The 72089-nt window shown below is 40.5% G+C and overlaps 1 protein-coding gene across 1 annotated transcript; it reads right to left on the bottom strand.

Moving 5' to 3' along the window:
• Positions 1 to 26467: 26467 nt before the first annotated feature.
• On the bottom strand, positions 26468 to 45431 carry DIRAS2 (DIRAS family GTPase 2). Its single transcript, XM_045020307.1, has 2 exons — positions 44878 to 45431; positions 26468 to 30835 (listed from the first exon to the last, which is right to left on the bottom strand). Exon 2 carries the CDS (start codon positions 30792 to 30794, stop codon positions 30195 to 30197), a length of 600 nt encoding a protein of 199 aa, XP_044876242.1. The 5' UTR covers positions 30795 to 30835; positions 44878 to 45431; the 3' UTR covers positions 26468 to 30194.
• Between the last annotated feature and the right edge of the window lie 26658 nt (positions 45432 to 72089).

Below are 72089 nucleotides of genomic sequence, written 5' to 3'. Positions count from 1 at the left end.
TGTATTTTACAGTTTTAAAAGACACTGGCAATTATATTTTATCATGCACAATAATTAAAAGTAAGGGGCATACACAATAAATATACGCATGGGCAAGAATTTATGTATTGTACTAATTACGAGAGGTTAAAAAAAATCCAGCTACTGTACCTGCTTTGGTGATATTTGAGCATTGTCCACCTGAAGATATTTGCCCAACAGCTACAATTTCTGTGGAATAGGGTACATTTGGAAAGCGATTGCCCATGATCGGAAGAGTAAGACTATACCAGAATGCAACCCTTTCCTTTACACCAAACTGTGTTCCACTTCAACCTTGCTTTTTCAAGAGTTTTCCTTTTAAAGCTTGGTTTGCTGTAGAATTAATAAAACCAATATTTGACTCAAATCCTTAATTTTCCAATTAACAAAGAAAAATATTAAATCTTGATGCCCTCCAGCTTTCCTGGTGTGTTTCCCATAGATATATCTATGTTTTAAAAATGTTAAACTACTGGCAAGGAATGGTGGTGTAATTCATCAACTTTCAATATAAATTACCTTTAAAAAATATCTATTTATTGTTACAGTTGAAGCAGCAGACCTCTGGAATGAAAGCCATGAGCTTTTCCTTTTTATCAGGCAAGGCACAGTGCTTACTCTTCCCTCTGTATCCTACCTATAATAATTATATTGTCAGTATGACATTAATGTAATGTATAGAATGTTGAGGTTTTCCTTCGTTTGATCATGCACTGTGTTTCAGGAAAAACAGCTCTTCTATCCATTCCAGCGTGTAACAAATTTGTATTAAATAAGATGTCCAAAGCCAGTTTATTTGCCCCCTAAGTGGCAGTACAGGAGATAACAAAAAGGCCTGAAAGGTAATCCTAGGCCAGATGCAGTTCCTCTGTGAAGATGATGAAGTCAAGCATTAAAAATACAATGAATCACAGTTCCTCCTGCCCACACTGTTAACACCATAGCAACTACTGTTGCCAGGTGGGGATTTTTCTCATACATCATAGTCACTATGTCCAGTTTAAGTAGGTCAGAAAAATGTCCCTAATGAAAGTCTGAACAATTTTTTTTCTGAAATGACTTCTCGTATTAATTATATAATATGCTATCATTGTTTTATATAAGAGACCACATCCTATAGAGTATCAAATATATGAAATCTTTGCCTTTTTAAAACCATATTTTGGAAAGTAACTTTTATAATTAGTGCTATAGCAATGGTGCAGTGTTAAGGTCTAATGCTGTAGGATGCTATGGTACTTAAAATAATATTCAGGGTGTCATAAATAGAACTATGCAAATAACTTATTTTTTGGTGAAACAAAAGTTGAAAAAATTGTTTCAGGTTGAATTAAATGTTTTTTTTCACCCAAAACTAAATATTTTATTTAATTTTATTTTATTTTTAAAAAATCTTTAATAAAATCAGGGTAATTGTGAAACAAAAAGGCATTTCAGATTGAAATATTTCCACTATGTCCCAATGAAACATTTATATGTTTTGGAATGTTTTGTTGTCTTTTCAGCCAAAAGAATTCAGTGAATTTGAGTTGACTTTAACTTGCATTTTTTGGTGAAAAAAATTTCGTCTTGAAAAATTTCACCCAGCTTTAGTTATAAAGTGTTAATCTTGTTAGGGAAATTCAGGAAATTTGGTAGAATGGTATGATATAAAATAACTACTGACTGCGCAATCTCAGATACAAGATAAGTGAAGCTGACCATGTCTATGGTACTTGAAATTTGACTGGTATTCATTTCTTAGGATCAAATTTTCAAAGGTTGGCTTCCATTATGTCCTTATAATTGTCTGTACAGTTTTGGAGCACATTTATTGGATTAATCCCTCACTGTTTTGCAGTCTCCAGAAATCACTGTTTTAGCCATCTGTTGTCTGTAGCCTTACACTTAGATTGTAACCTCTTCAAAACAGGGCAGGGGCAGCTTGTTAGCCCAGGTGAAAGCACAGGCTAATTAACGGTCTACACTATGAGTTTAGGTCGAATTTAGCAGCGTTAGATCGATTTAACCCTGCACCCGTCCACACGACTAAGCCATTTTTGTCGACTTAAAGGGCTCTTAAAATCAATTTCTGTACTCCTCCCCGACGAGGGGATTAGCACTGAAATCGACCGTGCTGGGTCAAATTTGGGGTAGTGTGGCCACAATTTGACGGTATTGGCCTCTGGGAGCTATCCCAGAGTGCTCCACTGTGATTGCTTGGGACAGCACTCTCAACTCCTATGCACTGGTCAGGTAGACAGGAAAAGCCCCAGAAACTTTTGAATTTCATTTCCTGTTTGGCCAGCATAGCGAGCTGATCAGCACAGGTGACCATGCAGAGCTCATCCACACAGGTGACCATGGAGTTCCAGAATCGCAAAAGAGCTCCAGCATGGACTGAACAGGAGGTACTTTATCTGATCGCTGTATGGGGAGACGAATCCGTGCTAAGCAAACTCCGTTTCAAAAGATGAAATGCCAGAATATTTGAAAACAATCTCCAAGGGCATGAAGGACAGAGGTTATAACAGGGACCCGCAGCAGTACCACGTGAAGCCTACCGAAGAACCAGAGAGGCAAACGGCCACTCCAGGTCAGAGCCCCAGACATGCCGCTTCTATGATGAGCTGCATGCCATTATAGGGGGTGCCCCTACAACTACCCCACCCCTGTGCTTCCCTCCTCCCCCACCCCTCCCGGGCTACCTTGGCAGTTATTCCCCCCCCCCCCATTTGTATGACGAATTAATAAAGAATGCATGAATTTGAAACAACAATGACTTTATTGCCTCTGCAAGTGGAGATCAAAGTGGGGAGGGGAGGGCGGTTGGCTTACAAGGAAGTAGAGGGAACCAAGGGGGCAGGTTTTCATCAAGGAGAAACAAACAGAACTTTCACACCGTAGCCTGGCCAGTCATGAAACTGGTTTTCAAAGCTTCTCTGATGCACAGCGTGCCCTGCTGTGCTCTTCTAACCACCCTGGTGTCTGGCTGTGCATAATCAGTGACCAGGTGATTTGCCTCAACCTCCCACCCTGCCATAAACGTTTCCCCCTTACTCTCACAGATACTGTGGAGCACACAGCAAGCAGTAATAACAATGGGAATATTGGTTTTGCTGAGGTCTAACTGAGTCAGTAAACTGCACTAGCGAGCTTTTAAATGTCCAAAGGCACATTCTACCACCATTATGCACTTGCTCAGCCTATAGTTGAACTGCTCCTTACTACTGCCCAGGCTTCATGAGCCATGGGAGCAAGGGGTAGGCTGAGAGAGGTGTGACTGTGTGGTGCTGCTGACTGGGAGAGCAGCCTGAGGCAGAAGCCTCCAGCTGGCATGATATTTCAGGCAGGACTGAATCTCCATTAGACGAAACTTAAAGAAGAGAATGACCTGGAATCATTCCCATTTTTGTCCAGGCGCCCCTGACCTACCTTACCAAGGCTGGTCAGGAGCACCCATGTCTTCCCAGGTGCCCCCAACCAACCTAACCCAGGTTGGCCAGGAGCATCCATGGGATGACGACGATGGCTAGCAGTCGTATTGTACCGTCTGCCATCCGCAAGGCAAGGCAAGGGGATGCTGCTGTGAAGCACTGCAGTACCGTGTCTGCCAGCAGCACCCAGGAGACATACAGTGACAGTGAACTTAGCGGGCTCCAGGCTTGCTGTGGTATGTCATCTGCATGGGTAACTGAGGAAAAAAGGTGAGAAACGATTTTTTTGTTGTTGCTTTCACAGAGGGAGGGAGGAATGGGGGCCTGATGACATGTACCCAGAACCATCTGCGACAATGTTTTTGCCCCATCAGGCATTGGGAGCTCAACCCAGAATTCCAATGGGCGGGAGAGAATGCGGGAACTATGGGATAGCTACCACAGTGCAATGCTCCAAAAATCGACGCTAGCCTCGGTACTGTGGACTCACACCGCCGACTTAATGCGCTTAGTGGGGACATACACAATTGACTATATCAAATTGATTTCTAAAAAATCAACTTCTATTAAATCAACCTAATTTCGTAGTGTAGACGTACCCAAAGAATTCCCAAAAGCTACAAACTACATTTTGCATATTATTTTTTATTTCATTGATAAATATATACAGATTTAGGGCAAACTGGGATTTGATTTGAATGTTACAATTCACTCTCTCCACTAGTGAAACACAACACCAGACAGTTTGAAGAAGGTAGTGCTGAATGAGGCTCAAAAATCTTGGGATAGCTAATAGTGCCTCAAGAAGCTGCTTTGTTACCATGGCAATTTACCACACCCAGGAGCCACATTATAAAGGTGTTGCTGTGGTAACCCCTGCTTGGTGAGGCCAGGGCAGGATTTTAGCAAAGCCTGCACTACAGAGGGATTACAGGGGATACAGGGGTCCCGCCTTCCACCCCACTACTGGTGCCAGTCTGGGTAGCAGTGGCAGTCATGGCAGCTCCAACTCCCAGGTCTGTCTGCTGTTTCTTCACTGTAAATAAGATTCGCTTTTAATAGCCATTCAATTATTCATTGGGCTGAGGCAGGAATAACTAATTTGTGCTTTGCACCTAACCTGTCAAAAAAGTAATGAGCTGTCACTGGGACAGAGACTGTCTCTTTGTTCTATGTCTTTCTTCTGTCTAGCACAATAGAGCCCTGGCCATTAGGCACTACTGTTAAACATATCAATGATGATGAAGTGGGAGAAAATAGATTTTTTTCTCTAATCACATTGTTATAGCAATCAAGTGTTGTTTGTAGGGGGGAAGTATAGCTCAGTGGTTTGAGCATTGGCCTGCTAAACCCAGGGTTGTGAGTTTAATCCTTGAGGAGGCTACTGAGGGATCTGGGGCAAAAATTGGTCCTGCTAGTGAAGGCAGGGGGCTGGACCTTGATGATCTTTCAAGGTCCCTTCCAGTTCTAGGAGATTGGTATGTCTCCAATTATTGCCTTTAATAAATAGAAAAATTGAAGTTATGAGCATGATTTTTAATTTGTCCTGACTATTCTTCAAGTGTAAAACTTCTTTACATTTTGCTGTATGCTGAAGGGCAAACTTAAGACCTAAGCTCAATAACTAACTGAGCAAGAAACTAACAGGAAAAAAATTCATTGCAATGCATTTTGCAGTGCATTTAGCATGGGAAATGAAGCATAATTATCACCACTGATTTCACTCCAGTTCAAGTTAAGACAAGCAACAAAATACATCTCAAAGAACTTCATTGAAATAAAGGGTAATAAAATACAAATCAATAAATTGATTTTGCAGAATGTACTTATATCACTTTTACACGCACAAATTGATTTTTTTCAGTTACTTTTTATGATGTATCTTGGGATCACCCATTTCTCGGCCATATTCCTTATTGTTCATTGTTAGCATTTCTTCCTTTAAAATAGATTGACACACTGTGTTATATTGCTTTGACAAGCACCATCCCTTCAAATCAATGACTTTAAAAAAAAAAGTTCAATGCACAGTATGTTTTGTTCCATTGCAATAGATCAATTATCGTTAACATATTAGGGTGAAGGTTTATAGCACTGTGGTTAAGGAAATATTTCCCCCCGTCTCAGTTATGTCACCACAATCTGTTTTAAATTTGCAACTGCTTCCCTTTGTAATCTGTAAATTTGCAACTGCTTTGTCACATATCATTTGGCATTGATCATTGCCAAATATATTTACTATCGTCATCTGGTTCTACACTAGGTGGGCCATTCTGTAGCACTGTTTGTTCTGGATTCTTTTGGATTCATAATTATGGCCTCAAATGGATTTTATTGAATTATTATTAAACTAATGTTCTTGCATACATTTTTTTGATCAGTGAGAAAGAGGTCTGATTATGAAAGTCAGCACCTTGAAATAAAGTCACTTCTCAATGCCGTACAAACTTACATTTTCCCACGTATTCCAGATGAATTTACATACCTGATCTGTGGAAGTAAGGTTTCCAAAGTGTAAGTCAGAGAGAAAAGAAGAAAGGTTTTTAAAAACCTATCATAGGCTTTTCATTTAAACGCCTATGAGATACTGAAATAACTGTCTTGAGCTCTTGAAAGGGAGACACAGAAATGTGTGTTTGGCATCACAGATTATCAAGTAAAATTTTTAAATGTCAGCTATTGCAAGACTATTGCAATGTCAGAAATGCAAGAATCAATATGGATCTAGGAGTTTCAGCTCATCTAAGATGCACATAACAGCACAAGCACCAATATATTGGTAAAATCAGGCAAATGGTAGAAGCCATAAGACTTTATGAAAGTGACACAATTTCTGTATTTTTCCCAAAATGCTGATTATAGGAATGGGTGAATCGATGCAGATAAGTTAAGAACCACCTTCCAGGGAAGGAATATATAAAAACTTCTCTTTAATGGAGAGAAATCCCAAAGGCAAAAATAAACGACAACAACCCAGGTTAATCTACCAGACGAGCATTAAAAATACTGGTCTTGTGCTTGCTGCTAGACCTGGCTTTGTGCCTTTAGCAATGCCCAAATTCTACTAGACGAGGATGTCCTTGGAAGTTGAAATGAGCTTGCAGAATAGGATTATGTAAATAATAAACCAACTCCTCTGCTCAAGCATAATAATTAGTTTTCTTCTTTATTACAACAGTCAGTATAATTTACCTCATATATGCCACAAACAATTGAGATAACTCATCACCACTCTTTAATACAAAAAATGCATTAATAAAACATTACCTAATGTAACCCATGATCACTACAAACAACACCTGCCACTTATTGGTCCACCAGTCCCTCTACTCCACCTGCTGGTCCTCAGCCAGTTTCTCTGATGTTCTGGATCTGAATTCTATTGGAAACCATATTGCATTGCAACTATTGTACATATATAATAAGTTACTATAGTTTAATCATAGCGGTGACATGCATTTTTTTCCCCTGGAGATTACAGTGTCAGAGTAATATATGCCTTGTGGGAAAAGTTGTACACTAACAGTCCAGTACTTCCTGATTATGGCTGTGCCAGGCAGATCATGAAGTGCCATGAGTCATCTGTGATGACTGTGGAGTATACTGCAGTCCTGTTACTTTACAGTTTAAATAATAGCTGTCTTTTCCAAAAGCAACCACTTTTTTATGTGTATTGATGGTCTTTTAAAGATGTTACCGCTTCGATAAACAATTAACACTTGTTCACTTTCAAAACACCACCTGCTACAAAAATTCTGGCATGAGCACAAGCTTTAATTCTATTATAAATCAACACATCTTAAAGCTCATGGGATAAATATTATGGGAAGTAATTCAAAATCTATTGTTCAAAATCGCTACTAAAATGTTTCATTGCAAAGGGAGAGACTTTTTGCAAACAGTCCATGGCATAGAAGATGTGTAGGCCACAATCCATTGTATGGGAGACACAGGGAGGACCCTATAATTTTATGTTTGGGAGTGGGAGGAGTTGAAAGGGGGAAAATGGCTAGTTTTTGAGGTGATCACTGTAAATGTAGGCTTTAGGATCAACAAAATATAGATGAGGTTAAACAAAGGACCAACAAAGGAATTCAGTTCTTTCCCCACATCCTTTAATCTTTATCTGCTTAGATTGTAAATGTTATAGAAGGGACTTATCTTTATCATACAGCTTTGAGGTTCCCAACACACTTATGCACTAGATTAAAAATAAATAGTAATAATTTGGGTTTTCTAACCATGCTACTTTTGCAAGAAAATGTAATATTTACTATGTATCCCTTCTCCTAAACTTCAGACAAACTCAGTTTGATTTCCTTAAATTATCCATAGTAAAATGAGCTTGCATGTCAGATAAAACTATTAACCTCTGCTCTGTAGACAGTTGTATCTTTTGCTAAGTGGGATATATATAGCTTCCCCTGGTGTTCAAAACCTGAACTGGACAAGAATGTTGCTGACTATCAAAAAGCCAGAGGTTGTAATAGTTCAGGAGATGTGGACATCCATCCACTATGAAATTAACTGAGACCACTAACTCAGTTCATGTAAGCTACTGAATAGCCATCAGATGGTATATGTTTTTAGCCTCCAGGGCAAGGTGACTCAGAGATGAAAGGCACTGTGTTCCATATCTAATCCCTTTAGCCAGCCTGATCCGCTTTATTAGTTCACTTTCACTGAATTCACTGTCAGATTTCATATTCAGAAGACATTACAGTACACACTTTAATCCAAATTTCATGAAGCATTTTTGGGTCTGCCCTAAAAATTTCTCAAAGTAACAACAAGAAGCACAAACAGCTTTGCTCAATATGGAATGTTTTTCTATCTGTGGTACTCCCTGGGTCAGATTCTGGTTTCATTTAACCACTGTAAATCCAGAATAACCCCATCGACTTTACAGAGAATAGCAACTGCTCCTCACATTCCCCAAACTTTAGATGTTTATTAATCACTGTTTCAGTCTCTGCATGTTTCTGTATTCCTTTGTGTGTGTGTGTAAATCAATCCCTCTGACAGTGCACTTTGTCTCACTGGCATTTTTTACACTATGTAAATATGCTCTGTTACAAAGCCTTGCCTCATGGTGATATTCCATATGTGCGTCTCTATGTGCTTTCCACCTAATGGAAATGAACACGAGTACAAGCATTCGGAGCTGAAATTTTGCCACCTTTGGGGCAAGATGTCTAAGATGAACATGTAGTCATGAAAATCAAAAGTGCTCATTGTTTGATCAGGATTATCTGAACAATTGAGGTATATCCTTTCAAACTAACCCCATTCTAGTGTGGGTGAATGTCCATTAAAATAAATGTTGTAAAGTAGATTTTAAAATATCAAGCTATTTTCAAAGAAAAACAGTCGTTTTACATCTCGTTGGTTGTTTTGTTCTATAAAAGATATCGGAGATGTAACCAGACACTTGATGTGGCTTTATCTGTTTAGGCACTGAGCTAGCAGGTCACTCAAGTTCATGCTTAATTTGCAAGAGCCTTGTGTGTACACATACTAAGCCTACTACTCCTCTCGCACTGATTTTATATAATTGTAGCTCAATTGACTTCAGATGCACTGATTTATTAATGTAGGTGAGAGGAGAATCAGGTCCATAGTTCCATGTGAGGTGTCTAGAAGCTCAGCAATCACAATGTTTACATGAGTATATTTCATTATATTCAAGCAGTGTAAGGCAGGACATCTTTATAGCAAGTTGTGGAGTCATACTGTTGTACGTGGAGTCCTTTAAAATAATGAATTTAAACTTTCTTAAAACCAAATGAGCCATGTTCCTGTTTCAACTGAAAAGATGGAATGTAATGAACCCAAATATCTGGACAAAATGTTCCTGAAATAGCAGTGTCACAGAAAAGTCAAAGACTACAAAGACTGGCAGGACATTCTGGAAAAACATCATTAAAAATGTTTTAGAAGTTTAGATTTTCTTACTACCTACAGAATATTAATACTTGGTTTTTGATACTTGATATGCCATCTGAGTAAAAAGTAAGCACTTGAGCATGGGATGCAGCCATGTGATTCCTGTTATTGAGGGGGGGGAATCTTACAGCTCAGTCCACATGTACCATGTGGAAAATCTCCAAAAGCCTGCAGCTGGAAATCCTTAGCTGCTTTTTATATGAACACTTTCCACGTACAGACCCCCAATACCTACACTTTTGAAAAAGTAGTGTAAGTCCATACATAAAATATATGTTCACAAATGTACATCATGGTTGTGATTAGAGCAGGGGTCTCAAACACGGGGCTCACAGGCCGAATGCAGCCCATGAAGTTATTTCCTGCGGCCCACCATAGGCACTGACTCCCCCTCTCTGCCCCTCATCCCCCCTTTTTGCCTCCCCCCCAAGTGGGCCGTGTCCTAGCTCTTCTGCCTACCTTCCAGTGCTTAGGACTTTCGGGGGGGGGGGAAAAGCGGTGATGCAGCTTGCTCAGGGAAGAGGCGGGGCTGGGGCGGGGATTTGGGGAAGGGGGTGGAGTTGGGGCAGTGACTTTGAGGAAGGGGTTGGAAGAGGCGGGGCATGTACTGAAGTGTCACTAGATACTTCTTTTCATTACGTACCAGCAATGTGCTTGGTAAGACTTCAAACAGCTTACTGTCTAGCAGAGATACACGGGAGCCAGGATGCACAGGAAGACCGAGACGGGGGATTAACTTGGAGCAGCCTGAGAGAGGGGGTTGTTTGGGCATCTGTGGCATGATTTGAATCATACCTGTCATTCCCCTTGGCTTCAGGGCTTTGTTGCAATGCGTGTGCTATCAGAGACTGTTCTGAAAGATGCTAAGCACCCTGAGATCCCACCGGTCTGAGTGGGAGGAGAAGGCACATCAGCTCCGCACAAAGGAAGTTCTAACAGAGACATGACCCAAGAGGGGGGATACAAAACCTGTGTCCCAGCCCCTTGCTGTTCTGGGCTGTGACCTGAGGCTGAAAGGTGCTGCCAGCTGCCTTCAGTGAGGTTCAGCGCATGCTCACGGCCAATGGCTCTTAGCCCATCAGTCCCCATCAGACCCCATGACAGCTCCCTGTGCTTCTGCAAGGGTAATGGCAATGTTTGGAAGTACATATATATGTGAACAGTTTTTCTCTTCCATGAAGATTAACAAATCTGTGTTAAGGTCAAGGCTCACTGATGAACATTTGCAAGCAACACTGAGATTGGTTTAGTCTCATAAACTTTAAGGTCAGAAGGGACCATCATGATCATCTTGTCTGACCTCCTGCACAATACAGGCCACAGAATCTCACCCACCCACTCCTGTATCAAACCCATGACCTCTGTCTGAGCTATTGAAGACCTCAAATCATGGTTTAAAGACTTCAAGGTGCAGAGAATCCTCCAGCAAGTGACCCGTGCCCCATGCTGCAGAGGAAGGTGAAAAAACCTCACGGCCTCTGCCAATCGGCCTTGGAGGAAAATTCCTTCCCAACCCCAAATATGGCGATCAGTTAAACCCTGAGCATGTGGGCAAGACTCACTAGCCAGACACCCAGGAAAGAATTCTCTGTAGTAACCCAGATCCCACCCCATCTAACATGCCATCACAGGCCAATGGGAGCTGCTGGAAGCAGCGCAGGCCAAGGGACGTACTGGCCGCCGCTTCCAGCAGCTCCCATTGGCCTGGAGCAGCGAACCGCGGCCACTGGGAGCTGCAATTGGCCAGACCTGTGGACAGGGCAGGTAAACAAACCGGCCTGGCCCACAAGGGCTTTCCCTACACAAGCGGCGTCCCAAATTTGGGAAACACTGTTCAGGACCATAAGGCTTCTTAGGATATTTGGGTCAAAAGAGATTGCAAATTTCCTGCTTCTGATTCTCTTTTCTTTCAAAAAAGAAAATAGGAAAGTAAAGGGCAAAGAGAAAAGTAATGTATATTGTTGAGCTCTGCAGAATTTTTATTTGAAGTTCATTATCCACTTTTATTTTTTAATTAGAGCTTTTGAGCATTTTTGCTGCTTCTTAAGAACATGGGAACATAAGATCAGCCATACTAGCCCAGTGTCCTGTCTTCTGACTGTGGCCAATGCCAGGTGCTATGGAGGGAATGAACAGAACAGGTAATTATCAAGTGATCCATCCCCTGTCACCCATTCCCAGCTTCTGGCAAACAGGAAGTATTTGTCAAAGTTACTGGATCAACATGATGACCATAGTTTGTGCTCCACTTCTGTCACGGGAGGACCAGTTCCCACCATTGTGATTTGCTGAAATCCTTTTGTTTCCTTTCACCATATATGCACCTTTGACTCAGCAATTATAGGAAAGATATTGTCTTCAGTCAATCAGCAGAATGTTTGCCTACTCTACCATTGCCTTTTTATTTCTGTTCTACTTATGGCAGTTCCTGTGACATGTGTTTTGATTACTTCACAGTGAACATGTTAAAACGTAAATCCTTCCCCCCTCCCCCCCGCCCCCAGAGCTGTATGAATGCCACAAGATTCAGAGGCCTAGGTTTGTTTGGACAAAGATTCACATATCTGGATTCTTATTAGGAATGCAAACTATCTATGGCTATCTCTGGTTCCCCGGCCTGTGTTAGGCTTGATTCACCACTGCCTTGTACCTTACATATCCATATAGCAGTGCATTGTGCTGGTAAAATATTGTTAAATGAGAATGTTGAAGTTTTCAGCCCACTTTGTGCTCCTTAGGCAAAGATGTAAATGATCCACCAAGTGCATAACAATAGAGAATCAGTCCCTTTGTCTTCTTGCGCAGACAATCTGTTGTCTCTTTGCCAGCAGGCTTCTTTTCTACTTAGGGTATGGGAAGTGCATGATGATGGAGAAATCAGTGGGACTGTTGGTGGCTCATAGGGATCATAGGAAAGAACAGGGGCCAAGTTATGACATCCCACATCTCCCTTCCTAGATGGAGTGTTCTTATCCAAATGTTTTTGACCTTAATAAAAAGGTTTTGGTTTGGAGTTCAGTTGAATGGGTAGGCAAAGAGTTGGATCAGTTCTTGTTTTAACCAACTACTTGGCCTAACCCTAATTATTTAGTATTAGGTAGGTGTTAAGCCTTCCTCAAATACTTTCAAATTAATAACCTACAGACTCTGACATTACCTGGGATGCCTAATTATCAATTATGCAGCAGCACAATTTTGGGCATAAATTCATTTTAACACCTTTTCTGCAGTGATAGTAAATGAAATATACTATATATAGTAATAAAGGGATTCCTCTCTAGCCATATGAACACATGCACCTGGTAGCATTTGTGCAGAATAATGCAGACTTTTGAACGGAAGGGAATAGTATATTAAATGTTTTGCTAGTGATGGGTAAATGTCAAATAGATCATTGGTTCACGTAAGGTCCCTAAAATTTCTCTTTATGCTGGCTGGAAGTCTCAAAGAACGCTGACATCTTTCTCAGTAGATTTCTAGTTATTGTTATTTTCATCACAATTGGAAATATGGTACTGCAAAACAAACAAGCAAACACCCAAGAAACCAGTTGTTCCCACTGCATTTCTCTATTTCCACTATTGATCTTGGCCAAAACCAAGAAATACAAAGAGTGGAGAAACTTAAAAAAAATGTTTGTTAGCCTTTGTCAAAGCTCAGAGGAGCTCATATTCATTTGAGGTGAAAGTCCTAATTAATGTGAGCCTGATCAAAACCCCACTGAACTCAATGGGAGTCTTTTTGTTTATTTCAGTTGGCTTTGGCTTGTCCCTATTTCATCCAAACCAGACTGCTTATCTCTCTCTGGTATCACTCTGATTTACAACTCTAAAAATCACTCTGATTTACAACGTCACTCTAATTAATTATGGATTTTTTTTCTAAATTCTCTTATGGAATTAACATTTATACTCTTGAAGCAAAGGGACGAATAGGAACATTTTTATTCTTACCCGCTACTTGAAGATAAAGGCAAAATCAATAGAAACGCCACCATTCCCTGCAGCTACCCTTTACCCCTGACTTGGATCCTACCTTTCTCATGCTGAGATGCAATTGAGTACTTTTGTCAGCTTAGTGCTGTCCCCACTGAGCAGAGTTGAACAAGTCAATGAAAGCAAGGGGTGTATTTTTATGGTGTTGAATTACTGCTTCTCTAGGGACTGAGATGAAAACACCAAATTTACTTTGCAGTCATGCAAGAAAAGCTGGTCCTAAACACTCCAGCTTTCATATATCAAGGACCTCCTGTGTGAGAGTCATAATAAAAAACCAACAACTGCAGAGTTTTGTGAAATAGAAAGAATCCCCTGTAAAACTGAGTTCTTTTTACACTGCAAATAATAATCAACCATCTTTGTCACATCTTACACATGATAAAAAGAACCTACGGCTCCCCCACCAAAGAGATTTCTTGAAAGAGGTTCTATAACAATATTTAAATGCAGTGAGGAGACCCACACTCCTTGTCCTTGTGCTGTTGGTTTGTTTGTATACAGTAGCTCCTAGAGGTCTCAACCAAGATTGGGGGCTACATTTTGCTAGGTGCTATATGTTCACATAGCAAGAGACTGTCCCTTCCCCAAATATAGGGGCAGCTGGTTGTTGGAGTTACTGGGGCTAAGCCCTGCCAATAATGCCACTGCTGTTTAATGTGGCTGATGTACAGGTAAGGGCAGTACCACCTGTGAGCACCAGAAACTCTGGGCCAGGCTGAAATTGCTTTACCCCAGCAGGATGCAGTGTACCTGGCTGCCATCAGGTAGTCTTACTGAGGATGGAGCACATAAAGAATATTGTAGATGAGGGAGAGGGCAAGCAATACAGCAAGCAATACAAGCTTCCATGGAACTAATTGAGATCTGAAGCAGAGTTACATGGCTGTCTGCATATGCTTCCTGCCCAAGCCCTAGAAAAGTTAAAATATAAGCAGCTCAGGATGTTCCCATTCAAATGCACACTTTGAATTTTAATTACATTTCAAAGCATAAAATATATTCACAGGGGAAATGGATGAGTAATACTGCCTATAGAAATGACTGAGTTGCATATTTTCTGTTGAACTTCCAATTTTAATTGCCATTGAATATGCTTTAGAACTATTTTCAGCAAGAGAATTTAATGTTAAAGTTTTCTCTCTTAAACTAATTCAACTTGTAAGATCCAATAAAACAACATTGATTTCTAGCTTCTAAGGAATCATAACTGAGTCTAAAGAAATGACACTGATAAAAGACAGTTATAACCATATATATACACCTCTTAAATCTGTTTAATTCATACTTTCTTGATGGTAATGGAATGCACAGTTCTCTTTTTATTAAATAGTCTAACTTTGATGAAAAGCTTTGGGCAGCATTGTATAATTGGAACACCTTATTTGTCTAGGACTGCAATAGCTTATTCATTGAAGGGAATGGAAATGAAGGATTATAGCAAAAAAGCAGCGGGCCCAGGGTATAAAATGAAGCTTGCACTCATGTTGGTTACTTTTCACTCCAGCTTTCCAGTCTAGTAAAGTTTACCTGTTTTTCCCCACACCCATTTTATACCACTTTACTAATATATATCATTTACATCTTCATTTGCTATCAGATTTTGATCCATTCTGTGCATCTCCAGGCTAAATCCATCACTGGTTTAAGTAGACATAACTCCACTAATTTTGTTTGTAGTACAGCTAAATGTGACTTATGTATGAAGAAACCCAACATTTCATCTAAGAAGATATGTTCCCTCTGTCCCTGTTGATTGTTTACCTGATAGATTCTTGTTCTTCATGTAATTTGTTCTTACTAGTAGCTACTACATCACTGCCATCACTGACAATTTTATTTGAAGCTGTCAGAGTTTCCATTACAAACTATATTTTTCATGGTTTTTTATGCCTGAGCTGTGAAAATTCACTGCAGGCTTAAATTCTTATTGTTGTTCCTCTTATTAACATCATGACATACAGAATCTGCCTGAGAGGAAAGTTATGTACTGATTGCAAAGTAATCATCTTTTTGTTGTGTAAGAGCGGGTGAATTTTTGAAGATAATGCAAACCGAAACTATATTATGAATACCAAAAAATTAATTGGTTTTGTTCTTTCTACACTAGAAAAATGCAGCACAATTACTTTTTTTTTCTATTGCCTACATCATATTGTACACCCATCCTTGTAGGATGAAAATTCATCTCTGTGCACAGACCAAGCATCTGTACCAGTTAAGTCCCACTTATGCCTTCAAAACAGCATGAGAGCCAAAATCAGATTTGAATTTTAAAGAAAGAAATTTGGAAAGCAATCAATGCCAAAGACAGTTATAGAATCGGAAGGGGTGAGGCTCTAAAATTGTTTAGTCCACCTTCCTGTCTTTGCGGGATTGTTCCCTATTGCATATTTACTAGTGCTTGCTCCAATGTAGTTTGGAAGGTGCCAGTGATGGGCTTTCACCACTTCCCTCGGGTATCTTTCATAACCTAATATTTTTTTTGTCAAGACAACAAAAAATCATGACATTCTGTTCAATTGTTTTTCCTTCTTTTATTTCATCCCTTTACTACAAGCTATGCCCCCTTGCACTACACTAAATTAATCTCCCTTCTCCCTGGTGAACATCCTTCCAGTAGTTGCAGACTGCTATCTTGTCATCGTGTAATTCTTTGAATCTTTCCTATTAAATCAATTTCTTCTCCAGTTTGTCAACACTTTTTTGGTAAAGAGGTGCCCAGAACTGAATGCAGCTTCCCGTACAGTCTAATGCAAGTCATACAGAAAGGCATTACTATTTTGCCACTAAGGATATAGCTACACGGCAGTTTATGTAGCTATACCCAAGCTTTCTTTAATCTAGCTGTAATAAGAGGAGGGCCTGAGATATAAACCTTGGTATCAGAGGCCTGGTATGAGGCCTAAAGCCTGAACTAAAGTAATGGTCAAGACTTTGCTAACATAAAGCAAAGTTAAGCTGTGAGCCAGAGGCAGGCCCTGCTCACAGAAGCTGGCAAGGAAAGGGCTGATGCTGCAAAAAGAGACATACCTAAAAGGTACTGGACACTAGATATCAGAACATTTGGATACTTGCACATTCCACACAGATAACAAGGAACAGGCTGACCCATCCTAAAGACAGGGTCAAAAGGGTAATATGACGGATGGAGTTGTTTTGTTCGAACCAACATGTAGAAGGTGAGAGGCGGTACCTTGCTACATAGAGGGGTTGCACCTCAATACATCAGGAGTGATGTGTAACTTGTTTTTACCCGTGTATAAGAATGCATCCCTGGGGCGGCGTCTTTGTCTGGCCTAGGGGGCAGTGGAAAGTCCCACCACTGACTGAGCCAGTCCATTGTCAGGGATCACATATGTACTAGCTAGCAGCACCTTAGATATCTAATTCGGGGAGCTGGAGACTGTGTTTCTCTTTGACAATAAATCTGGCCTGGGTGCCTTCGTACCTTATTGGAGTCTGTGGTCATTGGGGGTTCTCTCGGGGTCTGCTGTGCCAGCGATCTGCAGAGCCGGGGCAGCCCACAGAGGGAACACACGCATGCAGCCGACTGATATCAACATTGAATCAGAGCAGAGCACCACACCGGTAGCGTCTGACAACACTAGCCACAGGGGCGGCCCTAGGATTTCCGCCGCCCGGGGAGCTCTGGCGGTCGCCGGTCCCGCGGCTCCAGTGGACCTCCTGCAGACGTGACTGCGGAGGGTCCGCTGGTCCTGCGGCTCCAGTGGACCTCCCGCAGGCACATCTGCGGGAGGTCCACCGGAGCCGCAGGACCAGCGGACCCTCCGCAGGCATGCCTGCGGGAGGTCCACCGGGGCCGCCCGCGACCCTCCCCGCGGGACGCTGCCCCAAGCGCGCGCTTGGCGCGCTGGGGTCTGGAGCCGGCCCTGACTAGCCAGCTCCAGTTTCAGAGCAGTGAAGCTGTGGCAATGCAGACTTCAGCCTGAGTTGTACAAGGCCACCCAAAACCATGGGTAATTATTTAGATGGCTTCACTGCACTGATGCTGCTGAGGCTCCACTGCTCTGGTACCCAAGCTAGCTAGATGAAAGCTATTTCCGATATGTCTACAGGAGCTGCTGTCGCACTCCATGCTGCAGTTCCAATCTCAGTGACTGACACTTCTACTTATACAGCCCAAAACTGCTTGGTCTCTCTTGCTGTCATGTCACACTGCAAATTACTGTCTCTGTTGCTCCTCAGTCTCATTTAGCATTACATCTCCCCAGGTTTCTCCCTCTCATTTAATAGCTAGCACTGGATTGAATGAAGAAGAGAGGGATTTGATTCTGTTGTGCTCCGCTGATGTTTTGAATATCTCTAGATCTGTATTATTTCTCTGTCCTCAGTGTATTCCCATCTTCTCCCAGATTATGGTTGTGTCATCCGAGTCGAGGGATGCTCCTTCACTCCCCTCCTTAAATAGCACCACCTGAGTAGGGCTCCCAGCAGCAATTATAATTGTTTAGTGGCAGAGCAGGCAATAACTGAGGGATGTTGGGGGTGGGTGGGGAGAGTGCTGAAGGAGAACAATTGCTAAAGCTGTTCTGCAGGCATAGTCTGCACTCTTCCCATGCTGCTCTGTGCAGGGCATGGCCATGCTGTGAACTTTCAGGTGAACTGTATTACCAAGTACATTGCACACAGCCTCTCCTTCTGCCTCCCTGTTCTGCTATACTGGCAGCTCTTGGCCTCCCTGCTCTTCTCTCTTTCCCCTCCAAGAATCAGAGAGGAAGTGATCCCAGGAATTTAGAGTACTTTTTAGTTAGGGGACAAGTGAAAAGGAAAGCAGCAGGCTCAGCTACTACATTGTTCACAGGAGGGCAGTGGGGAGGTGGCAGAGAGCTGTTGCACTGTTTGCAGGCTGGGAGGTTGTATTCCCTCTCACCATAAACTCCTCTTGTCAATAAAAAAGTAGCAGCTTACTCTGCTCCCTCTCTCCAACTCCCCTTCTCTTGGAAAACAACCTTCAGTTCCTGGGGTGCTGAGCTCCCTTACTAGCTTCTCTTGCTTCTTACAGAAGAAGAAGGGGTCCAAGAGTTACTGAAGAGGGGGGAAGAGCATCACCAACAACCTCCACTGGGCAGTAGCATTGGAACTCTGTAGTTATGATGCAGTGGGTAACAGAACTCAGATGTTCCTCATTTCGCCATCTGTCACACATTTCAATAGCTTATTGAAAGGTACAGCTGTGCCCCTGCTGCACTCCAGCATGCAGGGTTGCTAGCTGGCTTCCCACTCCCACCCATTGTTCTCAGAGCAACCAAATAATTCCTTGTTTCTGCATGGGCGCATGGTGGGTACAGAAGCTTCATATAGCCCCTTCTCCTCTGGCAGATCTGCACATGGTGGCTATAACTTAGCCCTTAACAATTGTATCTGAATTTAACCCTTAATAAGCCAGTGTAGAATCAACAATTCTTCTGTTGTGTCAAAGGGCTGAAATGATGACCTCATCAATTTGCAGAGGTGCCCCCAAGCATTCAACTCATAACATCTATGCATCCATTCAACATCCCCTCTCCTTCATTGCTAAGTCAGCTGGTGTTGGGGAAAGACATCCCAGGGAAATGGTGCCAGTAGTGTAAGGGGCCGACCATCAATCAAACATTGGCCCCTCCCCTGACCTGTCAGGCCCTGCCCACCTTTCACCCTAAGACCCACCCCTCTGTGGTATTACTTTTGGGGGTCAAGATGGACACATGACCAGAAGCAAGGTGTTGGCATGCGACACCCTAAGAACTCCTCCCACCATCCTCTACCAATTGGGAGGGGTTTAGGGTGACCAGATGTCCCGATATTTAACCCTGTGTTCCGTGTTCCAAACAATATATGATCGGGATGCCATTTGTCCTGATATTCAGGTAAGGAGGCAAGCTGACCCTGTGGGTGCTCTGGGGCTGAAGCACCCGCAGGGAAAAATTGCAGCCAACTTCCCCACTCCTCACCTCCTTCTCCCCTTCTCCCCGCAGCGTGCCGCATACCCGCTCCTCCCCCCATCCCAGCACTTCCCACTGCCTAACAGCTATTTTGTGTCACTTAGCAATTTCCAGGAGGGACAAGGAGGAGTGGGGATGTGGCGCGCTCAGGGGAAGAGGTGGAGAAGAAGCAGGGCAGGGACAGGGGAGGCAGAGGGTGGGCAAATACCCACCCAGCAGAGGGGAAGTCGGCACTGTAGGGTGAGTGGTGGGCAGGCGAGCAAGTGGGAAGGGAGATGAGTAGTGGTTGGGGGACTGAGGAAGGATGCAGCAAGCCAGCAGCAGGTGGGGGATGAGGGAGGGTGTGGTGGGGGGGTAGATTGGGGAGGGGGTGGGACCGGGGGCAGAGTGGAGGAGGAGCCTGGGAGGAGCGGGGGTGGACTGTGGGCAGGGCTGATGGCACCCCAATGTGTCCCGATATTTTAGTGTGGTGATCTGGTCACCCAAGGTGGGTTTTGCCCCAGTAGGACCACTCCAAGAGGAGATTTGACCAATTGGGAGAAGTTCTGGGGTGGGGTAATCTGTTCGGAAGTGGGTCATCTCGTTCCAAGAACGTATGTTTTAGAAATTGTGGAAATGCTGAGAGGAAACATGGACTTCCCACCCCCGTGAGAACTTTGGAATTTGTTTTAGCTCTGAGGGCCTTTGACCACCTGCAGAGAAATCAGTACAGAGGAGGAGGAGTGGCCGAGGGGAGCCCTTTGCCCAGGCATTGATGGATACACCAGAACCTGACCCTGAAACACAACCACATGTAAGGCAAACCAATGAGCATGATGGCCTCTTGTCGTCCCCCCCCCCCCCCCCGTAGGAGGAAGGCAACTTGTGGGAGTCACTGGCAGACAAGGTGAACGGAAAAGATGTTGCTCAGGTAAATGACTGATTAAGAAGTGGCGGGCGAGGATGAGGTGTAATGGGGTAGGAACTGAGCTGGAGTTGCGTAAATCTAAAAAAACAGGCGTGGACTTACAGTTGTTTCTTCTCTGAAAATCTCTCGACAGCTCAGTGATGCCTACTGGTACCACCCCCAGATCTGAGCAAGCTGCAGTGGATGACCAGTTCCTTGCTGGTATAGTGACAGCCACAGAGTGATCATGGGAACAGGTACAAAATAAAGTTCTCAGTCAGCACGGGAAATAGGCCAGTTAGAAACTAATTTTAGCCCCCTTCTCCCTCCCTTTCATCACCTGCCTCTTAGTTAATCAGCTTCCCAGGAAAGAAATAACAATACTTTCAAAAGACCTAATATTTTCAGCTACATTCACTATCTTATTTTTCTCTACCTTGCTCCTATGTAAGTTACTGATTTGAATCGGACCAAGACTGGTCCCTTAATGATAATTAGTCAGTTATGGTGGGGATGTGAGGGGGGTTCCAATTGTATTCTTCTCTCTTTTGTAATTTCTAACTAATTGATGTCTCCAATTACAATTGGAAGGTAGGCAGTTTTCATGTTGAATTTTGCCAAAGTTTTGTTGCTGTCAGACCACATGCATATTTCTTTTGTCTGTTCAAAATTAAATAGATTCTATATAAATGGCTCCATGTGGATGGGTGCTTTACACAAATAGCAATAAATAAATTGGGTAGCAGGCCCTTTAAGAGATATTGGGTCTAGCTGTGACTAATCAGCTGCATCCAGGCTGAGGCCAGGGGTCAAGTGAGAGCTTGAAGATTGCCTGGTCCTTATAAAAGACAGCAAGTAAATCAGCTGAGTGGTGAGAATGAATTAACTAGCCCACCAACTTCTTCCTGAAAAGAAAGGGACTAAATCCTGTGGCTGGAGAGTGTGGTTTTTGTGCATGTGCAATGGCTTACAGTCCCCTTTTGTAATCATTTTTGTGTGCTGACTATAACTCCCTGAGTAAATAACCCTTCCTCTTACTTATAGCACATATGATGTCATGTTCTTATCATCAGCAAACATTAGTGCAGTTTGGTCTGATGACTGAATATTGATTCCTCCCTCCCCCTTGAAAATAAAGTCAGCATCTTGATCTGTTCTCAGTGCTTCCTGAGGAAAGTCATTGTAAGTAAAAATCTTTAACTGAGGGCATTGACCTTTTCTACTTATTTATTTATCTCCTTCTAGTGCTACCCAAGTCCCTGTCATATTATGGGCTGGCGGTTGGGAACCAGAGGGCTACTAAAGGCTGGATTTTAAAAGGTGCCTAAAGATATAGATGGGTGCCTAGTGCAATTTACAAAAAACCCTAAGCAGGTTAAGCTACTGAGCTAGGCACCTATATATTTATATGCCTTTGAAAATCTCACTTTAGTTGACTAGCAGCAGGCATTGCACCAAATGAGGAAGGGAAGCGACAGTGGTGGCCAGTAATAGTGACAAAAAACTTGCAAGTTGCCTGTGCTGCTGCTGTCAATCTAATTATAGTGCTGGCTAGGGTGCTTTAAAGGCAAGGGTAGGAAAATGCTGAGCTGTGAGGTACTCAGGAGCTCATGTAAAAGCTAGAGATAGAAGAGCAGGTGTAGCTGGAGCTAATGCATATGTTGTAGTGAATGGTATTGTGATATGATCTGAGTCTTTCTCAGTATAATCTGTCTGTGGATCATCTGTAGAGAAAGCCCCTCTCCTCCAGATCCTCCTATGTATGGACAAGAATATTTGCCACATCCTCTGCATTCAAAATGGCACCTCCAGTTCCTGACATCCTGTTTTCTCCAGTCAAACTGTGAAAATTAGATGGATTTTTTTGTGTAGCAGTTTTCTCTAATCTTTCATTCTCTGAAGTGCCAGCTGGTGAGGTGAAAGCTGTGCTGGGGAGGGGCATGTTAGACCTGTCCTGCAGCATCTGAATGAGGCCTAAATCTATCTTACTGGAAGGCAAGAAATCTTTTTACTTCCACTTCTACTATGAGTTCTTCATTTATTCATTATATGCAGTGACAGACCAGTGCAAACACTTGATGCAGCAGGGGCATGGTGATCTTTCAGAAAACCCTTTTGTACACAGACTGTTATAGATATCTGGCTGCACCCTTAAAAGCATGGCATTTAGATATTGTGTTGATGGATTGGATAGAAACATAGCTAATAAGGAGCTGCTGATAATATCTAATGTTAAGAATGATAGATAATGACAAGAAAAAATAGAAAATTATGTATTAAAGAAATGCACTTAACAGATTAGAAAATAGCATGCTTATGTATATGGAATGTCAGTGGGATACAGTTATGACAGCAATTAATTAAATGAGACATTTAAATATAAATGTTCATGCTGTTTGCAATGAGGATAGAGCATGGTGGATTGATTTAAAACAAAGCAATTTAAGTCACCAATTTTAATCATGATTTAAATCAACAAGCGGGAAATCTTAATTTAAATAATTGATTTTAAATGTGTTTCGTATTTGTACTTTAGTGTTTTCCTAAAAAGAGGTTGCTTCTCTTTGGTTGGTAATGATTTAAACATGTTGATTTTGCCTTTATCCTAAATTTGGTGCTTCCCTTTGCTAACCGGAAGGACACACTATATCTACACACATTTATTTAAGCAATTATATAGCTTAACTCACATTTATTGAGATTCTTAATGTTTACATTTTTTGTGTTAGAAAATGGTGAATCTTGTATAGGTGGTCATTAATGTTTTACTTGTGATTGGGGTCAAGATCTGTTTGGATGGAAATTCAAAATCAATTAGAAATACACAAACCAGCATTTTAAAGTTGTTAAATAAAATTACTATAAATGTGCTTGATACATAAGGAAAAAAGTTTAGCAAAACATATTTGGTATTTAAAGCTAACTAATTTACCAAGGAAGTATTAACTATAGTTAGTGAATTGAACTGATTGTTCCTGGTCAGCATGTCATTCAAGATTTTAGAACTAGTAGATCTCATCCTCTCGCATCTAGTTTTTACTCATAGATTGGAAGAGGAAAATAAGCTTTCTTGGTTTTTCAACTCCCAATCAATTTCTTAATTTTGAGCTAGTCAGAGAACTGAATTAATTGAATCAAATGAAATGAAGAAAATATTCTCTCTGCTTCCACAGAAGAGGATACTGCTATCAAAATCTGGTGGTCTTCTTCAAAAACTCTGGTTCCAGGTGATTAGCCAGTGACTTACAAGTTCAGTGGTTTGACTTTCTTTAAAAAGTGGCAGGAAACATATACTGCTTGTTTATTATTTTACATTTAATTTAAATAATTTTAATATATTTAGCCCTTAACATAAATTGGAAATTCCAAATTTAATTTTAAATAGATTTTTTTTTAAATGAACTTGTATTTAATTAGAACAAGGAGTACTTGTGGCACCTTAGAGACCAACCGGACAGTACGCAAAAGAATAAATGGACACAAATCAGATGTCAAGAATTTTAACTTTCAAAAACCAGTTGGAGAACACTTCAGCCTCCCTGGTCACTTGATTACAGACCTCAAAGTCGCAATACTCCAATAAAAAACTTCAAAAACAGACTCCAATGAGAAACTGCAGAATTGGAATTAATTTGCAAACTGGACACCATTAAATTAAGCTTGAATAAAGACTGGGAGTGGATGGGTCATTACACAAAGTAAAACCTATTTCCCCATGCTAATTTTCCCCCCTACTGTTATTCACACCTTCTTGTCAACTGTTGGAAATTGGCCATCCTGATAATCACTACAAAAGTTTTTTTTTCTGCTGCTGATTATAGCCCACCTTAACTAATTACTCTTGTTATAGTTATTATGGCAATACTCATTTTTATGTCCTCTGTGTGTGTGTGTATATATATATATATATATATCTTCCTACTGTATTTTTCCACTGCATGCATCCAATGAAGTTGGTTTTAGCCCATGAAAGCTTATGCTCAAATAAATGTGTTAGTCTCTAAGGTGCCACAAGTACTCCTCGTTCTTTTTGCTGATACAGACTAACACGGCTACCACTCTGAAACTTGGATTTAATTGAAATTTTAAAATTGATTTTTTTAAATTGGATGTTATCCATCCTGGGGCAGTGTGTACTCACACAAGGAGTATATGGTTTGACAGGAAATTAGAGTGGTAAATGCTGAAAGAAATGAGAGATTGGTATGTATATGAAATATGGTTGCGCATGGAAACACTCTGGAACAAGCCTACCACATTGTGGGTGTTATCAGAAGCAAACATTAATAAGTAAGAATTTTAGGGATGATCCTTTCCTAAGGATAAAATCATCTTAGTTTCCTTTCAAAATTAATTCACAGTGATGTGATTTTTCACCTTCAAAACTCAGCACTTGAACAACACATCAACTATGCATTTTTGTTTACTGTTTTAAAATTGACATCTACACTTTAATCCTTTTGTCTTTTGTGTACTAATCAACGCTTGTTTAGAAACAATATTTGCATATTTAACTAATAAATATCTCTTATGAGGTAACTTAAGTGTTAGACTTCAAAGCAAGCATATTACTCTAATAAATAAAATAAGAAAATGCTGCAAATGCACTGTACTGTAATTCATGCCACTAAAAAGTGATGTGGTTATATTTTCTTTGCCATGCCATGTTTCTTGGCACAGCTAGGGGAGTACCATTACATAAGAGGGGAAGAGTAATAGTAGCATCCATATTATATGTCTCAAAATTGTACACAGTCACTGGACACATGACTGATATTATGCAGGATAGCCTTACGAGATGATTGAATGTAAAGAAGTTTCCAGAATTGCTCTGCTTTTAGATGACCTGGAGAGTGGCTCATTGAAGTCCACACAACCTGATTGGGCTATATGTAGGAAGTTAGTTGCTTAGAAATTATAGATCTGTCATTGTAAGAGGGAAAACTTTGGAGCAAATACCAGAGGCAGAAGGTGTTTAGGACATGGGAAGAGAACAGGGAGGGAGGTAAGAGAGCAGTCACATGGTCATTGGCACCTAATGCACATAAAATAGTTGCCCTTATTCAGACATTTTCCAGAAGTCTGATTTGTACAGCTACAAATTTGGGGAAATTGCCAAATATTTGTATAAATCAATTTTGCATCATGGAATTTTGCACTGCCCATTCTCAAGAAAAATTCATTCAAACTACGAATGAACCAAATCTATTAAAGTTAATAAAGAAGGCTATTTTCCAAGCATGAATTTGTAATTTAAAACTTTATTTTGTCTGGCTTATATTCAGTACATCACTGGAAACATAGAAACTTGTAGGTTCAAATGACTTTATATTGGTAGTTTTGAATAAAATATATTAGATAATGAAATGGCAATACATACATTTGGATGATAACTATATATCTTAATATCTCACATACATATATAAAATTCATGCTTTGTGAATAGTTGACTTGTCCATATCATGTTTTCCCGGTGCTGAAATTCACTGTAGGTCTTACAGGTCTTGAATATGCTCAGGGTAGGTCTTATTAGACCAACTTCTGTTGGGGTGAGAGACAAGTATTTGAGATTACACAGAGCTCTTCTTCAGGTCTGGGAAAGGTACTCAGTGTCAAAGCTAAATACAAGATGGAACAGATTGTTTAGCATAAGTAAACAACATACATTTAAAGGGACGATTCAAGGTGAAGTGTCCCATTAATACCTCTCCAGTCATACAGGAAGGAGGGGAAAGGGTTAAATGGGTTATAGATTGCTGTAATAAGCAATAAATCCCCTCCTACTGTACAACTCTAGTTGTCACCTACCACCTCACACTGGAATCCATATGGAGTATCATCAGACAGTTACGTCCCATAGTCAATGGGGATCACATCCTGAAAGAAATCTTTCCTGAACCCACTCTTCTGGCCTTCAAAAAACCCTGCAACCTCTCCAAACTCATTATCAGAAGCAAGCTCCCTACAGACCAGGACACACCAATTCAAAGCAGCACCAGACCCTGACAGAACCTAAGCAAAACCTGTAGACATCTCTCCACTGTTACGATGATCAACACTCTCCACAACATACCTTTCAAGATCCATGGGTCCTACACATACTTATCACAATATGTGGTGTACCTCATCCAGTGCACTAAGTGCCCCAATAACAACTATGTGGGTGAAACAAGACAATCACTATGCTGTAGAATGAACTCACTCAGAAAAATGATAAAAGACAAAAACACCATAGCAACTGTGAGTGAACACTTTTCACAAAGCGATCACTGTATATCAGACCTCTCAGTCCTCATCCTCAAAGGAAATCTGCACAACTTCAAAAGATGAGCCTGGGAGTTTAAATTTATAACTTTGCTAGATACCAAAAATCATGGACTAAGTAGAGACACTGACTTCATGACTTATTACAACAATCTATAACCTACTTAACCTTCCGCCCCCCACTCCCACAGCTTTTGTTCTTTCCCACCTAAGACTGGAGGGATGCTAAGGGGCCATTTTACCTTGAAGGGTCCCTTGAAATGTATATTTACTACTTATGCTAAATAATTTTTTCCACTTTGTTTATAGCTGAGTTATATTTCCCAGATCTGAAGAAGAGCTCTGTATAAGCTCGAAAGCTTATCGTTCTCACCCACAGAAATTTGTCCAATCAAAGGTATTACCTCACCCACCTTGTCTCTCTAATATCCTGGGACCAACAATATTACAATACTGCATTCAATATGCTCTGTTGTTTATGTACATTTTCAGAGAGCTTCTGTATATTGGTATCACATTACAAAGGAAAACAGAAAGTATAACAAAGCTGTATTTTCTCTTTATTTCCCCTATTATTATTTTTTTGGTTGTTCTATAAAGAAAAAGAACATCTGTATCAGTAATAGCAAAACAAATATTTTTGACCAACTCACAGATATGAAAATTCTAGTATTATAAACTGCAATGGCAATGCAAGGGTATAAAATATGTTATTTTAGAGTCAGTGGTCCATGAATAATATTGCTTCTATACTATACTATGCTTTAATACATGCAAGTGCATGAAATAAATCATGGCTTATTATATTGTTGGAGAGGAATCAACTGGGAATCAAAGGAAATGATCCTTAGGCCTAACAGAAACAGGTTTTACATGTTTTATTTCTACTCTCACTGCAGAACTGCTAATCTCTGTTCGCCACTGAAGTCAAGGATGGTATTTGGCCCAATAATATTGATATAGTCATACCCTTTGATGAATAACTTCATCAAAGTAAAAGCAAGTAAGTAATATTGTAATAAGGCTCTTTGTCTTTAAGGTGACTTTTTAGTTTGTTTCTATACAGTTGTCATATAAATGTAGCATGCCAGAAAAAGTTCTCAGATACAAGTCAAACACAATAGTGCCTTTGACACATATTCACAATGTCTAATAGCATCAATTGGAGTTCAGTTACCACACAGTTGAGCTCTGTCTATGGCCCATTTTTTAATTTGTTGCTGGCTGCAACAATATTTCTTAAACATAGTCATTCTTTTATTTTCCATTTTTGTTAATGAAGTCTAAAATTAGGAAGATGAGAATCTTTAACCACTTAAACGATTGGCTTACAAACATAGTAAACATCTATGTAATTTCCACTAAATATACCACTGATAAATGCATCACATCACTGTTCTTCAAATACTGTTGTTTTTTTCCAATAGCCTGTCTGAGAGAGAATCCACTCAGCAATATAAAACAATTCCAGAATCCTTTATATGTTTAGGAATTGTTTAAGACAGTCAATTGACTAGAGAAACCTGAATTTCATTTTAATGTGAATATGAAAAGGTGAAGGAAGAGTCTAAGCCTGTTTGTTATACTCACTCCAGTTCTCGTTTCTTTTCCTTATTCAGTCATATGTGATTATTTTAAGGATTAAAAAGAAAAACTGGCTCAGTAGCTCTTGGAGCTCGGAATTAGCAGCAGAGTTACAATTCTCTAGATCTATTGCAATTAAATCAGAGGGTGAAATCCCGGCCCCACTAAAGTCGGTGAGAGTTTTGCCATTGACTTCAGTGGAGTCAAGATTTTGCCTAGAGAGAATTACAACAGTTAAGTTCTCTCTTTGAGAAAAGCAGTGCTGGCAGCTAGCCTGCAACAATCCTTTTCTACCCATGCTATCCAGTAAGTGGTTGCATTTCTGTTTGGAAGTTAGGAGGTAAACAATAAATCACTTTAAGAACAACAAGGTAATTATTTCTAAAGTGAATACTGCATTTAAACTGTCTTATAAGACATTTATTATGTAACATGCATGCTAATTTTCCTAGTACCTGACTGCATTTTCCAATAATATGCTTTTGACATACACATTTGCGAAAAATACAGTGAACGCTTTTTGTTTTAAAGCAGAAAGGTGCAAACTGTAGAATATAAAATTTCATATCCTTTAAAAAAGTTAATGTGCTTTTTTCATCTTTGATGGTCTTTGTTTTTCTGTTAGTTGTAGGATATAGAGCAAATCATTCATGTTGTGTATTAAAAAAAAACTTTGGAGAGATTTCAAAATAACTCACATTAAATACACTTTTTCTCCATCTTGGACTGCAAAAAAGCAGTTTTTCTTAAATAAATAAATAAATAAGGTCTTAACCTGTTTTCTCTATTGTGAACCTAGTATTGCATTGTAACTCACTTTTTGACTGAACTGTTAATGTGCCAAATCCTGTAGTCTTTACTTAGGCAAGTCTTCTATTAATCCCACTAGAGACGGGGCCAATAAAAGTTTTCTCTAAGTAAAAACTGCCAGATATGGTTCCCTGAATAGTCTCAGTTGTTCAGACCACAAATTTAAATAATAAATATAACCCCCTTTGCCAATTTAAAGGCAATAAATCTAATTGTTTACTGTATGTTTATCATAAGATGCAGGCAAAATTCTAATTCAGATGCAGTAATTATACAGAAATTTGATTTGGCAAATCTGGCAATATGAGCACAATCATTCTCCTTTGTCTCTCACACGCCTGCCTGCAACTCCATAGACAATCTGTTCATTTACCAATCATATTGTGCTCTTATCAGCAATGTTTGAACTGAATAATTTCCACAGAGGCCTTTGTAGAGGGAGTCCAGAGCATGTCTCCCTGGGGGGAAATGTTTTTGTATCTGCACACCGTATGATATAAACTGTCATGCTCCAAAGGCAAGTATTTGCTCTTCAGAAATATCTTGGGGCCAGAGGTACAGGCTATCCCTGGAAATGATGGTTTAGCTGGGCCCAGAGAGAAAGATCTCCAGCTGACCAAGGAGATTTTCCCCCCTCCCTATCCTTCAGTTCAAACACTGCTCATCAGCATAATATTAAGGAGGGACATAATATGCTAAGAGGAGAGAATCAATATCACATTTAGTTGCATAACCCCTTTATTTCCCCCAAATGTACAATAGTTCATAAATTGGTAGCTCCAGGGTTATCTTCTTCCCCACACCCTCCAACCCTGAACAGTCAGCACCAAGACTTGTACAGAAAAATATTTGTGTTATCTCCAGTGTTCTTGAAGGCTATGATAAGTTATCCAATATGCATTTATACATTCTAGATTTCTTCATTGGCATTTCTTTCTCTTCTAAATCTGCATTATGTAGATACATCACCTTCCATTACAGTTATATGCAAACAGCATAATAAACATAAGTAATTGGCATCCAATCCTTCCATAGTGCAGTATATTGTTAATAAGGAATTAATTTGTTTTCTTCCGTTTGCTTTAAAATTAGAAATCCTTTCCTACTTTTTTCATTCTTGGTTTTACTTTCTAACTATGATTTGAGTTGTTGGGAGGTTTTTTTCATAGGAAATAACAAACTCCTCTTTTAAAAAAATCTATTGTAATTCTTTCATAACAGCTACTAATAAATAGGGTTTCACATGGTTCCTCATTGTCTATAGGTTTCACATTGGGTTCTATCAGAAAGAATGAGACTACATGGTTGCTTCATAACAGTGCAATTTTCACATGACCACACATTTGCCTTTCAGCTTCTCTTTCCTTTTCTGCTGTTTGCTTTTTTTACCATCAATTTGTAAACTCACAGTCCTGCGTTTCTCTAGGTTTAGCAGCTCTTGGAACAGCTCTTTCACATTGTGGTTCAACTTGGCAGAAGTCTCCATAAAGGCACACTTCCACTTCTTGGCCATGGCTTCTCCGTCACTGCTCTCCACCTCTCGGTTTTGGTTTTCATCACTTTTATTCCCCACTAGCATAATTGGAATGCTTTCCACATCCCCTTTAATCTGACAGATTTGTTCATAGATGGGTTTGAGTTCCTCCAAGGACTGTCGGCTGGTGATTGAAAAAACCAAAATGAAAGCATGTCCTTTGGAAATAGACAGACGCTGCATGGCTGGAAACTGATGGCTCCCTGTAGTGTCGGTAATCTGCAAAGTGCATATGCTCTTATCACAGCTGATCACCTGCCTGTAGGTGTCTTCAATGGTAGGAATGTAGCTCTCTTTGAAAGTGCCTTTCACGAACCTCAAGACCAAGGAACTTTTGCCAACTCCTCCAGCTCCAAACACCACCACCCTGTAATCATTGCTTTGCTCAGGCATGCTTTTCACTGTATGTGATGCTCAGCTAGGGGGAAAAAAACCTAGGAAGGAAAATGTAAGAAAATATTAATACAGCTTTTCATGGGGAAGATGCTTTATAACTTCTATGGTAAGAGACATGAGAAAATGACTGAAGTAATGGCATATTAATAATACATAATGACTCAAAAGGACTGATCATGGGTTATAGAGCAATTCATCTCAACACAGTTTCTAGATTCCAACCCAGTGCAGATTGATAATGGATGAAAATTACTGCTATTTTGTGCTTAACTGGTGGCCTTTGTAAATTGAATGCATAACTTTAAGTCCAGTTACTAGTGGGAAAATGTACATAGCCCAAAAAATACCCATCCATTTGACATCCTTGTTGACAGTCTGTCTACCAAGAGACTGAATTGGCTATGGAGATGGAGCTACACTCTCACCCATAGAAGACGTACTTCAGGTCACTGTTGAAACATATTGATGGGGAGACCAGTGTGTGTGAACTTATCCTTCTGCCCATGCTATACCTCTTCTGTGGATAGAGAATTTGTTTCCAGTGTTGTACAATTCATACCTTTCAGAAGCAAAACTTAAAACTAATGGATAAGTGCTAATATTTCATTGGTAGCACTAAGTGTTTCATAGTCTGTCTTTGGGGGTTTTCACCACTTTGGTTTTACCTCCAAAATATTGTTTTATTTCCTAAATGAGCATGCTCATTTATAATTCAAGAGGGAAACTCTAGTTTTTTATTCTGATTTTATTTATTGCACATTGTAATTTTTGCATGCTAATATTTGTCTACATTTACCAGAAAAGAGATTTCTGTGTCTTCATAGAACTTGGAAAAGAATCATATTGTCAAATCTATCAAAGGGATGATAATGCACGGTATACTTGGTAGTAATTTCTCTGTCAACCTTGAAGTTCAGCAGGTTCAGCAAGATTACCTGTCATCAAAAATCTCTCCCTAAGCAATTAACTATGAATCTGGTCATAATAATAATAATGTATTCCATGTGTAAAGAGGTACCCAAGGATCTGTTAACTAAGCTAGTTCCAGAATTAGAGACAGTTTGGCTTTAATCATGGGTTTATCTAAGGGCTAAATCTTGCTGACTTTGGAACTGACACAGTACCCATTTATAAAAAATGGAAAAATTCCCATTCACTTCAGTGGGTGTTTGTCAGGCCATGAATGATACAAAACATCTCTGCATTTCAGTGAGGCTTATGCAGGCATAAGGGCTGACAATTTGGACCTTAAAAGAGGAAGCAGAGAATAAAGGAAAGCTAGTTCATAGTTTAATTGAGTTTAAGGCCAGAAAGGGACCCTTAGATCATGTAGTCTGACATCCTGTGTATTACAGGCCATTAAATTTCACCCACTACACTTCTGTGTAGAGCCCAATAACTTGTTTGACTAAAGCATATAATCCAGAAAGGCATGTCTCTAAGACATCAAGTGATGGAGAATTTGCTCCTTATTTCCAATTTGAATATCTGGCTTCAGTTTCCATCATTGGTTTTTGTTATCCCTTTGATCAAAAAATTGAAGAGCTCTTTTGGTACTTGGTATTTTCTCCCATGAAAGTACTTACACACTGTAGACAAGTCACCTCTCAGTCTTCTCTCTGATAAACTAAACAGATGGAGCGCCTTAAGCCTCTCACTGTCAGGTACTTTTTCCAGCTCTCAAATTATGTTTGAGAGTTTTTTCCACCCTCTCCAATTTTTCAACATCATTTTAAAAATATATGCTGTTCTGGTATCCCGTATTCTAGTATTGGTCTCACCAACTTCACACACACAGGTAAAATCGCCTCCCTATTCCTACTCACTACTCCCCTGTTTATACATCAAAAGATTGCATTAGCCCTGTTTGCCACAGCATTGCATTGGGAGCTCATGTTGAATTGCTTGCCCACTATGATCCATAACTCCTTTTCAGAGTCACAGCCTTCCCAGATACAGTCCCCCATTTTGTAGGTCTGGCCTGCATTTGTTGTTCCTAGATCACTGAGCCTATTATGGTCCCTCTGGAACACTAAAACCTCCACCCCCATTTGATGATGATTCTCTATTGGCAACTATTTTTTTTTATATCTGTCAGCAATCCAGATCATAATCCATTTAACATGTGCTTTATTGATATTTTATTGTTCAATTTTTTAAATCAGAATGTTCTGTGGTCCTAAGTCAAATGTATTAAGAAAGTCTGTTTATTACATCTACACAGTTACCTTTATTAATCAAATTTGTAATCTCAAAGAATGAAAACACATTTGTTTGAAAAGACCCATTTCTATAAAACCAGGTTGACTTGTATTAATTATATTCCTCTCCTTTAATTCTTTATTAGTCAAAATCCCGCATCAGCTTTTCCACTGATGTTAGACTAGCAAGACTTTAGGTATTCAAGCCATCTTGTTTTCCCTTTTTTAATAGTGGCAAAATGATAGCACTCTTCCAGTCCTCTGGTATTTCCCCATGTATTTTATTAAAAATTAACATCCGTGGGCCAGAGACCTCCTTAGCCAGTTCTTTTAGGACTCTGGGGTACAAATTATCTGGGTCTGCTGATTTTTAAAATGTTTACCCCTAGTAGATGATGTCATTTAACATCCTCCTTGATTACTAATGGACTGGAAAGTACAAATGTGATCCAAGCACATTATCCTCCTCCTGCTTTCCAAATACAGAACAGAAATATTTATTGAACACTTCTTCTGTCTCTGGTCATTATTAACAGTTATACAATCTCCATTTAGTAGTGGACCTATACTATTTCTAAGATTTCTTGTGTTCCTAATATACTTTAAAAATCTCCTTATGTTCTTACTCCTTTTGGCCATTGATTTTTCCCTGATAAAAAAAAATTGGCTTTGTTTAGTCTGGAAAAGAGAAGACTGAGAAGGGACATGATAACAGTTTTCAAATACATAAAAGGTTGTTACAAGGAGGATGGAGAAAAATTATTATTCTTAACTGCTGAGGATAGGACAAGAAGCAATGAGCTTCAATTGCAGCAAGGGAGGTTTAGGTTGGACATTAGGAAAATCTTCCTAACTGTCGGGGTGCTTAAGCACTGGAATAAGTTGCCAAGGAGATTGTGGAATCTTCAGCATTGGAGATTTTTAAGAGCAGGTCAGACAAACACCTGTCAGGAATGGTCTAGATAATACTTAGTCCTGCCTTGAGTGCAGGAGACTGGACTAGATGAGCTCTCAAAGTCCCTTCCAGTCCCATGATTCTATGTCTTCATCCTATTTTATCAATTATCTATACTTCATAACTTCTCATTTACATTTATTGCTATTCATTTCCCTTTTTTCTATGTGTTATATATTGCTTTTTGATTTCTAATTACTGTCTTCACATTTCCACTGAACCAGGGTGGGCTTTCAGTCAATGTTGTCTTCTTTCTTGATTGTGGAATTGTGGATTTGGGGCCAGCTAGAACTTCTGTTTTCAATTTTCATTAATACTTTCCTCCTAGTCAGTTTTTCTCATATTTTTCCTCAGCTTTGGGAAATTAGCCCTTTTGGAGCTATCTGTGTGTGTATACAATATATATAAAATGTGTGTGTTACTGGTTGGAAGTGTCCTCTGTTTGCCCATATTGAATGTAATCAAGTGATGATCACTGGGTCCTAGGCAACCATAAACTTCCAGTACAGTGATTAATTCACTTCCATCTGTCATAATGAGTTTAGCCCTATTCATCAGTTTCCAAATAGAAGTTTAGAGATGGAATTATATAAAATGTGTGCTTAGTGAATAACTTTGCTTTCATAGTCTTTCTGATCTAGATGGAGACTAGAGAAGACAGAGAAATTTTGCTTCAGTTGTAGGACAGCCACAGAGTGGTTGCATGTTTGAGGAATAGGCAGTCCAGAAAGTACAAGATGATTTCAAGGACTGTTCTTGACCATGAAATAAAATGTAAATAACACATTAGTCAGACATGCAGATACACTTGCTGAGACACAAATGCAGGTAGCCGAGAGAGAGCAAAGACCATTCTGGGTATACACCTGTCATATTGAGTTGCATGCCTAAAACAAGCACATATGTCACTAATCGGGCAAGCACTTCTGCTTGCCAGCACCTTAATATTTTCAGAAGGTGGCACTTCAGTGGATGTAAATAAGTAACCAGATTCTGCAAGCACTCTGCAAATGGAATTCTTATTGGCTTCTCCAGTTCTGTAGTGTGCACTCACATGAGTCATCCCATAGTCAATGAAGGCAATGGTACTATTGACTCCCTTTTAGTGCCTAAGAATCTAAACAAAACTAAACACCTACCTTGGAGCACAAACATATGGGTGGATCTGAAGAGTGTGGCCTTTATCGTGCTAGTGAAAATAGATCTACATATTTGTGCACGTAATTGTATGCTTAATTGTGCCTAACTGTACATTTATTATTTTAATGTAGCCATATCTGGATAGTGTCTTTTTGCTGCATTAAAATCCCTTAGAAAAAAGTCTAGCTGACGGGTTAAGACAGAAAGGTAAGGAAAAGATACAGCAAATGGCCAAAATGATCTTAAAGTGGACCTCACTTGTGAGCAGTCATAAGCAGAGGTTTTCATGACCATTTGGTTGTTAAATAGGCAAAATTTCACCATATTTATCAGTGAACAAAAATTTCCATGACAAAAATGATATTTTTCTGCTCCTGTTTTCATGGCAAAAAAGTGAATTTTTAAAAAATGTGGCCCCAGGTGGAAACATAACACTCTTAAAGGGAAAATGTAACAGCTAAAATAGTTGTTTTTTTTCTTGTAACCCAAAGATTCTGTGCCTGTCAAAAGCATCTTTAATTCTAGTGGTGGATAAAAAAGTGTTTTGTAAATATATGGAGCCTAATCCTCAGTGGGTTTAAATCGTCATAGCGCCATTGAAGTCAAACCACCACTCCACTGCCAGTTCATACCAGCTGAGGGTCTGGTAGAGGGATTGATCATGACATTTTTATCAGCAGAAAGAATATCTTCGCAGTGCTCATGGCAATGTAGTTGTATGTTAGAGCAGAAACTCAGCCAGGAGAAAATATTAACTCAAAGTAACTTTTGTCTTTCTTCAGAGCATTTAAGTACAATACAAAGCTACTAACGAAGCCACATCAGGTTGAAACATGGTGTGTAGAGTGCATGACCTAATGAAAGTAATTAAAATTCTCTCATGCATTCAGTTTGCCTGAAAAAACAGAAAACAAAATTGTTGTCTGAGTATTTTGTTATATTCAGCTCCTGCTTTGATTAGCTACTATGGCAAATTGCCTTGTTTTTATAATTGTTTTTTGTTAATCCATATATTGATTTAAAGTTTTTCTCCATTATGGCAACTCCATGCTCTCCAGGAGGCTATTGGACAATGGATGTTAAGGTCTTTAAAAAAGGCTCTTTTATTTATTATTAATATACCTTTGCAAAGTGTAGGTTTCGTATGTATTTCAACTGTTTTGGAGCTAACCTTCTCTATAGTAAAGGAGGGGAATCTCTTGGTGTCTGACATTAAGTGTAACAAAATCCTTCATGTGGTGAGGTGAAGAGGAACTTCAAACCTATCGTATGATTGTGCTTTTGTCAGATCATTTAAGTGGTGCAAAAAAATCATTAAGCCAATTGACCTGTGATTTATCTGGGTTTTCTTAATGCCTGCTATGCAATATAGAATTTAGAATGAAATATATTCCAGGAACCTCTTAACAGTATTGCTGTGCATTCTCTTTGCCTGCAGCTATTCTACCTTATGCTGTCAGATGTCACAAGCTAGTAAGCAAGATCAGCAAGAGGACTGAAAACCTCTAGATGCAGCAGGAAAGGGAGACGGCGACTTGTTAGGTGTCCTTTGAGCCAGACAGCGTGGTGAGAGGGGCATAATTTTTGGAGACGTCATCTTCCAGATCAGATGTAAAACAAAAACCTGGTCATTAAAGATTCCCTGGTACTTTTCATAAGTACAGTTGTCAACCCCTATGTTCTCACCAATTCCAGCTTGAGTAATTACATTCTTTTGAGATATATTAATGCATGATTGGGATAAGCACCGCAGCAGTGCTGACGTTTGGGTGGAAGGAGCATGTGGTTAGGCACCCTGGGCATGGGAAGATTAGTATCTTTAAAAAATGCATTAGGCTTTAGAGTTTTGCCATTGGTCAATATTTGTTAATTTGTCTTTTAAAAAGTGATAGGAGACCTCCCAAGCGCATTTGTTTATGCAGGCACTCCTATGTATTTTTCAATGGGCTATGGAAAATACATAGGAGTGTTAGTGTTCAGCTAAATTAAAGCTAGAGAATTGTACATTATTATCTTTAAGAATAATGGGCATGTTGTTTGATCAACTAATACCAAATCTTCTTTGTGTGTCCCAGAATTTAATAGCCTTTGTTATTCTTGTTGGTGTATCATGGAGAGGGGGTAATGGTAAACTGGTTGGTGCCCACAAAGTATTGAGGTTCTATAAATAAAGAGAGAGTCTGTTCAAGTGATTTAGGCCCCAGGTCAGCAAAGCATTTAAGCAATTGCAAAAGTGCTTTGCCACATAGATGTGGAGGTAAGTATGTGCTTACAAGTACTTTGTGAAATCAGAGCTATCACTTAGTCTGACGGAACATTGTTCCTGAATACTGGGTATAGGGCATGCATGTAACAAAAAAGCTGTTGAGAGTGAAAAAAATATAATTAAAAAGGAAATCAGTGATTTTTGTCTAGGTCATTGGGTGCAGCAATTAGAAATTATGTGGTTATTTCTGAATATGCTGGGTCATGTTGACCGAATGGTGTTCTATTATTGGACACTGGAAAGACCATCATTAATTTGGGTTTAGAATTGCTTTGAAGTAGTCACTGGAAAAAATACCAAGTGTGTGGGATGAGGAAGGGAGTTACTAATTGGATCACTGATTGGGTGGAGGTTTGTAGACCTTTTGTTCAGGGACCATGAGCAAAAGCAGGATTAGGGTTGGTCAGGGTTCATGATGAAAGGTAGTCACAATCAAACTGTAGTAAATGGGAGAGGCAATACTGACTAACTGGTTTGCTTGTGAATCCAGTCAGGAGGTAGTAGAATAATCTGGTTTCACAGTGCACAGCACTAGTTTCTATACAGGGAAATCAAAATGATAAGGCTCTGGGCCCAAACATTCCATTTTCTGTCTGGGATGCTCTGTTCAATAATTTTTGCTTAGTTTTTGAGAATAAGTGATGTCTTCTACTCCACATATTTTATAAGATGCACAAACTCAAACTACTCAGAAGGCTTACCTATGTTCTGAACTGCACACAATGCAAATTGAAAGGAAGGGGGTACAAAAGTTGCTTAAAGCTCACTTGTGAACTTCACTGATTTATGCGGCATTGGTCCCCCTGTATTAAATTAGAGCAGCCAAAGGGTTGATAACAGCCCTATGGGGTCACAACCACAGGTAGGAATATGTGTATTTTGCAGGAGAATGGACTAGATGAGCATAATCGCTTTAAATAAAACCTATGAATTGGAGTGGCCACACACACTCTTGTTCAGTTACCACCCATCTTCCTTGCTCTGATACCAGCAAGAAAGGGGAGAGCATAAAGCCACCAGCGCATCTCTCTTGAACTGGGATGATCTTTTCAGGCTGGATACATTGGCTTTATAGCAGATTTCATCCACACTGCAAAATACAGTGGTTATACTGTAATGAAGAATCTGTACCAAAATTTGCAAATAAAACAGTGACTTTAATATTGAAAGTATTTTTTTAGGAACAGGAGTCCTACACTGCTGTCTCAAAGACAAATGAGCATTTAAAGGAGGCAGATCCCAGCAGCTATATCATTCATTGATTACAGAAGCTATGCTCTGATTTTGCAAAGTAACTGGCATGTTTTCAATGAGCAGTCATTAATTTCTATGTTTTTTCAAGGATAAAATATCCACAGAACAACCAGTTCTAACTCATGACATTTCTCCTGAGGTTAGTTTAGTTGTGTAGAAAAAAAGTTTGCACCTGTATGATTAAAAAAAGGTTTAAATAATATTCCAAATTAGTGTCTTTAAAATTGTTTGAACACCTATGAAATATTGTACGGAAGACATTTTCTGGGTGTGGTCCCTCAGTAAAATGAAAAAGTACTCTAAATTGATATTGTTGTAATAATAAAATCTTGACTGGTTATTAACCCAGGACAATGTCATTTGTGGTTATTGCTGTTACTTGTATTACCATAGTACCTATGCGCCGCAGTCATGGACCAGGACCTCACTGTGCTAGGAGCTGTAAACCCACAGAACGAAGACAGTCCCTTTCCCTAAGAGCTTACAATCTAAGTGTAAGACAAGAGACAACAGATGGAGAGAGATGGAAACAAAGATGATATTGGTCAGCATGATAGGCTGTGGTCTCAGCATACCAGCAGCCTATTTGTTGGCAATTTTTATAGGCATTAAGGCAGAGGAGAGTTTTAAGGAGGGTTTTGAGGGAGGATAATGAGGTAGATTTATGGATGTTTATGGGGAGCACCTCCTAAGCATGAGGGGTAGCGTGAGAGAAAATATGAAGGTGATTGTTTGAAAGTGGGCAATAAAGGCTGGCCTTGTGGGCTGACCAGAGGTAGGAGTCAACATCTTGATGGTGAATCAGAGATGATAGGGGTGAGGCCATGCAGGGTCTTGAAAGTGAAGACAAGCAGCTTTTGGTTGATGTGATAGAGAAAAGGGAGCCAATGGAAGGATTCAAAGAGGGGTGACATGGTCAAAGCAACAGGGTAGGAAAATGATTTTTGCTCCAACATTTTGGATGAATGGGAGTGGAGCAAGATAATGTTTGTCAAGGCCAGAGAGAAACATGTATCAGTAATTGAGACTCAAGATGATTATAGCCTGGACAAGAGTTTTAGCTGTGTGGATGGATAGTAAAGGCCATATCTTAGAGATCTTATGCTGAAAGAATTGGCAAGATTTAGACACAGTCTGGATGTAAAGAGCAAGAGAGAGGTCCAAGTCAAAGATGATACCCATGTTATGAGCATGAAACTTAAAGATAAGGACATGTTTAAGTGCTTTGTTAGATTGTGACCAGAGTGCACTGTGCATTGGAGGACTGAGCACTAGAGAAATGTATATGTAAATATGAATGAATTTCATAAAATGACAAAACCAAAAGGCAAACTAATATTATCCAGAATAATGAGTACCAGTCAAATATCTGTTTAACAAACCCGATGTTCATTTTTAGTTTCTGAAGCTGGTAAATTAAAAAAAAAAATCTTTAATAGTTTTGGCTCTGAATTAGCAAGGTAGTTAAACTCAGGCTTCACTTTAACCACATGAGAAGTCCTATTGATGTAGTGGAATTACTCCTATTCTTAAAGTCTCACACACATTTCAGTACCATGCTGAATCAGCACTTTAGTTCATTAAACACTTAGGGCCGAATCCTGCTTGCCTCTCTCTCAGGAGTAGTTCCAATTAAACTGAAGTGGAGGTAAGTGAACAGCATTTGGCCCTTACAAAATCCAATACAATGCTGTTAAATGTATTTATTATACGCCAGTCTGTCAAATCCTACAGTCCTTATTCAGTCAGAGTAAGGACTGCAAGATTAGATCCTGCAAACACTTATGAACATGTATAACTTTATGCATCTAGACAAATTGACTAGAGTGGGATAAACACCAAATATTGTGAAACTCATGATAAAATCTCAAGAATTGGCAACTATTTACTGTTTATATATATATATACATACTTCAGACTACTTTCTTTTCCTTAGAGGGAATAACAGAAAAACTACAAAAGTTTTGTTTATTCTAACCACACAGTCCTTTAGTCCTGAATAGCTTAATTTTACTGTTACGACAAAAAGCTATTGGTCCAAATCTTCAATGGAAGCAGAATAGTTAGAGATTGAGCCAAATCCTGTAGCCCTTTCTTATGAAAAACTATAACACATTTTATCTTCTATTGCTAGGAAGATAGTGATGACTATCATGAACACTGGGCCAGATTCTGATACCTTTACTCATGTTGAATAGAACCTTACTCCAGAATAGTCCCATTAAAGTCAATTATACTATCTGTGTAATAAAGTATTGGAATCTGGCCTATTGTCTTAATATCTGAATTTCACAAGATAAAACCCCTTTGCCAAACAATCAATGCAGTGATTTAAACTATATTTTGAAGCTGTTTGTAAAACAAGGATTTAATATAAGATCTGGGTATAGTTTGTAGACTGTTGTATAGCAATAATGGGTTTCTGAAGGGGTTTCTAATTGTTCATACATATCTATTCTCTGCCAGACTGCAGGAGTGAACAGGCAAAGTTGAATTTGTTTTATAAGTTTATATTTTTCTTTACTTTAAAGTAAACACTTTCAACCTTTATTTTCAAAACCCACAACTCTTCCTTTTGGCATCTCTTGAATTTCAGAAGACTGAAGACTATTTGTTTACTAAAAATAAAAGAATAATAAAACCCTGTTTGTTAGTTTAAACTTTGAGTAGTTTCTCTGTGTTTCAGGTAAATACTGTATATGTATGTTTCATTATATTTTTTCTCATTTCAGCCAATGTTACCAAGAAAGAAGACACATGAATTAAGAGCAAAACAGTATCATTAAGACTAAATGATAAGTAAATGTAAATAAGTAAATTACATACAATCAAACATACTTATATATAAAAAAATATTTTCCCAGTCATTCTCTGTTGAAGTTTTCAGTGTTTGGTTGAAGGAATTTGGCAGATTTTAAGGAGACCTTCTTTCTCCATCGGGACTTATTTTTAATATAGCAATATTTCAGGTATCAGCTGTAGCTGATATTTGATTGTTGAAATTACTGATTTTTTCAAATAAGATAAAACCTAAGTTAGACTTGCTTGGAGAAGAAAAAGATACAACTACATTATTTTATTTTATTTTTATCTCAACTGTGCATGACATTGATTTTTAAGTCACAGTTACTGAACATTAAATGGAAGCACCTTGTACAACCCAGAAATGGATCTGCCTTTTGCATGCTGTTGCCTTGCTGCACATCCATCTTAAAGCAGGAATACAAAAGGATGCAAGCATTTCAGTGTCACCGATCCAGTCTCAACCAGAAACTATCCCATTAGCTGCAATCACTATTAAGTAGGCAGCATTTCACTGCTTCAGGATTTGGCAGCACTCCCACCCTTTAGGAAATCTGGGAGATTGATCTCTGTTATATCAGTTTTCCTCTGGTGTTAAATTCATTTGCTCCAGAGGAGCTGCTGATGACTTTCATTGTGTGAGAGGAAAATTAGAGTCTTCATATCACTAGTATAAGTCTCTTCTTCCTCATTTTAAGGTGCTGATGAACTTTGCTCTTCTCTTTTTCTTTACATCCTATTCAAGCGTTGTACAAGATCTGGGAAAGGGATTATTGTTTGGATTTTTTTTAATAATCTCAAACAGAAAATAGGTCAAGGTTCAATTTAGATTTAAAGGCATGTTCTCACCTGGAAGTTCTTATCTGCTGTCTTTCCAGTAATTAGAGTAAGATAATATAATTGGTCCCTAGTTCCCTGTGAAACTTTGATATAACCCCAGAAAACAGCTGTTTGCTGATCCCATTTTTTTTCTTGCTATACTGAAACTGAAGATAACCAAATAGACTGAATTTGTTTTTTAAACGGTGACATTTTGCTGTGGACAAGGTGCCTTTTACTAGAATGTGTGTTTAAAAAGAAAGAGAGAGAAGGGGGAAAAGTCCATATTTCTAACATCATGTAACAGCCTTCAGAAATGCACAGTGGTTGTTTTTCCTCATGGATCTAGTCTGTAACATTGATGCTTGCTTGATTAAAGCACCATGAAAAATATTAAAAGAAAAAAATCTGGAGAACCGAATAGCATGTCAATATACGGTAAAGGCAGTAAACTATTGGACCAAATCTTCTGATGTGAGTGCAGTTCCGACTAAAGTGTGTAAATGCTGTGATGCACATATGCAAATTGGGGGTGAAGTGCACAAATGTGTACATTGATTTTAGATGTTTTGCCCCTACTGCAAAAACATTCATAGAGATGCACAGCAAAATACAAACAAATACAGAATAATAAAATTATGCCCCTTTTGAATTATAAACACACACAACACACACAATGAAGGGTCGTGTTAAAAATAAACTGATAGGGAGCAAATAAATAGAGAGCCTCAAATGGTCATTGTAAAATCACATTTGAAGAAGAAATAGTGAGGTGCTTTTTAAAAGGGTGCTGGCAGGAAAACAAAAGAGATTCAGTGGGGAATGCATTCCACATCATACCACAACAAAATTGTGATCATCTGCTAGCTTTGGACACAATGGTGGGACCTTCAAATGGTCAGATGTGTCTGAGCACAAATATTTCTCACACAAAGCTCAATGAGCAGACAGGTCTTGAATGTATAGCCAGAGCCAACAGCAACAAAAGCTTTAAAAACAAGCAGTACCAATTCATATTTGAATCCACTACTTTAAAGAATAGAAATGAAAAGAATACAGGTGAGATGTAATATAATCATGATAGCTCAAACCGGTGAGCAGTCATGCTACTGAACAAATTCCAAATGCTGGTGCATCTTTGAGAGGTCTTTCTTTGAAGAGATTATTACAGTGGCTGAGCCTCAGGGTCACAAAGGCATGCATTTCTGCTATTAGACCATCTTGGAATAAACAAAAGTGCAGCACAACTGGGGGAAAATCACTTCGGTTCTTGGCTTTCAATGCAGAGGACATGATACCAAGGTTCTTAATCTTTGTGGCCACACGCCTACACAAATAGGGACACAAAGAAGAGACCTCCTGCTATCAACAACATCTACTGAACAGTCAGACTTCTGTCTTCCTAGGGTTGAGGACGAAAATAGCTGGACGTATCATTCAAATGTTTTCCCAGACTTTAGGATTCTATAGGGCAATAGATTTACAGCTGAACCACTGAAATTCTGTGGTTAGAAATGACCACATGCAATGGGAGATAGGATGGAATTTTGTGGTATCACTCATTTAACAATCCTTAGCAATGACACACCTGTCAGTCCCCAAGGACTGACTAATAAAATGCAGTAAATGTAACTGGAACCCTGGGTGGCAGTTCCCTACACCCCAGGAAAAGCAGTCAATCAGTGAAGAAACACCAAAATGGCCAGTTGACCCAAATCTACAAACTGTAGGATCTGTAAATACTTTTGATTCAGTGCAATCTGTAAACCCTGGCAAAGGTAGCCATAAAGATCAACCATAAAAGTTTCATTTATAGTGATGTGTGTGTGTGTGTGTGTGTGTAGTGTGCATACATGGACTATATATATAGTTTTTGTATATACATATAGGCAAATAAATATTTAGTGCATATAATTTGTGTGTGTGTGTGTCTGTGTCTGTTTAAAAAAATACTTTTAAGGATATTATTTAAATCTTGTTGCTCTATCCTTTACTTTCACACCATTGTGATTGTGTACTTCAGCATATACAACAGCCCACATTTTACAGAGAAAACAGCAATAAGAGTAAAGTGAGCTGTTGAGTAAAAATAAAAAGAGTCAGCCTGCGAGAGGAATACTCAAGAGTTGTCTAAAATTTAGTTCTATTGCTTTAAAAAAAGAGAAAATCTTTTTTATTATTTGATTCACACTCAACAACTCCCCCTCCCCGTTTCCATCATATATGGTTAAATGTCTTCATCAACATCTTTTTAACCAATGGGTTGAATAAGTGTAAATGAGGGCAGAATTTAGCCCATCATATCTGAATGAAAATTTTTTTCAAATGTTGTTACAAAGCTGTTACTGATATCCCAGTACACTAAGAAATATTTTTTCACGGATGGCCAGTACTCTTGTCACCAGCTCTTGTCTTTTTTCCCCAACCATTACTTATAACATAACATGTCATCTGCATGAGACATGCAGTTAGGACAAAATCTTGCAATCTTCACTCACGAAAAATTCCCATTGACTTCAGTGGGACTTTTGCCTGAGGAAGGACTGCTGGATTTGGCTAAGAAAAAAAAAATTCACCTACTGTTAATACATAGCTAATGTTTCTTATACAATGCTGAGTAGAAAAATGATTTAAGAAGGTTACCTGAGAAGGAACACAACTCCGTCAAACGCTCTTCAGTTTTTGCCTGTCATAGTACCAGTACTACTGCCTTTCTGTTGTGGGTTTTCTCCGAGAGAAAGCTGTCTGTTTTTAAATGAAGGAGCTGTAACTCAGCCGGCTGCTTCTCTCTTGTGTCTTGTTGGTTGTTGCTGTCTGATCCTTGTTCTGCTGCCTGTGCTCTTGCTGTTCTGGTCCTACTAGTCTCTCTCTCTCTCTCTCTCTCTCTCTCTCTGGGTGCCTGGGCCGTGGTTAATGCTTTTGTTGGCTTGGTTGCAATCTCCCTCCAGACACACACACACACACTCTCTCTGCTCTCAGAGATGAACTGACTTCAGCTTCAGCTGCTGCTGGTACCTAAATGGCGACTGCAAAGCTCATCTAAGCTTTTAAGTGCCACCTACTGAGTAACTGTGGAACATATATATGTTTTTAAAGGCTGGAATTTTCTGGTCACTTTACCAACTGCAATGTTATTTGTACAATTAGTCTTGCAATTTCATTATTTTAGTTCCGCCAAACATTTAGTATTCTGTAATTTTAAAACTGTATGTATTCATCTGTGCATATACACCTCCCTGTCTCTAAGTAGCTAAATATGGAGCAAGCACTTTCCTTTATAAAGCTCGCCAAGCTATGCTTGGACTTGTCCTCAGCTGGTGTAAATCAGTGTAGCACTATTCAGGTCACCTGGGCTGTGCTGATCTACATCAGGTGAGGAACTGGCCACTTATGGCAAAACTTTATTGGAAAAATGCAATAAAATAATTTATTGTAAATGAAACAAAAATCACTTTTTGGTCTAATGATCTAACTCAGCCTTGCAAAATTCCACTCACCTGAAGCAAGTGAGGTTTTTTGCTTGTTTGTTTTTGTGATTTTTGAGGGACGAGTTAAATAGTTTCATTTTTCTTTATGAATAGTCACCATATTAAAATGAATGAATAGATTTTAGGCCTGCACTGGTAAATCTTCATGATTAGTTGTGAAAATCTGATCTAAAGGTTATCACTCTCTTTCACTTCTATACTAATAAAATGCCCATTTTAGTATTCAGAAGAGTTTTTTTGTTCAGGGCCAAATCCCAGGACCCATTGCAAAAGCCACCAAAAAATGCAGGCTGTCTGTGCAGTTTGGGAGGTAGGAATCTCTCCATAACCCAGCGGCAGGGCTTGGAGCACCAGTATATTCTACCCCCGACCCTTCATTCAGAGCTTGTGATATGTAGGTGTGTGAAGTCTTGAAAGAACTGGCCTTGTGCCCATCCCTCCAATGAATGATGCCTGTGAATGTGCCGCTGTGGAGCACTGGTTCTGCAGGGTGCAGGTGGTGCTAAGTACACTGGAGCAGCCTTTCTATGCTATGTCCGCTCCTCACAATGGGTCTGCAGGTGTTTAGTTTTCAGGCCTTGCATGCCTGCTGAAGGGGGCAAGAGGTAAACACACTGTGGCTGCACTGGCTGGTCTGATGTTTGGAATTCAATGACACGTTTATTTCATGAGGTTTTGTTTTGCTTATTTTCAGCATGACTCCATGATTAATCTTAATGGGCACCAGCTGAACACAGATATGAAAGGTTTTTCCAGTAGATGTGTGTGTCACAGTAGAAATTTAACGAGATTATGACCATTTTAATGTGCCTAGAGGAAGCAATCTGCACAGGATATAGGGTTGGTACAGATAACTTCCTACCTCCTTCCCCCACCTGCTTCCTGACAAGAGATTGTGACTCTGAGCCCCAGTGGTATTAGAGTAACCATCTCAGCAATAAGCACCCTTCCATACCTAAGTGTCGTACTCTAGGAGCTTTATAATACAGTGAGTCAACCTGGACTTTCAGTTCCACTGGTGCAATCCCGCCATAGTGTGAGAGTGGAATTTTGTCCCTGTATGCTTGAATCAGACAGAGAAGTGTACAGTACTTCTCCGGATTCAGCTTGGCTGTTTCTGCATTGGCATGCAGGCACAACCTGTAAGAAATAATTTTCCAGCTTACATATCTGAATTGTGATCCTGCTGTCATTGAAATCAATGGGAATTTGGCCATTCACTTCAAAGGGAGAAAGAGCAGGAGCAGGCCCTTCATGAGCTCTGACTTTCTGTGAGTTTTTTGCACATTCAAACTTCATTCACGGCTTGGAGATTTAACTATTGAACTACATTTCAGCAGATTTTTTTTCTAATCAGAGTCATTTGCTTTGTTCTTTTTTTAGATTCCCATTCTTTTCAATTTATTTCATGTCCAAAATATTCCCTTGGTCAATGTGTGTGATTCTCCCCTACCCAAAAAATAACCTTTCCTTTGGAGATGACTGAAAAGTCCCTATACTGACACGCATGGGTTCTTGTCCTGGAATCCTTACTCAGGCTACATCCCTATTGAAATTATTAGGAGATTTGCCTGTATATATGTGGGCCATTAATCTTTGTACTGAAAAGGATATCATGTGTGACAAGGTGTCCATCCCACACAAACCCTGAGTGTATTAATGTGGACCAGAAGGGGCCAATTAGTTTTATATGATGCAGCTGAAGGGAAGCCAGGGATTGATAAACACTAATTGCACATGGAACCCAGCTGGGGAAGGAGCTGGAATAGGGAATATAAAAGCCAGGAAGTGACAGCAGAAAGAGCTACTGGTACAAGAATATGTAGCTTAGGGCAGGAAAGAATATATAAGGAGAATAGATGAAAATGTAGTGCTTATAGGCAAAAATAAATTTACAACATTTATGATAGAATTGATTAATTGCACTTTACAGACAGGGAAGATTATAAAAATAAAAATTATAATGAAAGCAGCAGCAAAGTATTTGCATATAGGCAATCTCTCAATAGACCGCATTCAATGCAATTTTAAATGGAAGTAATAGTGTTGTTTAAACATCATGATTCTAACAGCTTTTTTGCTAGAATGCACATAGTTTAATAAGACATGGTCAGGAATTATAGAAATGGAAGACAAACCTGACATGATGTATGTACAAGAAACATGGTTAGTGAGAAAACGTAGTTTAGACTTCCAGGATATGATGAATCAGACGTGATAGAGAAATAACAAGAGGAGGAGGGTTCTGTATATTTATAAAGAGAAGGTCTTAGTTAAGTTAAAATAGATGTATAGAACTTAAGGGTTGAGTACAACACTGTTGAGATTCTTCTGCAGAATAATAGTACCTTTATATGAATTTATATTGTTTACAACCCATGTGAAAAAGTAGACAATCCAGAATTGGAGGAGTTAGTTAAGGATGTCAAAGGCCCATGTATTATTTGTGGAGACCTTAATAACCATAATGAATTGTAGGGAAGTAGGAAAACTGATTATAATGGCAAACAGTTCATTGACATGCATAAGCTGGTAATGCTCAATAGTGGAGCACCTACTAGCTTTAATTAGGTGGATGGATGGAACCTTTCCATGTTTAGATCTGAGAATTGCAACAAGCAATACAGCAAGTAAATACAGCTGGGAAATCTATAAAGAAAATGGAATGGGAAGTGATCACTTCTCTATGCCAATTACATATCACGGCTAAGGTAATGTTGAAAACACTGAAGGAATTCATACCTGGAGCCTTAGAAAAGCAACTGGGGACTCTTAAGAATAAGTGTGCTGAGTATCTAAGTACCAATTGTATAAGTGATAATTTAGAGGAATTTCATGATAATGTAATAAAGGGAGTTGTAGCAGCAATCAACCTAGCTATAAACAAGGTGTCAAATTGCCAAAAACTCAGAAATCCAATTTCCTCATGGAATTAATATCGTAAAGAAAGAAATACGGTATACAAACAATCAAAAAGTACAGTGAATAGCAAGGACTTGATGAGCTATAAAAGATGAAAAGCAGTGGCACAAAGAATTATTAAAAAGGCAAAGAAAGAGTTGGAGGAAATAGTGTGGGAAAATGGACAAAGATTTCAACACTTGAAATATATATAAACAAGTTAAAAGAATAAAATGGTATATGGAGTTAAAACAAATTTATATCTGGTCTTATAGTAAATGATAAAGTTGAAAACTCTAACTTAGGAAAAGCAGACATTTTAGCAAGAGTTCCAAAAAGATAGTAGTGACACAAATCAAAGTAAAGAATTTTGTGAACAAAAAAAGTATGTTTGCTGAAGAAAACGGAGCTCTTACAGAGCTGGAGAAAATATAAGATGATGTACTGAATGAAAATTTCAGCATACAGGAACTCAGAAAGGCTATAGACAAAAGTAAAAATACAGCCCGAGGTAAAGAGAGCATATGTAATGCAATGCTTAAGCACCTACCGGCATTTTAATGAAATTATATAACAAAATATAGGGAAAAGCATACTACTCACAGTATGGAAGCAAGCAGTGGATATACCAATAGGAAAACCTGGCAAATTATGTGTAAGACTTGATGCATATAGACCTATTACCCTCACACAACGTGTGGGCAAAATTATGGAAAGAATCATAAATGAGAGATAAGTAGCATAGTAGGAAAAATGAAATTATAAACTGTGTACAAAATGGTTTCAGGAAAGGAAGATGCACAGTTGATCATATTGTAAGAGTAGAAAGAAAAATACAAAAAGCCAAGAGGAACAGAGAGTTTGATAGCTATCTTTTGGGATTTTGAAAAAGCATATATGTCATTGTATGGAAGGAAGTCTTGCTGTACAAACTAGCTGCAACTGGAATAAGAGGAAGAATGTTCTGGTGTGTAAGAGACTTCTGAAGTGGTAGAACCATAGACGACAGGGTGGGGGCAATTTTGTCTAATATTTATAAACTTACCAATGACACTCCAGTGGGGAGTGTTATCAGCCCAAGCCTGTTTAACATGATTAATGGTGCCCCAGAGAACATACGGGCAGGAACAGGTATTACCCTGTTGCAGATGATTGGTATGCAGGCTAATGCACTCAGGGGGGATTCAGAATGGGAAAATACTCAGGGATTGAAATTCTCACTGGCTAAAACAAAAGGAATTATCTTCACAAAAAGGAAGATTGGGAAAGAAAACAACTTATATCTTTATACAGAAAAAAGGCAGATAGTTCAAAATTTTACATTCTTAGGAATTGTGTTTGATAACAAACTATCTTAGAAGGGTCATATAGATAATATCAAGACTAAATGTAAAGATAGGATGAATCTACTTAAAAGTATTGCAGGAAGAACTGGAGTGCACAGAAGAACATGTTGCTGATGCTGTATAGGACATCAATAAGACTAGCTATAAATTATGCATGCCAAGTCTTTAATTCAGCTTCTAAATCAACAATTATAAAATCAGAGCCAGTCCAAGCCCAAGCTCTGCAAATCGCATGTGGAATAAGTATTATGACACCATTTTGTGTGCTGCAGGTAGCAACTGGAGAAATGGCTATAAATTTAAGGATGAAAGTGTTAGATTTAATCTTTTGGGCTATGGTTAATAGAAATGGTGCAGACAAGAGCACTAAATGAATATACAAGGATTGTTGGGAATTAAGTAAACAAGAAGTAACTGGGTGCCACGAATTCCCGCATGGTATCAGAGTCAACAGGTGGGTAAAATACTTGGGTGAAAATGAAGGACTGGAAGAAATTAAAATCTTTAGTAATGGAAAATCAAAGTACAGCTAGACAGTTGTCTCTCTAGTTGTGGATTTGAAATTATGCGATTAAATAAAGGGAAGAGCAGGACCGTCAAATATGATTAAGATTTATGAGCTATACATGGCAAATAAGGTCAGCATTGTCAAAACTACACTGATGGCTCTAGAGATGATGACATAAGTAGAGTGGGAATGGCCTTTTGTATCCTTGAATTTGGAATTAAGAACTCTATGAAGCTATCTAATTTTGTGATCATTATGACGGCTGAATTGATGGGCATACCATTGGCACTGACCTAGATAAGGTACGTCCAACTGTGACTGCTATCCTATCTAACTCTTTATCAGGCATAACGGTAATCAGAAAGGGAGCCTCAGAAAGCCAGAATGACTTAATCAATTAAACACTGTTCTTAACTACAGAGGTAGTACAATTAGGTGTCCATATAGTAACAGTGTGGATTCCAGTGCATGTCAGGATACCAGGCAATGAAATGGCAGATGCAAAAAATGACTTAAAAATGAGGGTGCTGATGCAGAGTTCCTTCTGAGTAAATAGAACTTAAGAAGAAATGGCAAGAACTTTGGACCAAGGTTCTATGAATTATGTCCTAAACTGGAGGATAATGGTATACATAATAGATGTGAGAAAGGAAGTGAAGTAACTATATTTAGAGTGCTAATAAGTCACTGTGACCTGAACAGTTACTTTTATTTACTAAATAAGCACAAAGACAGGTTGTATAACACATGAAAAGTCCAAGAAACAGTTGAGCAGCTGCTGTGGCAATGAAGAGAGCAAGAATCTTTATGAAAAATGGAGATGCCTTACAGTGAAAGTGTATAGCCTGAAAGTATTGATGAGAGTACTGGGAAGGTGGGGTTGCATTTAAAAAGCATTATTTTGCTTTTTTAAGGATCCAGGACTACATGAGAGGATATAGATTCTTACATATGCAAAAATTGCAGTAGGTAGTGGTCATAGCATCACAGGCTGAAGAACTGTGCCATCATATGATAGGAAAAGAAAAAGAAGAGGCTGCAGGAGGACGTCTGCAGTTACGCCATAGAGGGAAAAGGAGTTGGCTAGACCAAGGAGGAGAGTAAGCCCTGGGGCCCTGCCTTGCATTAGGTAGTCTTACAAGAGAGCTAGAGCAGTGAATCAGATAGGGGAATGGAAGATGCTCTGGGGGTAAACCCAGCGATAGGACAAAAGAGAGAGGTGGTGTAGGAAGGAGCTCAAGCAACAGCAACAGGATCTGAGACTGAGCATACCTAGCTTCCTAGTCATAGGGTCCCAGGGCTGGAACCTGGAATAGCAGGAGGGCCTGGGTTGCCCTACCAGCAACAGTAAAAGTGGCACAGGACCTGGAGACATGCAATGGAAGACAATCTTAGGAAGCATCCAGACAGTTTGTACAATGGGACTTTATTATTACAATGGAAGGGTGGGACTCTATAGTGACTTGGCCAGAGGGTCAAGTCATGAAGAGGGAGTGTCTCAATTCATGGAGAGAGAAAAGGGCCACAACATGAGCAACCAATGGCTGGGGGGCACCAGATGAGGCGAGAGCTAATTTGCAGACCAAGACACAAGAAGGCACACCTGCAGTGAGTGGAACACCTACATACTACGTGATAACATTTATCTATTGGTTCCTTGCAGGGGAGTAAGGAGCCACAGTGGGCCAAATCTGCTCTCAATCATACTCATGCAGTCCCACTGAATTTGGGAGAGGTTGCTGAGGTGTCTAGGAGGACAGAACTAGCTCAGTGTTTGTAAAGAACATTCAGAATCTCAGGCACACATCACCACATAATTAAAAATACTTCATTAGTATAAATGTCCTACAGCAAATCTCACAAACATAAATCCTGGTCAGCAGCATACAAGCTGGTAGTCAGGATGGAGGATAGGAATTCTCCCTCTAGTTTGAGGTGCGGGCTGAACTGGTCTGAACATCTCCACATGCTCTTTGTGTGGACAGGGAAGACCAGGTCTGCATAGCTGCAAAGAGAGCCTATGTGGTCACAGTGTCTGGATTTGCTCCTTAATGCCTAACCTAAAGCCTTTTTTAAAATTTACTAAGACTACAGGAATGGTGAAGGGAACAGCTGCCTTCTTCACTCTAGTGCACACTGTGTGGTTTTTTTTAAATTCATGCTTCATATAACACTGACCTAGTTCTGTTATTCATTTTAAAGAATACCCCAAAAGGCACCAAGCAATATTGCTGTGAAATTTTAAAATATGTACATGTACATCTCATTCATTTCCAATTGACAGGGAGGCTTTAGGAGGCAGAGACACAAAGCCCTGGGAGAATCATACTATTAAAAGCTTCATAGAGAGAAAGTCTTACGCAATCTGTGTGATCACTGTGCTGCTGAAAGCATAAACATTGTACTCCTGATTTAGAGAGAGAACTCAGGGAGCAAGTGACCTGCTTAGAAAAATGTGGGCTGTCTAAAGCCTGTGCACACATTTAGAGAGTCAAACATGCAAGGTCCTGATAAAAAAGAACTTCTTGGTCAACACTGAATCCATGTTATGTGTACGCTATGTAAAAATGAGCATATCTCCAGCTGTCTCTTGGGATCACAGTAGATAGAGCTTGAAAACACCCATTAAATCATTTGTCCACCTAGTAAGGACAAAATTCCCACATAGAAGAGGCATCAGATATCAAATTTTACATTCAGTTTTGTCTTGGTTGAGTGCATGAGGGAGAAGAATAGGATACAGAAAGCTACACTGCCCTCACCAGCTCTATGCTGCTAGGAGCTGACAGAGTTGCCATTGGTGCTCAGAGCACTAGTAAATACACCGAGCAATACTCCACTGGGGCCTGATTTAAATCCCATTGAAGTCAATAGAAATGCTCTATTGACTTGGAGGGGCTTTGAATCTGTCCCATGAGTTCCTAAGCAGGCTTCATTTTCTCCCCAATTCATTCCTGATGATATTTAGTACCAGACTTTGGGGAGTGTGTACATTGTTCATTATTACTATTGCTGTTTTACTTTATTATGTATCTGTATAGCTCACACAGAGCGTTAGACCCTTCACAGACAAGTATGAAGACTGTAGCCCCGATTCTCTGGTCTGGCTAATCTGTCTTTGGCCCAGGACCTTAGCAGATGTTGGGATTTTATGGCCCCTTTTTGGCTTGCCAGTTTTGGGGCTGGCCCATGTGCAAGAAATCGGTATCTGCCATTTGTAAGGCATCTTTTTTCTGTCCTTTTTGTATTTGCATTTGCTGTGATTTGTGGAAAACAAAAGCCACTTAGAGCTTAATGCTCTAAATCTCGAAAGTAAAATCATTATTAAGCAGATTATTAGCCATGCTGCAACTGCCTTCTGCTGATACGGTGACATGAAGCTGCTGCAACCCTACTAAATCCAGTCTCTGGTAGCATAGGGCTGTCATAGCTTCTCTTATACTCCCCTCGTCTCTCCTTGACCATTGTAAGGAACATGCCTGAAGAAAAGAAGGCATCTCCAGGCCAACTCTGCACTCCAGTGGTCAATAGCGGTTGGAAAGATTTTTGGGTAGCCATCTACTGTAGAACAGTCCTGAGGCTGCTGTACTTTATACCATGGATCAGATGCACACGAATTGAGGAGGGGTGTGTAAAGATGGCTTTAATGCTACTTCTTCTCCCCCTGCTCTGGTCTGAGTGAAGCTTGAACCAAAGCTGAGGAGCTGGTCCAAGGCAGGTAATAGTTTTAGGATGCTATTACAGAGATTGACTTTCCAGAAACATTTACTAGTGTTTTCTTCAGATATATTTCAACCTTCTCCATCGGATGTGCGGGAGGCTGGAAGGAAGAATGCTTACCCATGATAGCAGGGTGTCTCTGCTGCTGGTCTGTAGTGAAGGAAGATTCTCTGCAGACCTGCACCTTCCGCAGTCATTTATACAAGTACATGGTGAGTGCAAAGTGGCCATAAAATGCTATCAAATCATATATTGTGGTGTAAATGACTGCACCAAGTGTATTGGCAGAAACTGAGCCCCATGATTTTTTTTTTAATGTAGCTATACCTACTGAACAGAGATCTATTTTTAGGAGGTTGGAAGACTAGGTGTGAGTAAGAAATCAGCAATGTGCTAATGCACATGTGATCTGAAGAACTGTAGATGGGATTGGTGCATGACCTGAGTAGAAGTTGACTTCTAATCCTTGCCATGTATCAGTTTTCCCATCTGTAAAACATGAATAATACCTGCTTTACAGGATTGTTTAGTCTGATCCTGCAAGGTGCTGAGTTATCTCAACTTTTTCTTAAGTGAACATGAGTTGAGGGACACACTTAGGCAACGTCGAGCATTTTGTCAATCAGGCGAGGAGTTTGTACTTTCTTTAGTACTTTCTTTTTATTGTTTATACAGTGCTTTGAACATGTAAAGCCCTATGTAACTGTGGAATATTAAGCCACTACTATTTCTACTTTAAAAAATGTCATTTTCTAAAATGTATTACTTTTAACTCAGATCAGACTGCATTATAATATATTAACATGCATTAGAACAGTGGATAGCTTATTATTTAAATACATTACACAACATCAGAGGTATTAAACCAGTCTGATTACAAATTCATACTTGGGTGCGTGTTGAGCATTATAAAAAGGCACTTGAAAAATGTATAAATGCCACAGAATGACGGACCAAATTCATCTTAGGTATAACTCAGGGGAGCTAGATTGAGTTCTCCTTTGCATTAGCATTTACTCCAGAATAACTGTTGACTGGAGTTCCCGGGATAGATTTTATCTAGTGTGTTTTATATGCAGTATAACAACCTGATCGACAACCAGATACTTGCCGAAATGCCAATGTCTCTTTGGAAGAGATAGACAGACATCACCTCTGTCAGAGAAATGACACATTAATATGTCATTGATATTACTAATAAACGTACAAGCTCTTTAATTCACCAACCATGCAGCAACCGATTCTAACTCCCTTCCACTGAACAGTATCTTACTCTGCAAATAGTTCTATTGAAGTCAGAGGGTGTGCTCATGGAAGAAAGTACCACTCAACATGAATAGGGTTGTCAGAACCTGGTCCTAAATAAGTAGACTTACACATGGCATATTACCAGCAGGTACATTTTCAAAACAAAGTGGCTGTTCCTGAAAACTGACTATGTGTGCAACTCCCATGGAAATTAGACGGAGTTAGTAGATCAGAGGGCTTAAAGGATCAAATTCAAAATAACTGAGAATTTTCTCCTCCTGATCCAAATCTCATTGAAGTAAATGGAAAGACTCCCTTTGATTTCAGTGGGCTTTCAATCAGGAGAAGAAAATTCTGTTACTTTATGCTACTCACGCTACTTGCCCAGACCTGTGATATGACATTTGTGTTGCAGTTGTGACTGGTATGAATTGATGAAGACTAGTAATTGGAGAACTTGCTGGTTGACTGTTTCATTGACTGTACTGATCAGAACCAAAAATCTCCAAATTTTGGGGCGGATCATATATGGCCCTTGAGGAAATGGGCAGCACAAGGAGCATTTTTATCACTAATCTCCCACACAAGAGCTGGACAGAACCACAGGGCCTGATTCTGCACCATTAAGGGTTACGGGAGCTCTGCTATTGAGTTCAGTGGAAGCAGGACTAGGGCTATCATCCACTCTTGAGTGTAGGGACTGCTCCCTGCTTGTACCCTCTGGGGCATTAGATACCATAAAGGTGATGAGGAAGAGACAGAGTCATGGCTCAGTCACCACTACACTGGCCTGCAGAGCTGGCCAAATGCACAGGGGAGAGCTTGCTGCCTCCCTGAAGAGATGTGGCAGTGGGAATACTCCCCTTGTGGTAACTGTGCCGCCCTGTAGCCCAGTGTCTCCTAGTGCCCTTGTTGGGATGCTGAGGCTTTGCACAACCATCATCACAGGGTGATAGCTAAAAATCACAATAGAACCCTTTAGGTATATATGTAAGAGAATCAGCAGTTGGATTTCTATTTTGGCAAAACCCACATATTGTCTTTATTCCTAACCCTTGGTCAAATTTGTGACAATACAGAAATAAAATAAGGTATTTCTTGCTGAGCTTTGTATCCATTACATTTTACTGTGAAGTGAAGAGAAGTTTCTGAATAGAGCATACTGCCATTTTTTTAACATACAGATTTCAGAACTTATAATAAACAGTAACCAAACCATATTATAAAGCAGCTCATTTTGTAAGGAGCCCACAAAGAATTGGTTTGTGTTCCTTTCATCTCCTGAGGTCTGCATTATTAAAGAAAGAAAGAAGATTGTTTGTTTGATATTAGTAGATTATTAGAAAGAGGCCATTTAAATTTGCTTACTTTGCTATAAGACCTGAACTTCACTGCTGTTTTACACAGTGGCTCATCATAACTATATGGATATTGTAAATATCTGATCCATTAGGAGCCCTCTTTTACCAGTATTTCTTAATTTATACAAGCATTCATGCACTGGGCAGTGGATGATATTTTGAAAACAGTATAATAGAGCAGGAGCAGGCTCCTAATTTGCAAACCAAATATTCCACATGAAAAGGTTTGTGCAGCATTCAACAATATATAAAGCATAATTGCCTAGTAAGGCAAAAGTCTGAGAGAAGCCACACCAGTGGACTTTACACTGGAAGGTTAATTAACTTGAGGCCGGATCCAGGAAACACGTGGATAATATCAAGCATATACGTAGTTCCACTGGGCTTAATGAGACTACTTGTGTGAGCAAATCTGTGTGCATAAGTGTATTTGTGCATAAGGTGTTAGATGGTGGTAGAAAATAGGAGAAGCAAATTTCAGAGTTGAAGATTCTAAAATGCTCTAGTTATTGTCATAATACAGTTTTTGTTTTTCTTTATCAGCTTTCTTCAACCATTTTACATCATGTTCATTCTTAAGATCATTTCTACAAAATAAGGCGGTCTGTTTTTAATTTGCTGTTAAACAGAATCTCTGCAGAAGACAACCCCTGTCTCAAGGATGCTGTCCTATAGTTAATCAATGCCAAATAAGGTTCTGAGTTAGATTCTTTTGCTTTCTTCAGTAGCCTTATTACTTTTACACTATTCTCTACTAGACCATTTGACTCACTGTAATATGCTTGAACTACTAGTCTATTGCACATTTTTGAATGTGCAAATATGCAAATTGTGGACTGCTGTCTGACATTACCACTGCAGGAATACCATGTCCAGTAGATATTGATTTAATGCATGCTATTACATGCTTTGCTGTGATATTTACCATTAAAGCAATCTCTGCAAAGTGTATAAAATCGAGTGCACGCGGCCACACTAAGCAGATTAATTCGGTGGTGTGCGTCCACGGTCTGAGGCTAGCGTCAATTTCTGGAGTGTTGCACTGTGGGTAGCTATTCCGCAGCTATCCCATAGTTCCCGGAGTCTCCCTCACCCCTTGGAATTCTGGGTTGAGATCCCAGTGCCTGATGGGGCAAAAATCATTGTCGCGGGTGGTTCTGGGTACAGCCTCACCCCTCCCTCCCTGAAAGCAGCAGACAACCGTTTCGCGCCTTTTTTGCTTTGTGAACTGTGCAGACGCCGTAACACAGCAAGCATGGACCCTGCTCAGCTCAATACTGCAATCGTGGATGTTTTAAACACCTCGCGCACTGTTGTGCAGTATATGGTGAACCAGGACCTTCAAACCCAGGCGAGGAGGAGTCGGATACGGCAGTGCGGCGATGACAGTGATGAGGACGTGGACACAGAATTCTCTCAAACCGCGGGCCCCTGCGCTTTGGAGATCCTGATGGTAATGGGGCAGATTCTATCCATTGAACGCCGATTTTGGGCCTGGGAAACAAGCACAGACTGGTGGGACCGCATTGTGTTGCAGGTGTGGGATGATTCGCAGTGGCTGCAAAACTTTCGCATGCGTAAGGGCACTTTCATGGAACTTTGTGACTTGCTTTCCCCTGTCCTGAAACGCCATAATACCAAGATGAGAGCAGCCCTCACAGTGGAGAAGCGAGTGGCAATAGCCCTCTGGAAGCTTGCAACGCCAGACAGCTACCGGTCAGTCGGGAATCAATTTGGAGTTGGAAAATCTACTGTGGGGGCTGCTGTGATGCAAATAGCCAAAGCAATCACTAAGCTGCTGCTACGAAAGGTTGTGACTCTGGGAAACGTGCAGGCCATAGTGGATGGCTTTGCTGCACTGGGATTCCCTAACTGTGGGGGGGGCGATAGATGGAACCCATATCCCTATCTTGACACCAGAGCACCAGGGCACCCAGTACGTAAACCAGAAGGGGTACTTTTCAATGGTGCTGCAAGCACTGGTGGATCACAAGGGACGTTTCACCAACATCCACGTGGGATGGCCAGGGAGGGTTCATGACGCTCGCGTCTTCAGAAGCACTACTCTGTTTAAACGGCTGCAGCAAGGGAATTACTTCCCAGACCAGAAAATAACAGTTGGGGATGTTGAAATGCCTGTCGTTATCCTGGGGGACCCAGCCTACCCCTTGATGCCATGGCTCATGAAGCCATACACAGGCAGCCTGGACAGTGGTCAGGAGCTGTTCAACTACAGGCTGAGCAAGTGCAGAATGGTGGTAGAATGTGCATTTGGCCGTTTAAAGGCGCGCTGGCGCACATTACTGACTCGCTCAGACCTCAGCCAAACCAATGTCCCCTTTGTTATTGCTGCTTGCTGTGTTCTCCACAATCTCTGTGAGAGTAAGGGGGAGACCTTTATGGCGGGGTGGGAGGCTGAGGCAAATCATCTGGCTGCTGATTACGCACAGCCAGACACCAGGGAGATTAGAAGAGCACACCAGGAAGCGGTGCGCATCAGAGAAGCTTTGAAAACGAGCTTCATCACTGGACGGGGGTACGGTGTGACTGCTGTGTTTGTTGATGAACACCCACCCCCCTTGATTGACTCATTCCCTGTAAGCAACTCACCCTCCCCCTTCGAGTACAGCTTACTTATGCAAATAAAGTCACTATAGTTTAAAAATCATGTGTTCTTTATTAATTCATTATAAAAAGAGGGAGAGAACTGAGGGTGTGGTTTGGGAGGAGGATAGGAGGGATGGAGAAGCCCACTAAAAAAATTTCACAGTAATGACAGCCTTCTGGTTGGGCTGTCCACAGGGGTGGAGTGGGCGGGTGCACGGAGCCTCCCCCCACGCGTTCTTACACGTCTGGGTGAGGAGGATGTGGAACATGGTGAGGGGTGAGGGTGGTTATACAGGGGCTGCAGCGGCACTCTGTGATCCTGCTGCCGTTCCTGAAGCTCCACCAGACGCCGGAGCATGTCAGTTTGATCATGCAGCAGCCCCAGAGTTGCATCCTGCCACCGCTGATCATCCTGCCGCCACCTCTCATCTCGGGTGTCCCTCCTGTCCTCACGTTCACTGGCATCTTTCCTGTAATTTGATACCACCTCCTTCCACTCATTTCAGTCTCGAATTTTTGCCATGTTTTACATTTCTTAACTGTTGTTTTCCATATCCTCATTCATTTGAGGTCAATACAACCTATCTCTGACCCTTCTTTTGCATTTTTCAATTCCTAAATTTCCTTCATGAATTCTAATAAGCATGTCAGGCTGTAACACTTTGGGAACAATTGATCTTTTCCTGATAAGCAAAATGCCATCAATCACAGAAAGTTCTTTGCAATGAAAATATGGACTAGGTATATTTTGGTGTCCAGGCCAACCAACAGTTATAAGTTTGATTACTCTTTGCAAGGTCTCACCTTGTGCTATGGCTGCTGCAAACGTAGTGCAAGTTTTGTCAGAGACTGGGTAGTTTTTCTTTAATAGGTTCACAGGCAACTATATCAGATTCTGAATAATTTTCTGCTACAGTATTATGAAAAGCTATAGCCAGAATGTCCGCAACCTCTAAACCCCTTCCTTGTTTATATTCTATTTGCAAATCCATATAACTTCAACTTAAAAAAAGTCTCTCTATTGAGATGGATATTAAAGGCTTATGGTCTGTTTCAGCAATAACTGGTTGCCCATAGGCGAACACATGAAATTTCTTGCAACCATGCACCGAAGCTAAGCCTCCTACTCAATTTGTGCATATTGACAATAAGTTTTAGTGAGTGCCCTGCAAGCATATGCCACTGGTTTCCAGTGTTCATCATACATTTGTAGCAAAGTTGCCCCTATGTCTTCCTTTGAGGCATTTGTGGACAGCTTAGTCTGCCTCTTGCAATCATAAAATCTAAGACAGGAGCCCACTTAATTAGCTGTTTCAGGTTTTCAAATTCCTTGTGTAGATTGGCATCCCATGACTATTGATAATCTTTGTGCCAGAGTGCTCTAAGATTGCTGGTTTTAGCAGCCAAATTAGGTACAAACATTCCCATAAATCTGATTATTCCTAAGAATCTTTGCACTCCTCCATTGACTACTGGGAGGTGAAGTGTTTGTAATTGTCTTAATTCTGTTGGGATTTATTTGGACTCCCTGTTCTGTAAGTTTTTCTCCCAGGTATGTGATATCTTGGTCTGAACATTTTCATTTCTGCTTTTTTAAATTTTAATCTTAGCCCTATCCCTTTCTAATGCTCTCTGTAACCTATAGTCATGTTCTTCTACTGTTCTTCCCTGTATTAGAATGTTATCAAAGTACCTTAGCTCCTTCTATATCTTCAACTATGTGTGGCACTATCCTACGATATACCTCTGGTGCAGATCTTAACCTGAATGGCAGTCTGGAAAAGCAGTATCTATCATATGGTGTGTTAAAATTACATAAACTTGTGCTACTCATCTAAGGGGATTTACCAAAATTCTGCTGATGCATCCATCCAATGTGGAGAAATATTTAGCACCAGACATTTCTCCAAAAATTTCTTCCCTAGTGGACATGGGAAAATGTGCTCTTTTGACATATGTGTTTAGTTCTTTCAAGTCTAAGCATAACCTGAGGGTTCCATTTTTCTTTTCTACAATTACTAATGAATAACCCCATTCTGTAGGTGCTTCTGCTTTCTTGATTATCTTTAGTGCCACTAATCTATGTAGTTTTTCTTTTGAGCTTTTTTCTCAGAGCTAAAGGAACATTCTTAGGACAATTAGGCTCTGACAATTCACTTTGATATTCTGTTGGCAATATTCCTATGACTTTATAGACATCCTGAAACTGCTCCTCAATACCTGAGTCCCCTTATCCCTCTAATGAGTATAGTCTCTGTATAAACCTAGAGCTTGACCTGTTTTCAAGCCCAGTATAGGCATGAGGTTTTTTTCCTGGCATAATTCCAGTATTTTTATTTCAATCTTATCTTTTAACTGCAGCTTTAGTTCACATGTACCCAGAGTAGAAAGGAGCTCTCCACTGTGAGCCCTTAACTTTACCTATTGTCAGTCTACCCAGTTTTTTTCATTAGACCCTTTAAAATATATTCTACCACATTTGCTTGAAGTCTCAAGGTCCCAAAAGTTCCATTCATTTCCAATCATTTGGTACAGCTGCTTCATTCAAAGCTCCTTAACAAAATGCTAACACTGTTCTCCTCCTGCTACACTGCATGCATACATGGTTTCTTTTTGTCCATCTGCAGTTCCTAATTGCACAGTCTTGCAAAATGATTGAATTCATTGTACTTGTTGCAACATCGCCCAAAGGCTGGCTAATGATGAAGTCAGTTTGCGTCCACACTGTGTGCAATTCTTTATGTTGTCCTCAACAAACTCCTTATTTGTAAACTCACTTTTTGCATGTCTGCTCTGCACTGCCTTTGTGCTTTCTCTTTGCATTCAGGGTTTGTGAGTCTGTCCATCAAAGCAGTGTCTTGTTTTCCATCCATAAGTATCAATCTGTTCTAGATAACCTCTGCTGCTTGGCATATTCTTACTGCCTTGCCTGGTTCAAAGCTGAATCTTCCAACAGTCTTCTTCTAATCTTTGGATCTTGAATGCCCATCACAATTTGATCTCTGATTATTGAATCTGTGAGCTGTCCATTATTACATGTTTGGTTCAGCAGTGTGAGATCCAACATAAATTCTTCAAATGACTCTCCCCGCTGCGTTCTCATGTGAAATTTGTATCTTTCAAAAGTTTCAATTGTCTTTGGCATTTAGTAGTCTTCAAACTTCTGCATTACCATCTTTTAGCATGCCTTGCTCTGCCTGACAGCTGCATTCTGTAATAAACATCTACTGCTTCCTGCCCCACAGTAATTTTACAAAGATAGCTACCTTCTGCTTATCTTCTTTTTCATCTAAGCCACTCGCTTGCATGTACAGGCTGAATCTCTGTTCAAATGTCTTCCAGTTATTTGCTTCATTTCCAGATAACTTCAACTCCAGTGGAGCTCTCAGCTGCTCCACTTTCTTTATTGCTGTTGTCTGTCTGCAATCACTCTTATCAGTCTACTCCTGGCACCATGTAGTGTTTGGGAGTCTGCATAAGAAGACTCAGAATATATTGTTTATTATAGGTTCAGCTCAGCAGCTCAGAGTGATGTTACTGCCTAGGTGGCTGTATCAGAGCTGCTCACAGCTCCCCCTAAAGCAGGGGCAGGCAAACTTTTTGGCCTGAGGGACGCATCAAGTTTCGTTAATTGTATGGAGGGCCAGTTAGAGGATGGGGTGATGGCCCGGCCCCCCACCTCCTATCTGCCCCCCCGGACCCCTGCCCCATCCAACCTCCTCCTCTCATTCCTGACTTGCCCCCCTGGGGACCCCTGCCCCATCCAACCACCCCTTCTCTCTGTCTCCTGGCTGCCCCCGGAACCCCTACCCCTGACTGCCCCCTGCCGCCCCATCCAAATCCCCCACCTTCCTGACTGCCCCCCCCCCCGGGGCCCCTATCCACACCTGTGCCCCCTGACCACCACACGAATTTCTCTGCCCTCTATCCAATCCCCCCTGCTCCCTGCCCCCTTACTGCGCAGCCTGGAGCATGGGTGGCTAGCGCCACTACAGCCACACCACCTGACTGGAGCCAGCCACGCCGCTGCCACCACCATGCAGCACGGAGACCGGGTCAGGCTGGGCTCTGCAGCTGCGCTGCCCCAGGAGCTCACAGCACTGCTGCCCAGAGCATTGAGCTGGCTGCGGAGCGAGCAAACTGAGGCTGCGGGGGAGGGAGAACAGCGGGGGAGGGGACGGGGCTAGCTTCCCAGGCCAGGAACTCAGGGGCAGGGCAGGATGGTCCCACGAGCCGGATGTGGCCCACTGGCCGCAGTTTGCCAACCTCTGTCCTAATGTGTCTGTTCAGCTAAGTAGGGTACAGCTTTTCCAGGGACATCTCCTCACAGCACCTAGCCTTAGCAGCTAGACTTGGCCCAGAGATTTTGTACTAAGGGAATTCTCTCCCTTAAGCTCTGTATGATTGTTTCTGTAGCCCTAGATTGCTCCTGTACCTGTACTTCTTGGGAAGAGTGGGGGTGCACAATGAAGAGTAGAACTGTGTAATTACAGGAAGCTTCAATGATGCATAGGGAGCCCTCTCATTCCCTTGGGCTGACTCCCCAAATCCTGCCCCCTCAGCTCTGCAGTGAAACCACACCAATTCCATAGTAGGCAGGGAGGGCAGGATTTGATCTTCTGTGCAAATATGTTGCTACCAGTGTGTAATCATAACCCAGTTGCTGAATTAGGAATCTAATACAAAATTGGCTTAAAAACATGTCCTTCCCTTGTTCACTATCATCCATTATAGTGCTGAAATCATCTACTTCACTCTCCACAGCCCATTTTGTCAACCTTTCACTTTATCCGTTCAACCCTCATCAGCAGTTTTGCAGACAGAGGTCTTATATCTCTCTGGCAGTGTTTTAACAAGTAGTGCTCCATCACCTTGCTAAGAATAGCCCAGGATTTAACATTCTTTTGCTGCTGCTGTGAGAAACACTGACTCTTTTTTTTTAGCTGATTAACACTCACATTCTGCATTAGCAGGCATGTTTTAAATAGCAGAACAGAATGCAATAACCAGCTGCATACTTTTTTAGCAATACTGGCTGACTCAGCTAGAATTTCCCCAGGGACCCTTGGGATGCAAAGGTTGGAGTGGCAGCTCTGCTGCTTTTGTGTGGGATGAACTGCACATTCTCCTCTCCCTCCCCTATGTCAGCCTACTCAGTCTAGCTCTGCTTGTCAATGTGAAAGCTAGGCAGATCAATGTTCCAGCCTTGTTTGAGGAAGCTAGCACTAGCAATGGCAACAATCATCAGATATCCTTGCTTCCAGGGCCACAAGGTGTCTTTCCCCACCCGTTGGAGTTCCTGTGAAGGGACCAACTACAATCTGGACCAAAATGTGTTAACTGCAAATGTTACAGCTGATTAACAAGGACAAGTTGGTAAATAATTGATGGATAGGAAAAGACCTGCCTGCTAACTATGGTAGGTCCTTTTTAGGCCATATCTTGCTGACATTTATTTTTATGCAAAATTTCCATGTGCATCGCAATGGCAGGATAGGGCCCTTCGAGTGTATCTAAATCCCTGGTTAGTCAGTGTAACCCTTCAGCTATTGCCATTACAACATTTTTCATTCTGTTAAACTCACTGATATTTTTCTCTTTGAAGGCCTTTTCTGGCAACCTACAGCATTTAAATCCTTCAGCTCAGATGCTCCCTTCCATTCAGAAGTAAGAGAGATGAAGCATGTTAGTCACATAAAACAGAGAGGTGTCATCATGGAGGGAGAAGTCCTGATATGCTATATTGCCTTTTCCTGAATTGTCATCTGCACCATCTAACATCTCTTGGGCACTAATTATTTTATAGGCAGGCGGTGCAGTTAAAACCTTCACTATGGTTGCAGAGATATTTTAGGCATATGGAATCTTTCTGAAAACATTAGAAGTCAATGCAAGTCCATTGCAACTTATAATCAATATATGCCAGCGGAGGTCAAACTTGCTGACATTGCGAGCCACATACAACAATCTTAAGAAGTTTGAGAGCTGGGGCTCAGGGCGTCAGCCCTGTGGGGAGGGGGTTTCAGGGCGTCAGCCCCATGGGAAGCACCTTCCTGGGCTTAGGGCTCAGCCCCACTCCTGCTAAAGTGTTGAGCTCCAGCAGGAACACCCTGTGGTGCTTAAGCCCTGAGACCCCCCTGCTCCTGGCAGAGGTGATGCATGGGGGGCCTGTGGGGTCACATGCTGCCCCCCGAGAGTTTTGACAGGGTTTGCTGGCCCCGCTTGGTCACATAGTGCCATCAAATCCCATCCCTGCATGGAAACTGCTGGAGCCAGCAAGCTGGGAGCTGTGGCCGTGGGAATGGGCAATGGCGAGCTGCAGGGAGGGGCCACTGAGGGTAAGGTGGGAGTGTGCCTGAGGGGGCGTGACACCTTTAAATTACGCACCCTCCATGCTCCACAGGCACGAGTCATCTCTGGCAGAAGCCCCTAGCTCCCCACCCCTCCAGTCTAGTAGGTGAGAATGGGGGAGGCCTGGAGGGCTCCACAAGTCGCACTTTAACTTTAAAAGAGACACATGTGGCTCCTGAGCCACAGTTTGGCCACTCTGCACTCTGTCCAGTGTGTCTATCCATCATGTAATTCACACAGCTTGATTTCCTGTTTTGCTGTCTCTCTGGCTGAGTCTAAAACAAATCATGTGCAATCAACAAACCTCTTATGTGCATCGATCTTCCTGAGAACATCAACCAGTCTCTCTAATTATGATATCTGATCCAAGTACCAAAACTAAATGGCAATGCTCACAAATGTGTCCTAACGAGCTAAGCATGCAGCAATAAAATGGTAGACTGTTTAGTGTGTTTTACACAATTCAAAGCCACTCAAGGGTGCTTTTATTTTTCGAAACGATTCTAGCAGACGTGCATGAAGAGCAATTTTCAGAAGGGCATTTTTAGATAAGTATGGCTTCTTGTCAGCAGCAGCAGCACCTCCGTTTTGCATACGCATTTGGATGAGGGTGGAAACCATCATTTACCCTTCTGAAAAACATTCTGGGTAGCTGACAATATCCATCTCTTTTTGGAATATTGCTCAAACTTGCATAGATTGTGGGCCAAAGTTGCAGGTACCCCATAAAGAGAAATTTATCACCAAATAATAATACCACCTCCTACATAGCACCTTTCATCAGTAGATTTCAAACTAAGGTAAATGTCTGAATCCTCATTTTACAAACAGGAGACACTGAAGCACAAATGTGAAGTGACTGGCTCAAGGTCACCCAGCAGGCCAATGGCAGAGCCAGGAATAGAAGCCAACTCTCCTGAATGCCAGTCTAGTGTTCTAGCCAGGAGGCCACACTGCATAGCTATTCTCTATGACACTATAACTGTGGAACCTGGGGTGGGATTTTAAAAAGTACCTAAGTGACTTAAGGGCACAGGTCCCATTTAATCTCAATAGGATTTTTGCCTCTCAGTTACTTAGGGCCAGATTTACAAAGGTATTCAGGTGCCTAAAAATGCAGATAGGTATCTAGCGGGATTTACAAAAACATAGATATTTTTGTAAGTCACAATAGGTTCTTATCTGCATCTTTAAACACCAGACTACATTAAAATCTGGCCCCGGACACTTCTAAAAATCCCACCTTTATTGTCCACAACCACATTCTATTTTCATAGATTCCAAGGGCAAAAGGAGCCATTGTGATCATCCAGTCAGATCTCCTGCATAACACAGGCCATAGAATGTCTCCAGAATAATTCCTAGAGCACATCTTAGAAAAACATCTGAACTTGATGTAAAAATTGTCACAGACAGAGACACCATCAGGCCCCTTGATAAATTGTTCCAATGGTTAATAACTGTCACCGCTAAGAAGTTATGCCTCACTTTCAATCTGAATTTGCCTAGCTTCAGCCTTCAGGCTTTGGATTGTGTTATACATTTCTCTGCTAGATTGAAGAGCCCATTATTAAATATTTATTTACCATATAGGTACTTATAGACAGTAATCAAGTCATTCCTCAACCTTCTCTTTGTTAGACTCAAGGAGCTCAATCTATTTAGTTTATCAGTATCAGGCATGTTTTCTATCCCTGTAACCAGTCTTGTGGCTCTTCACTGAACCCTCTCCACTCTGCCAACATCTTTCTTGAATTGTGATTGCAAAACTGGACACACTATTCCAGCAATGATCATACGGGTGCCAAATACAAAGGTAAAATAACCTCTCCACTCCTGCTCAAGATTCCCTTTTTATGCATCCAATGATTGTATTAGCCCTTTTAGCTACAGCACTGAAGTGGGAGCTTAGGATCAGCTGATTACCCACCCTGTCTCTCAAATCTTTTTCAGTCACTGCATCCCAGGACACAGTCCCTCATTCTTTGTTCTTAGATGTATACACTCACATTTAACCATATTAAAATGCAGATAGTTTGCTTGCAACCAGCTTACTAAATGATCCAGATCACTCTTTATCAGTGACCTGCCCTCTTCATTATTTACCACTCCTCCAATTTTTATGTCATCTGCAAACTTCCTAAATGATGATTTTATGTTTTTTTCTATATCATTGATGAAAATGTTGAATAGGGTAGGGCCTAGAACTGACACCTGCGAGATCCCCTAGAAACATACCCACTCAATGATGATTCCCCATTTACAGTTACATTTTGAGACTTGTCAATTAGCCATCTTTTAATCCATTTAACTTGTGTTGTGTTAACTTTATATCTTTCTAGTTTTTTAATCAAAATGTCATGCAGTACTAAGTCAAATGCCTTACAGTAGTCTGTTACATCAACACTATTATCTTTATCACCCAAATTTGCTCTCTTTTTTTTGGATGAGATTACAAGTTAATTTGACAGGTCTATTTTCCAGAAAGCCGTGTTGATTGGCATTAATTATATTACCCTTGCTTAATTCTTTATTAATCAAGTCCCATATCAGCTGCTCCATTATCTTGCTGAGTACTGATATCAGACTGATATACTTATAATCACCAGGGTCATCCCTTTAAAAATATTTGCATAACATTAGTTTTCTTCCAGTCTTCTGGAACTTCCCCAGTGTTCTAAGACTTGAAAATCAACATTAACAGTTCAGTGAGCTCCTCAGCCATTTAAAACGTTTGGATGGTATTTGGGTCCTTTCTTTTTAGTGCTATCACATCCATACACTGAACCTCTATGGTGCACAGCTGGGACCACATAACTGAAAAAAATGTAATCCCTATGACCTTTATATTAAATAGGTGGTGGTGATTGGGGGGGGGGAGAGGGAAGGAAGTTATAGGTGAGAAAGTTAACAGAGGTAAGTGAACAATATCAGGTCTCTTTTATGCAATTCATGCTATGGCTCTTGAGTACAAAATGTTTTTTTCTTGATGTACACTAAAAGTACATCAGCAATACAAAGTTGAGATACCCAGGAGCAGTTTATGAATACAGGTATCTCAGAGACACCCACACAGCTAGTTGCCTCACTTGTTTAAGCTGGAAACCAAGTTTTTCCATCTACTGTAGCATGTTAGGGATGTGATTGTAATAAAAATGTTCCCTGTTTGAAATGTAATTGCCCCTTTGTGTTTAATTTGATTATCCATTGTTCATTTAAATTGCCCACTGTGTGGGCTGTGGGCTATATTACTGTGCAAACATAACATGAATAACAAGAAGAACTGTTGATGCATAAAAACTGGAAATAGGCAAAATGTTTATTGAATTAAATTTTGAATGGGAAAAGAATGGCTGAAAAAGACATGTTTAGAATTGTTTTCTAACCTGGCCTTGTTGCCTGCGGAGGATAATACAAGCTACACTACAGGAGTAGGAATGGTCGAAGATCCCCGCTGCTGTGATGTTGTACATTTTCCATTTCCAAGCAGCATAGGAGCAATTCAAGTCCCCTCACAGCCTGACTAGGGAAGTGATGCAATCCATGCATCAATTGTGCAGATACATAGTCTATTCATTAAGGGAGACATTCACCTAGCACCACTGAGCTGCAAAAAGCTCCCAGTTCAGTGGAGCTAGTGTGGGTATTTAGCACAGAGAGAAAGCAGCAAAGAATCCTGTGGCACCTTATAGACTAACAGACGTTTTGCAGCATGAGCTTTCATGGGTGAATGCCCACTTCGTCGGATTCCACTCTTGCATCCGACGAAGTGGGCATTCACCCACGAAAGCTCATGCTGCAAAACGTCTGTTAGTCTATAAGGTGCCACAGGATTCTTTGCTGCTTTTACAGAACCAGACTAACACGGCTACCTCTCTGATACTTGACACAGAGAGAAAGTAATTCTGGAGTGGGCATGCAGAAGGGTACTGGAACTCTTGCATTTATTGGAGCTGAGCTCTGTACCAGCTCCACACGGAGAAGAAGTTTGAGGCATGCTGCAGAAGTATTGGGGGAATGTCTACATACACAGATGCAGTAGCCACATGCTCCGATGTATAGGATAACCTGTTGCATCTCAGTGGCAGAAGCAGCAGCTGTGATGGAGCTGTATAATTCCTCTGGGCCAGGTTTTTTAAAGACACATAGGTATTGCTGACTGAGTGGAGCAATATCTAACCCCTGGCTGACCCATTGCTTAGTGGAATTTTAAGCCCTAAGTTAGGCAGCTCTGTGTCTCCTAGACCCCCTATAAAGAGCATAGGGATAGTTAAGCACCTAAGAAAGGGATTTTCAGGAGCTGGCCAGCTGAGCTAGCCCGGAGTGAAATGCCCAGGTGAACCTGACTGATGGGCTGGGAATGGGCACCTTCCTCCACTGGGATCCTTAGCTGGAGTTAGGCAACTAAGCCAGGTCAGCCGCTTAGGTACCCAATGCGTGAGCAGCCAAAACCATCATTCACTTCCTCGCTCAATACCGCTACTGTGCTTGGCCTTCATTTCCCTGTGCCCCTGACTGTCTGTCTTTTGTGTGGATGCTGTGCATAGATGCAGACTTCCTCTCTACCCTGGGGGTGCTCAACCCCTCTCTCCACCCCTTTTCCCAAGCCCCCTACCCTTGCCTGCGTCTTCCTGCTCCTGCCCTGCCTCTTCCCCACTTCTTTCTGCTCCCTCCCCCGAGTGTGCCCTGTCCCTACGGCAGGCGGGAAGTGCTGGGAGGGAGGGGAGGAGTTAGTCAGTGGGCTGCCAGCAGGCAAGAGGTGTTGGGGGGAGAGGAGGAGCTTAGCTGCCAGTGGGTGCTAAGCACCCACTAATTTTTTTCTGTGGGTGCTCCAGGGCTGGAGCACCCACAGAGTCGGTGCCTTGGATGCTGTGTCATTCCCCCATCACCACCCCCATCCTTGGTCTTCTTCCAGCCTCCTGCTGCGGAGTCTGAGAGATATCAGGTTTTAGGCATGCTCAGAGCATACCTACAGAATTGGGCTCTGCTAGCAAGATAGGGGTTCTCCTTCCTAGTTTAAAAATTCTGCTTAGGAGACTTCTGAGTTTCAGCTTGAGCTATGGCTCTGAGCAGCTTCTTAGCTGTGGGGCATCAGCAGCATTTAGGCTGCTTTAAAAATACCAATCAGTGGAAATGTAGGCACATAGTGGACTTAGGACATGGGTCCAAAGCACAGGATGTGGCATAAACTTCCCTGTGTACCTCATCTCTTTAGTGAAAAATATTACTCAAAACTAGCACAACAGACTTAGCATTTAGCTTGTCAAGCTGTTGCCCTTCCTTCCCAGATACAGACAGTTCAGAGTGAATCTGAGTGATTTTTATCTACCAAATAACAAAATTTCCTCAACCGGAGGGACTTGATCCTGCGGCTAAGTAAAGACAATAAAGTTACCCCTTTGCTTTCAATACAATCTTTGTTTTCCTTTTATTTAAAGGTAAAGTCTGGCCAGTTTTGCTGATTTTTTTGTGTGTGACTTTAGGTAGGTTTCATTGTGCATCAAAGTTAATTATAAGTCAGTTCTACTGTACCTAAAGTAAAACTTGTAACAAGCCTTTCTGTAGTCTTCAGTCCAGATGCTCAGCTCCTTCACCTTTTCTTCACAGTCTATGTTGCAAGCATTTTTAGTAAGTAGAATGTACAGTTCTACTTCTAACAAAGGAGAAAAGCAACTATTTCTCATTGGTTGCTTTAGACCATATTTCCTTTGTGGGAATCAGCTTTTTTGGAAATTCATCACAGAAAGCTAAGAGAACACTGTTACCAGAATAGGTTTTCCTCTCATCTGGCCTACTAAGAATGCTGCAAAGGGAAGTTCGTGCCACATCTGAGAAGTTGCCTTCTTAGAAGTGTGAAAAAAGAAACTTTTTTTGTCCATTCCCTTTTCTGCAGCTTTTCACAGTTTAACTAGCCAATAATAGCAATCCAGAATGTCCTCTGTTGCTGCAGTTCTGAAATCCTAAAAAAAACACCCTACCGTATGGCAAGCCTAGGGGGAAATAAACTAAAATGAACTGACAAATTAGAAGTGAAAACTCTGATTCTCATTGCTTCCTCTAATTCTTCAAGGAAGGATTAGAGATAGAGAGCAACATTCAGAACAGGTGTAAGCCAATAAAACTCCATTGAAATCAATGGAATTCAAATGACTTACATGAGGAAAGAATTTGGCCCAAAGGTGACATTTCACAGATTATTTTAAACTAGAACATAATCATGTGGGGTGATGTAGTGATTCTTTAGCCATAATTAACAGATAGAATTAGTAAGGAGAATCTGGACCCATTACATATTACCATCTCAGCAATCCTGGAAGATGTTCTC

Source organism: Mauremys mutica, chromosome 6, assembly GCF_020497125.1.
Source record: "Mauremys mutica isolate MM-2020 ecotype Southern chromosome 6, ASM2049712v1, whole genome shotgun sequence".
Lineage (NCBI taxonomy): Eukaryota > Metazoa > Chordata > Testudines > Geoemydidae > Mauremys > Mauremys mutica.
The sequence above is the reverse complement of the archived record's forward strand: the minus strand, read 5'-3'. Positions and strand labels throughout refer to the sequence as shown.

Excerpts from the sequence above, each read along its gene's own strand:
- DIRAS2 (XM_045020307.1), bottom strand. The coding sequence starts at position 30,794 with ATGCCTGAGCAAAGCAATGATTACAGGGTGGTGGTGTTTGGAGCTGGA.